The 71,114-nt window shown below is 40.1% G+C and overlaps 1 protein-coding gene across 2 annotated transcripts; it reads left to right on the forward strand.

Moving 5' to 3' along the window:
• The first annotated feature begins 19,827 nt into the window (after nt 1–19,827).
• On the forward strand, nt 19,828–48,317 carry LOC142158108 (tachykinin-like peptide). Of its 2 annotated transcripts, XM_075211761.1 has the most exons (6): nt 19,828–19,934; nt 20,163–20,408; nt 34,414–34,507; nt 36,022–36,045; nt 43,337–43,390; nt 47,489–48,317. In XM_075211761.1, exons 2-6 carry the CDS (start codon nt 20,298–20,300, stop codon nt 47,536–47,538), a joined length of 333 nt encoding a protein of 110 aa, XP_075067862.1. In that variant the 5' UTR covers nt 19,828–19,934; nt 20,163–20,297; the 3' UTR covers nt 47,539–48,317. The 2 variants fall into 2 exon arrangements, with proteins under 2 accessions (XP_075067862.1, XP_075067864.1); XM_075211763.1 differs by lacking the exon at nt 43,337–43,390.
• Nucleotides 48,318–71,114: the final 22,797 nt, after the last annotated feature.

The raw sequence follows: 71,114 nt of genomic DNA on the forward strand, positions 1-71,114 counted from the left end.
ATAGTATATAAATATCCACAGCAATAACATATAAACAAACTGCTATATTCTTCTCAACATTTGCATACATAGAGTACTATATAACAAAACAATAATAATTATTATTATTATTATAAAATTGTGATATTGTATTGCTGGTATTACAAAGTAATCATGATTTGTATGTTGTACTGCTACTAGTCAAAAGTATTGTTTAAATGTAGAATTTAGCAAAATGTTCAAACTGTTCTGTGCAATATTCTTGACTAATCGACTCCTCCCTCTATTTTGCCCCCCACATTCAATCTCTTGGCCAATCCTGTTGCTTCCAATCATGGAAAATTGCCCACATCGGCCCTTCCTCTCTCAGGAGGCTGCTAAAACCATCATCCATGCTCTCATTATTTCCCGTCTCGATTACTGTAACCTTCTCCTCACCAGCCTCCCCTACTCACTTCTCGCCCCTCTTCGCTCTGTTCTTAGCGCGGCTGCAAGACTTATCTTTCTCTCAGGCCGCTCTTCCTCTGCCTCCCCTCTCTGCCTTGCACTACACTGGCTTCCTTTCTGCTTCAGAATCCTCTTTAAACTCCTCACTGTCACCTACAAGGACCTCTCCCATTCCACTGACCCTTATATCTATAACCCCCTCTCCATCCACACTCCCGCCCGTTCCCTGCGTTCAGCCAATGACCGTCGCCTTTCCTCTGCACTGATAACCTCATCCCACGCCAGAATTCAAGACTTCTCCCGTGCTGCCCCCCTTCACTGGAACAACCTCCCTCCCTCCATCCGCCTGTCCCTTAATCTTGGATCCTTCAAACGGGCTCTCAAAACCCATCCGTTCCTTAAGGTCTACCAACCATCCACATAACCTTGACGTTATACTGGCTTCGTATTGAAAATGAAATACATTTCTAACAATCAATACAACAATAAAGTAATTATACATATTTATTTTAGATAATTAAGCTGATCTGTAATGAAAAAAAAAAGTATTTGTACGCTGTTTTTATATGTGACATATGAGATCTGACAGCTAGAGTCCGTAAACCTAGAACAGACTTTTTGAATGTATAAAAACCCTGGTTGCACTTTGATATATTTGCACACACTATTTCCTGAATGCACCTGGCTAGTCGGGAAGATTTGTGTGCATGTGTCTGTCCTTTAGTAAATACTGAAACAGCTGAAAAAGAATTTAAAAAATCAACTTCCAAGCAAGCTAATTACTAAACTCCCCCCCCCCCCCATGGTATATGGCCTAACATTCTTTTCTGTATAGAACATGATTCAGTACCACATAGAGACCTGTAGGTGGCAGTAGTATTTAATGTGTGAACATAATTATCAGCTATTTATTAAATATGATATATTCTTTCTATATAACAATGTAAAACAAGTTGAAATGGGAATAAAAATTACTGCAGGTTACAGTTGTTTTGGTAATTCTGTAGAATACATTGCTCTAATTTTAAAAAAATGCCAGTTGGTATCTAATAATGTTCTATTCTGTAATAACTGAGTATTATAGAATACTTATCAACTAAAAGCAAGTAAACATAAAAAAGTTACATTTATGACCCTGTCGTTGGTTCACTGGTTGTCCTTCCTTGGACCACTTTTGGTAGGCACTAACCACAGCATAGGAGCACCTAGCCTTCACAATTTGGCCCTTGTCATAGTCAATCAGTTCCTTACGCTTTGTCCATTTTTGAATGCTTCCTACACATCAACTTCAACAACTGACTGCATCCTAATATATCCCACCCCTCGGCAGGTGCCAATGTAACAAGATAATCAATGTTATTCCCATCACTTGTCAGGGCTTCTAATGCTGCGGCTGATCGGTGGATAATGGTCACTACTGTTGGAGCACAATACTCTCTGCAGGATCCATACAACATTTATTTGAATTTAGAACGACTGATTTATCTATAAACTATTGATTTATGAAAACAGGAATGAATTTAAATTGACTGTTAGATGCATCACAATTTCAGGAAACCCCATATTATAGTAATAATCCCCTCAGAATAGGCAGGAGTTATGGTGACAGGAGAGGAGGTGAGGCACACAGAGGTAGGAGGTATGGTGACAGGAGAGGAGGTGAGGCACAGAGAGGTAGGAGGTATGGTGACAGGAGAGGAGATGAGGCACACAGAGGTAGGAGGTATGGTGACAGGAGAGGAGGTGAGGCACACAGAGGCAGGAGGTATGGTGACAGGAGAGGAGGTGATGCACACAGAGGTAGGAGGTATGGTGATAGGAGAGAGGGTGAGGCACACAGAGGTAGGAAGTATGGTGACAGGAGAGGAGGTGAGGCAAACAGAGGCAGGAGGTATGGTGACAGGAGAGGAGGTGAGGCACACAGAGGTAGGAGGTATAGTGACAGGAGAGGAGGTGAGGCACACAGAGGTAGGAGGTATGGCAACAGGAGAGGAGGTGAGGCACACAGAGGCAGGAGGTATGGTGACAGGTGAGGCACACAGAGGCAGGAGGTATGGTGGCGGGAGGTGAGGCACACAGAGACAGGAGGTATGGTGACAGGAGAGCAGGTGAGGCACACAGAGGCAGGAGGTATAATGACAGGAGAGGAGATGAGGCACACAGAGGCAGGAGGTATGGTGACAGGTGAGGCACACAGAGGCAGGAGGTATGGTGGCGGGAGGTAAGGCACACAGAGGCAGGAGGTATGGTGAGGGGAGAGGAGGTGAGGCACACAGAGGCAGGAGGTATGGTGACAGAAGAGGAGGTGAGGCACACAGAGGCAGGAGGTATGGTGATGGGAGTGGAGATGAGGCAAACAGGAGCAGGAGGTATAGTGTAAGCAGATGAGCTGAGGCACACAGAGGTAGGAGGTATGGTGGCGGGAGGTGAGGCACACAGCAGGTATGGTGATGCGAGAGGAGATGAGGCACACAGAGGCAGGAGGTATGGTGAGGGAAGATGAGGTGATCCACACAGAGGCAGGAGGTATGGTGACAGGATATGAGGTGAGGTACAAAGATGGTGACAGAATAATGTTCTAGTTGGTGATTTGTTCGATCATTACTAATTGCCATTGTCCTGATAACACATTGGGCCTGATTCATTAAGGAAAGTAAGGCAAAAAAATGAGTTTGCTTCTGGACAAACCATGTTACAATGCAAGGAGTGCAAATTAGTTTATTATTTTGCACAAAAGATAAATAACGGCTGCTTTTTCATCTAGCACACAAATACTTCATAGCTTTATTTGTACACTGAAATTTAAAGTTGATCTAGAACATGCTTTACCCCCAGCTATAAATCTGCCATCACATTTTAAATTTGCCTCCCCCTCCAAAGCAACATGGTTTTGCCTAGGTACTTTTCCTTAATGAATCAGGCCCATTATATTCAGTGCAAGTTACAGGAGGACACGTGCAAGCTAATAAATTAACGTCCCCTTTTATACGTCTGGTAAAAGTAACTTGCCCTTTATGTTCAAATATGTAAGAAAGTCCAAAAAGTGGGACATATATTCTGTAATGGACTTTTTATACATCCTGTGAAATTTATAGTTCTATAACTATTGATTTACTTTGCAAAGGTTGATATTCATGCAACATTCAAAATAAATATTCACATTGTGTAACATCGTGTGGCTGATTAATCTGATTATATGACACAGAAACAAATAACTATGTTGGAAACGTGGCCCTTTGGAAGACAATCTGTAAACATTTAGTAACTTGTGTACTATAGAATATAATGATAAGATACACATTTTCTCCTCCTCCTCTGTTTCATCTAGAACACAGAAATGGGCATATGCCACACGTTGGGCTCCGCTATGTCACAAAATGACTCCTAAATATACAATATTATTCTTCTTCCACTCTTCGGAGACGTCATTAAGAATAAGTAGCCTGGTAAAAAGAACTAGGACAATTAAGAGTACAGATATTCAATACGTTTGAGATTAGCTGAGTAGCTCTTCTCTAGCCTGTTGTCAATACTGAATTTTGAAGTGTAATGTAAGCATAATGTTACAGTATGTATCAGACATGACATGCACACATACACAATGTGTGGTGTGGTGCATAATATATATATATATATATATATATATATATATATATATATATATATATATATATTGTGACGGGTAGGGGAGTCCATCTGTGTGTAACAGCAGAAACCCAGACAGGGTTAAAGGTTCCCTGGGATCCTCTTTTAGCACACACACACAGGTGTTCCACATGGGTGTCACTGGTTTGCTGTGATTTGTTGTAGTGCTTGGGGTGGAGGATAAAGACACTGTATGTGTGGGTGGGACCACCGATGCCAGTAAGTGGCCGGCTTGCAGACAGGAAAGTAATGTCTAGCCAGATGTAGGTGGTGGAGATTTTTGTGTTACTGTTTCTGGATGACTGCTGTACCATTGCTGGAGCTATTTACCATCCTGACAACTGCTAATAAAAAGTTAAATGGTTCAGCATACCTGTGTCCAATTCCTGTGAATGCTGTACTTTCTCACAAGTGGTGTCATTGTGGGATCTGTCGGACAGCTAAGACACAGCCGTCCTCCCAGCCTCCAGATGCAAGGGTGGTGAGTGGAGTCGGTTAAAAACCACTGTAATCCACCAAACTGTTGTAATGCTTTGTTTCAAATGTGTTGCTGTGAAGAGACAAACCTTTATACTGCAAACTGATTAGCAGCTGTTTTGATTGCAACAGAAAGCAAATGTTAAACACTGCTGGTCATTGTAGTGCCACACTTATTAAAGGTTCAAACTGTGAATTGGGTGTGGCCAAAAAAAAAAAAAAATTGTCTGGTTTGTTTGCCATTTACCAGTGAAGGTTTTAAAGCACATGCTAGCTGGGAATAAAGGGGGTTTAAAAACAGACAAAAACAAATTTATTTTTCTGGTAATTTTAGTACAACACCTTGTGGGTCACTTAGTTGTGAATTGGGTGTGGTCCAGAAACATGTTACCTGAATGCTGAGAGAAGCCAGGTTTCATTACCCAGCACAAACTCCTGTGGGAATGGAAGACATTTTAAGAACCTTAGTGCAGGTAGCAGTACAGGAGGAAAAATTCCAACTTCTCCATGAGGAGATCACTCAGGGGAGACGGGATAGAGAGGCTCCATCTACCGCCAAGCTACAGAAATTAACTTCTGATTATGAAGTGGAGACATATCTAATAACCTTTGAGCGTGCCGCCACCCAAGTGGCCACCTGGGTCTTGGTCCGAATACCTGGCTCCCTATCTTTCAGGAGAAGCACAGCGAACCTATATAGACCTAGATGAGGACCAGGCTGGCGATTATCAGTGGCTGAAAATCGCCATCTTAGCAAGGGTTGGAGTCCCCGGACTGGAGACTCTCCAAAGATTTACTGGTTCGGGCTCAGCTTGCTGATCTTGGAAGAACACTAAAGAAGTGGTTGAAGCCAGAAAAGAACACTGCAGGCAGAATGATCGAAATTCTGGCCATTGACCATTGTATCCGGGGTATGGACTAAGGGCTCCAAAAGTGGGCACTTCAGGCGGATCCTCAGTCATATCAGGAGTTGGCTGCTGTAGTGGAAAGACACACCGCCTTACAGCATATGCCCAAACATCCGTTGCATTCACCAAAGTTTGTGCCTCGGTCAAAAACTAGCTTATGGAACAGTGGGCCGGATCCTGGTGAGGAGAGATTGCTGGATAAAAAGACAGCCAAACCTGCATTAAGTCCAATCTGCTTCGAGTGCAAAGAGCCTGGACACTTGAGGGCTCAGTGCCCAACGTATGTAGAGCATATGGATTGTTCACTAGCGCATACACAACCAACCTATCCGAGCTGCTGTACCATGAGTCCGGTTACCGGGAAGTCCTGCTTGTCCTGCATGACTGTGCTTGTGAATCACCATCTGGTGCTGGCTCTGGTAGATTCGAGTAGTGAACTGTCCTTGGTTTCCAGCTCAATATTACCATAGAAACTGATGCATAATCTGCCCAAAGTGAAGGTACTCTGTGTCCATGGGACTGCCGAGAAATATGACAGGACTCTTTTGCCTGTTACTGTGAATGGACAGACAGTGACAGTGGTAGCGGTCATTGCCCCAAAATTGCCATACCCTTTAATCCTGGGCAGAGACTTTCCACTGTTCAAGCAGATCTTGCAGGAGCGAATCCAGCCGGACACGTCGGTAATTGAAGCACCGGCCGACAGTCCAGACTTGATAGAGGAGCTTGAGGGAACAGAAAATGGAAAGTGCCAGGGTCTACTATAAAACCTGAACCAGACAATTCAGGAAAATACACCTCCTAAGAGGTGGGAGCATAGACAAAGGAGAGCTGCACAAGTGCCAACGCAGAACCGGATCCTGGCATCGTTCATTGGCGAGACCTCGGTTGAAGGGGCTACGCCTTCCAATGAGGACTCAGACTGGGCAGGATTGTCTTACTTGTTTCCACTAAGAGACTTTGGCTGAGACCAACTTGGAGATGTTGCCTTAACTAATGTCTATAAGAATGTGGTTGAGATTAATGGGTAGAGAAGGCTAGCAAGCCTGCAGAAGGTATTGCCTATTATATGGTAAATAGTGATCTGTTGTATAGAGTTGCTAATGTACAGGGTAGAACTTTAGAGCAATTGTTAGTGCCGCAAATCCATACATCACTTGTTCTCAAAGCTGCACATACACTTCTGTGTGGGGTTCACTTGGAAGAAGATAAAACACTGGAGCAGATATTGCTCAGGTTCTATTGGCCAGGAGTGTACGAGGCAATAAAAAGGTTTTGCTGGACATGTCCAGTATGTCAGAGAACCTGTTCGAAGCCAGACTATCGGGCCCCGCTAGTTCTCATCCCTGTGGTGCAGACCCCGCTTGAGCGTATTGGTATGGATTTGGTAGGCCCATTAGAGAAGTCGGCCATCAGTATGTATTGGTCATAGTGGACTAGGCCACCAGGTATCCCAATGCTATACCTTTGTGCAATATAAAGTCCAGTACAATAACAAAAGAACTCCTTCTGTATTGTTCCAGGTTGGCATCTCCAAAGAAATCTTAACTGATCAGGGTAGTCCCTTTATGTCTAATGAAAGAGCTGTGCCGGTTGTTAAGAGTAGAAACGTTACACAAATCAGTATATCACCTGCAGCCTGACAGGTTAGTGGAACGTTTTAATAGGACACTCAAACATATGGTGAAGATGGCAGTGGCGTAGGAAAAATGGACTGGGATTTGCTATTACCATATTTAATGTTCGCAGTGAGGGAGGTGCCTCAAGCATCTACAGGGTTCAGCCCCTTCGAATTGTTGTATGACAGGCAGCCAAGGGGCATTCTGGATTTTCTCAAGGAGGGCTGGGAGCAACAAAGTCCAAAAGAATCCAATGTGATCCAGTTTGTGTCCTAGTTATATGACAGATTGAGGAAGATCACCCCTTTGGTGCAACAACATATACATGAGGCACAGGTGAGACAATAAAGAAACTACGATAAGTCAGCTGTAGTTAGGGCTTTCCAACCAGGTGACAAAGTTCTGGTCCTGTTACCCACACAAGAGAGTAAGCTCTTCACCCATTGGCAGGGGCCATATGAGGTGATTGAGGCTGTGGGGCCTGTTAATTATAAAGTCAGGAAGGAAGGCAGGAGAAAACCTATTCAGACATATCATGTCAACTTGCTGAAACCTTGGCATGATAGGGAGGAGCCACAAGCCACGTTGGTAAACGCAGTTGTGCAGGAAAACAAAGTTCCCATGAGGGACGATCTGTCCCCAGGACGGAGACGACAGACTGAGGAAATGGTTCTGAGGAACCTTGATGTGTTTTCTGAGGTGCCAGGCCATACCACGCTCATAGAACACGACATAGTTACACCTCCAGGGGTGGTGGTGAGGGTAAGACCATACCGCATTCCTGAAGCTAGACGTGTAGCTGTGAAACAGGAGATTAGAAAATGTTGGACCTTGATGTCATTGAGGAATCCATTCCCCTATTGTGTTAGTGGCCAAGCCAAACAGGAGTATTCGTCTTTGAAATGACTTTAGGAAGTTAAACGAAGTCTCCCATTTTGACACATATCTGATGTCTCGCATTGATGAATTAGTGAAAACCTCAGCCAATAGTCGGTACCTCACAACATTAGATCTAACCAAAGGCTACTGGCAAATTCCCCTAACACCATCTGCAAAGGCTAAGACAGCCTTTTCAACCCCAGATCGGTTGTTCCAGTATAAAGCTCTGCCTATCGGGCTACATGGGGCTCCCGCCACCTTGCAAAGAGCCATGAATCGTCTCCTAAAACCACACCAGGAGTATGCAGCTGTATACCTAGATGATATAGTCACCCACTCCCAGGACTGGGAGACACATATACCCAAAGTGGAGGCAGTAGTATCCTCTCTTAGGGAGGCGGGTCTAACCGCCAATCCGGAAAAATGCACATTGGCTATGCGTGAGGCCAAATACTTGGGGTATGTTGTGGGACAAGGGCAGGTCAAACCCCAAATTGATACAGTAAAGGCTGTCAAAGAATGGCCCAAGGCTGTATGGAAGACCCAGCTAAGAACCTTTCTGGGCCTAGTGGGCTACTATCACGGGTCTATGGCTAATTTTTCCACTAGGGCTGCTCCTCTTACAGAGCTCCTAAAAAAAAAACTTGGTCTGGTCGGAAGCAGCGAAGGCGGCCTGGTGGGATCTTCGGGTGGCTCTGTGTTTGGCACCAATACTCCAAGCGCCGGATTTCAGCAGGAGATTGTATCTCCAAATGGATGCCTCTGGAGTAGGTTTGGGTGCCGTGCTGTTGCAGAGCTTTGATGGGACAAAGAAACCCATCCATTATCTGAGCCGCAAACTTCTACACAGGGAGAAGAAATACTCCACTTTGGAACAGGAGTGCCTAGCCATCCAATGGGTCACCGAGGCTCTCAGGTACTACCTCCTGGGCAGGGAATTCACCTTGGCCACTGACCATGCACCACTGAAGTGGATGCACAGGAACAAGGAGATAAATGTCCGGGTAACTAGGTGGTTCCTGGCACTGGAGCCCTACCACTTCACAGTGGAGCATAGGCCAGGGAGTCTACACACAAATGCAGACGCCCTTTCCCGCCGTGATTTGCTCTCCGCAGTGTCAGCGTCACCAAGGCTGGCGACGCAAAGAGGAGGGGTATGTGGCAAATATGCCTCTTTCCCACAGTTCCCGTATAAGGGGACTGATTAAAAGACAGCTAGTCTGCAGCTGCAGACAGGTTTAAAGTTCCCTGGGATCCTCTTTTAGCACACACACACACACACACACACACACACACACACACACACACAGGTGTTCCACATGGGTGTGATTGGTTTGCTGTGATTTGTTGTAGTGCTTGGGGTGGAGGATAAAGACACTGTCTGTATGTGTGGGTGGGACCACCGATACCAGTAAGTGGCCGGCTTGCAGACAGGGAAGTTATGTCTAGCCAGATGTAGGTGGTGGGGATCTTTGTGTTACTGTTTTTGGATGACTGCTGTACCATTGCTGGAGCTGTTTACCATCCTGACAACTGCTAATAAACAGTTAAATGGTTCAACATACCTGTGTCCGATTCCTGTGAATGCTGTACTTTCTCACAACATATATATCTTACCATGGCTTGGGGTTTCTGCTGTTACACTCTGCTCACAGCTTAGGAAGATTTATCAGTGTCTGGCTTGTCCAATAATGCAATCAATGTACCTGTCGCTCCTCTCAGCTCTCCTCTGAACCCTGCTTAGAGGTCTCTCTGCTGTATTTGGATCATTGGCTCTCTTTCAGCACACACCTCTGATTAGCTATCCGACAGTATGAACCTGGACATCACTGAAGCACTGCCCACCCTCCTATTAACCTCCCTTCTCAGATGAAGATGGACAGTTCATTAATCGAACGTGGACCTGAGTCTATCTTCTAAGACCTCTGTCGTGGCTTCATATTTGTTCCTCAAAGGAATATCTGGAATTCCTCCCGCTACACTCCACGAGCTTCTATCTATCACACAACTACAAGTATTTATATTCCCATCTGCTCCCCGGGGCCGGTACGTCTCATTAAATGCTGATGGGCATATCACACGAAAATGCCCAGTCTAAAGGGGTATTACAGATATGGTAACAATCTTAAACCTCAGCATGTCAGTTATTCTTGTTGCTCCGTCTCTGGACAAACCGTGTGACAATTCACCACCCTGCAGTCCATACAATGCATTTTATTTACGTAGTAGATCTTACACCCTATATCAGTCATTCTACGATCACTATCACCCTATATCACTCATTTTACTATCACCCTATATCAGTCATTCTACAATCACCCTATATCAGTCATTCTACTATCACCCTATATTACTCATTCTACTATCACCCTATATCAGTCATTCTACTATCACTATCACCCTATATCCTATATCAGTCATTCTACTATCACTATCACCCTATATCAGTCATTCTACTATCACCCTATATCAGTCATTCTACTATCACCCTATATCAGTCATTCTACTATCACCCTATATCAGTCATTCTACTATCACTATCACCCTATATCAGTCATTCTACTATCACCCTATATCAGTCATTCTACTATCACTATCACCCTATTTCAGTCATTCTACTATCACTATCACCCAATGGGTGGTGTACGAAAGGATGTAGGGCAGGTATCAGCATTTACATTCCTTAATGAAACAGACTCTATAAGGATATCAGAAACCACATAAGAGGTCTGTGATCATATAAAACCTTATACACCGGTCACAGAAATCCAAGGTGACTTCATCATCATCACCATTTATTTATATAGCGCCACTGATTCCGCAGCGCTGTACAGAGAACTCATTCACATCAGTCCCTGCCCCATTGGGGCTTACAGTCTAAATTCCCTAACACACACACACAGACAGACAGAGAGAGACTAGGATCAATTTTGATAGCAGCCAATTAACCTACTAGTATGTTTTTGGAGTGTGGGAGTAACTGGAGCACCCGGAGGAAACCCATGCAAACACAGGGGGCACATACAAACTCCTCACAGATAAGGCCATGGCCGGGAATTGAACTCATGACCCCAGTGCTGTGAGGCAGAAGTGCTAACCACTGAGCCACCGTGCTGCCCACTGCTGACTTCTAATATTCATATAATGTGCAGTGGAGCGTGCATTATCCCACACATTGTTTTATTTATGGGCGCATTATTCGTTACAATATAAAAGTTTTCCAAATGATCACCGATGTGATTACATCAGAACTCACTTATTATAACTGATGACATCAGAGCTCGCTGCTCATAGAGATTTACAACAGTTTATACAAATATCAACGTCAGTTGTGCATTATATCTGTATACACAATGATTAGTAAAAACCTAAAATGTTCGAGTTCTGATGTGATCACTTCAGTTTTCATTAGGAATATTGGTATATTATAGGGAATCACCCTGTACTTTATGGGTTGGGTACGTTTATCCGACTCTGAAATGACCGACAACAAGGATACCTACATAAAATTCCGATCACTATAAAAACTGACATGAATATAATACAGACGTACCTAAAAAGCATTTCCGATGAGAGTGCCCTGCTGACAGATACTAATTCCGAACACCCTGGTTACCGGCACTTCAGTTTCACGTCAGTTAACAGAGCGACATAGAGGAATTTGAATTTAAAGCGGCAATGTTGAAAGCCCTAACTGTATAATTAAGCTTAACTGTTAGATTAAAGTCTGCAGTTGCGGGTTCCTGACATTGGCGCTTTAAATTCACATTACCACCGGTAAATTATAATAGTTGTTAGATTACTCTTTGGATTTCTGCAACCTGTATAAAATCTACTGGTCTGCGAGTGCTTATTATTGTACTGTGACACAGGGTCCACCTTAACGTCCTACCCTCGTTATCCGCACTAGGTAATACATTATAACCTATATAATGTTTAACAGTGATACAATCAGTTCAAATGTTACAGTGGTGCCAATAAAAGTTTAATTTTGCTGTTGCAATTTCTGTATATTAAAAGGAATAATATACCAATTCCACAGGGTCTACCCATATAAAGGAATCAATTTCCAATAATTTCTAATTTCAATGGAGAGCAATAGAAGAGTTGGTACTTTATAGAGAGTGGGTTCTATATTTCAAATCTAATATGAATTATAAACACACACACACAAACATATATATATATATATATATATATATATATACACAGTATTTTATTCACACTAAGCTATAAAAATGTAAATAGGTTGTCTAATTTACAGTAAATGTAATTAATTACACTATATGAGGACTCCTGTGACCTTTATTGAATAGGTCGCTTTATCTTTTTGTCTTTCTTCAGTATTTTGTTTTTCCCACAGGCTTCTATATCTACTTAGTGTTATTTTCACTTCCCTTGGCTACGACGCAGCCCAACTCTGTTCAGTGAATTGAAAACACCTGTAGTCACAGAGCAATTATACGTTGTATCCAAGGTAAATGAAAATAAACATCCGTGCTTAGATGCAGGAATATCTCTAACCATTCTACTGCCTGAGATGACTATAAAACACCCAAATGATCATCATTATGTGATCTACGAACATTTTAGATATTTCCAGGAAAAGAAATAAAAAATGTTTCAAATGTATTTCATATCTATAGCTGCCCTCTAACTCCCATGGTTTCACTCATCTTTAAATCAGAGATGAGCGGGCTCGGATTTGCTGAATCCGAACAGCCCCGAACAGTGCGGATCCGGCCCTGATCCGAGCACTGTTCGGGTATTCCCGGTGGACTCCAAACTCAAAATGAGGCATTTAGTCATAATCCCGCCGTCGGATCTCGCGAGATTCGGATTCTTTATATTCCCTGCTTGCCGCCGCCATCTTCACTCGGGCATTGATCAGGGAAGAGGGAGGTTTTGTTAGTTAGTGGTGTCCTCTGTCCTGGTCATTCCTGTGGTTCTGTCCTGGTCAGTCCAGTGGTGGTGTCCTGTGCTCTGTCCTGCTCAGTCCAGTGGTGCTGTCCTGTACTCTGTCCTTCTCAGTCCAGTGGTGGTGTTGCAGTATAAGACTATAAGTCCTGCAATATAATAACTACGTTCACTGATCCTGCAGTATAAGTCCATTGGTACTGCAATATAATAACTACGTTCACTAATCCTGCAGTATAAGTCCATTGGTACTGCAATATAATAACTACGTTCACTGATCCTGCAGTATAAGACTATAAGTCCTGCAATATAATAACTACGTTCACTGATTCTGCAGTATAAGTCCAGCACTACCTTTTGGCCTAAAAACAGTATTGTGAGGTGTGAGGTGTTCAGAATAGACTGGAAATGAGTGAACCTGAATGTTATTGAAGTTAATAATAGCGTAGGAGTGAAAACAAACAAAAAAACAGTATTTTAGTAGTTTTTATGCTTTTTTTTAAAAAAAATCAGAACCCAAAACCCAAAACCTTGAGGGGGGTGTTTTGGCCACCCATTAGAACCCCAAACCTTAAGGTAATCAGAACCCAAAACCCAAAACACCAAAAGTGGCCGGTGCACATTCCTACTTTAAATATCAAGATATCAAAAACTTTGGTTGAAGAACAATAATAGACAGAGTTAGAAAAATAAGTGAATGTTGCAGAAGGGCGCATAGAAATACAAATACATTAAAGTTGTGTGAAGGTAGACATCCTCTGTAATGGAAAATGAAGATGATCAATAGTCACCGGCTAGCTGAGCATCATGAGATATGTGTAAGAGGAGTTACAGATATTCACATGATGGCTCAGCCGGGTACTTTATGCATGCAGCCACAGTAAGAGCAAGGATAGAACTTGGAATATCAAAGAAGACATTTCTCTAATGGACTCATGTCCCCTGGCTGCTGTGCGTTGCCTTATAAGAGACTCTGCTGATAATAATGTGTTTGTGTGGAACGAGGGAGGGGGGAAGAAAAAGACAGAATTGTGAAATTTGCGGTAAAAGCTTTCAAAGAGAACATTTTAGTAGTAATTTCCTATATTTAATCACCCCAAAGGAATTTATTAGAAACTGAGAACAAGCCTAAAGAAAATGTAGCTTACATTACAGGAGCTCTGTCAATTCAGACCGGCTGCGGAATGGGAATTAGTATTTTCAGGAAGGAGGCACTGCAAGACTTTTGGGTGGCATTAGAACCAGCGCTGTATTATGTGAGCTACTCATATTTAACGGTGCTTCTGCCTTTCCGACAGTTTTGCATCGGATCAATTTTATGCGACCTGCGGTTTATCAGTTGTAGTGGAACTATAAGTCCCAGCACTCCATGCCAGCCAGCTGGGTCTTGTAGTTCTGGAACAGCTGACGATCCACACTTCGCAACTTCTCCATCCCGTTATCATTTCAAAATGAGTCATGCAACTCAAGCAGTCAATTGTGTGTGATAAGGAATTAGACTGTAAGCTCCTATGGGGCAGGGACTGATGTGAGTGATTCCATATTCTCTGTACAGAGCTGCGTAATATGATTGGTGCTATATAAATAGCCAATGATAATAAGAAGAACTCACTCACATTAGTCCCTGCCCCATTGGAGCGTACAGTCTAAATTCCTTAATGCACAAAGACAGAGAGAGTCAAAGGTCAATTTTGATAGCAGCCAATTAATCTACCAGTGTGTTTTTGGAGTGTGGGAGGAAACTGGAGCACCCGGAGGAAACCCACGCAGACACATGGAGAACATACAAACTCCACACAGATAAGGCCATGATCGGGAATTGAACTCATGACCTGAGTGCTGAGAGGCAGAAGTGCTAACCACTGAGCCACCGTGCTGCCCATCCCCTTATACCTAACAGAACCAGGCAAACTAAACTACATCTTAGATGTCTTACATTCTTTATGTAATGTAACAATTTTCAAAGCATGGGTTTAGATTAATGAGGGGATGTTAATCTAGTATTGTTCAAATTAATTTAAACTAAACCCTAACTGCCATATTGAACTGTGTAGAATAATTTGGTGATTTTAATATTTTATGTATTATGTTAAATTTGGGGAATTTTAAATGGATTTGGGAGGTGAATAATAATACTGGATAGTATCATCAGAGTTGATGATTTATGTTCTCATTGGACACGTTACAAAGTTGCCCTTTGGATACCACTGAATCCAATGCAGAGGGCAGAGCAGAGCTGCGTTGTGTCCAATGGAAACAACTTTAACTGATTATATAAATGCAAGGCTAAAAAAACACAGAAGGAAGCCATAATAATTCCACCAGAGTCTCTGTAGATTTTGACATTGGAGCCAATAGGGGGATGGCTGATTATGGTGGGGGCAGGTGGGGCCCTATCTGCGACCCCGGGCTGAGCCAAATAAAAGTCTGGGCAAAGTGACTTTGAAGACCAAGAGCTTTCTATTGGTCCGTGTGGTCACATGCTTCCTAGGCTGATTGTGTAGTTCCAGCTTTTGCAAGGGTATAGGGTATACTTGCCAACTTTTTGAGACTCCCCTCCGGAGAGGAGTGGAAAGTGTTGTGGACTACCGCAAAGTGAGTTATTGTGGCCCATCCACTGCGGCGAATTACAACAACTGCGTCACCACGTGGGGCGGGACCAAAATAACACAATACACGGTGAAGAAGTACCCGCAATGGGGAAGGTGGGCAAGTATGGCCTGGGGGGTTGGTATCCTTCAATTAACTCTATAATGTAGTATTAGCCTGAAATATGGTTTTCCTTTACTGAAATATAGTTTTCCATTTATGAACAGTAACATAAATGATAATAATTTTCCTGTACAAGTAATGACCTAGATTATGGTCTGTTATTCAGCAAACTGTTCTCAACAACCTTCGTTCGTGACTACTGCAACAATGTGACGTGAAACAAGTAGTTCAAACTAATTTGACTCCTGAGCAGAGTCCCCCCATCCTAAAATTTGCCACCCAGCCCCTGCCAACTAGAAATAAAACCAGACACTGATTATAGTGACATCTAGTGTTCACCGCAGTGTATTACATGGAGATCTTGATAATCTTTGCAATCTGGTTGTACAATCTGTATGCAATTGGACAACACATGGCAAGGACAAAATTGCACAGGTGCAACCAGGTTGCATAAAGATACATAACCACTATTTAGGAGAAAAAAAAGCCAATGAGTTTGCTAAAAACATGTGCCGAGTGTTGCCAACCCTAGGTATATTTTACTGAGAGTCAGTAAAGTAAAATAACATTTTCAATTTTGGTTCAGCCAACGAATGGTTACCTAGCATGTGTGCAGATGGCAAGGCAGGTACATTTTGAAAACATTTATGTTGGTGTTACTGAAATAAAAGACTATTATTCACTCCTGCCAGTGACATAACATAAATGTGTGTGCTGTACGTTGTGTACAATTATAGATATCATTGCCCATAGATAGATTTTACATAGGCAACATTGTGCTAACAAAATGGAGAACAGCACCACATACAGGCTGTTATAGGTACTGCATCCTAATAAAACTGCAGCAGTCCACACTTTTTTAAAGAAAGCTATTTTAACTCTTGTGTTGTTTATTTCCAACTCATAAGCAATTACAGCTTATAAAATACCTGACACCTATGTATTTACCTAAACGATTGAAAAGGTTTTTCATTAAAACTATGACTTACTCAGATTTTTATTATTAATATTTGATAGAAGTATTGACATGTTGGATAGATTGACATCTCCTGTGGGTGTGGCTTGCAGTGATTGGGACTACTGCACAATTATCACACAGCTTCAGACTCGGGTCCATTGCTTTTGTGCTGCTTATAAATACTTACAACAATTTTATGAGCATTTTGATCCTGTGCCAGCAGAAAGCATTTCCAATTCAATCCAATGTCGTTTATATTGACAGCGTATTTCACCCACAATGTGAAAGTGTTGGACACTATGGAGAATGGCAGCAAGCCAAGAAACAGCAGATCCTATGTACTACAGCAATATTATATTAAATGTTGGGCTGTGCCTCTTCTAAAACAACCTCTCTAAATGGATCCCATGAGAGCAATGTGCAAGCTCTACACAGATCCAGGGGGTAAATGTATCAAGCTGCGAATTTCCGGTGGATTTGAAAAGTGGAGATGTTGCCTATAGCAACCAATCAGATTCTAGTTATCATTTATCTAGTACATTCTACAACATGATATTTGACCAATGATACAAACTAATGAATTCTACCAGTTTGCAATTTAGTATACGCATCACTGATACACAGTGGAAGCTGACATATATTCAGCCTATTAACCAGGAGAGGATTGTCTTATCGGGACATAGTACATTTCATGGTGGGTCCGTGAGTGACGGATCAGTGCTGAGCCCTGGGAACTGCACAGTGGAGCAAGAATTCATAGTATCATGAAGCTACAGCCCCCAGCATGTTTGTCAGGTTAATAGTGTTAACCAGATGAATATACCTCCAATAGAAGATGGGCGGGGGAGGCGGGGTTATCCCAGTGGACCAATACGAAGCTGTTGAAACCTTCTATTGGTGCTCAAATTCACACCCACCCAGACCCACATGTCTCTATCACAGTAATCAATTCACTAGGAGCTGATATCATTACTGAAGGGTAATGATCATTGTTTCTCTGTCTCAGTGATCACTGGTGCCTAGTAAGCTCTCTAGAAAACAGGTTCATCCTTCAAAATATCTGCCGGATAGTCATTGGGTATATTTTAAGCCCCTCCATGTTACCTCCATAGAACACAGAACAATAGAGAATATTACATTTATGCCCTGAAAGGCAAACTAGGTTCATGCCCACAGCAGAAATGGTCAAGGGGCGTGTGTGTATATATATATATATATATATTTATTTGACCAGCTATTTTCCTAGTGAAAATGTGGAGAACGTGGTGTCGGACAGAGTGGTATAAATTAGAGATGTTCACTGACCCCCGTGTTCTGGTTTTGGTTTTGGATCTGGATTAACTTCGTGTTTTGGTTTTGGTTTTGGCAAAACCGCCCTGGCGTGGTTCGGTTTTGGATCCCGATTTTTTCCTAAAATCCATTTTTTTTTGCTAAAATCACATATTTTTGCTTTTTTTCCATCTACATTATTATTAACCTCAATAACACTAATTTCAAGTCATTTGCAGTCAATTTTGACAACCTCACAGGTCACAATATTATTTTCATACACTTTCAAACAAAGACTGCAGATTTAGAAGACTACGCCTGCCAGACCTATTATTTGTATTTCAGCAATGACAATTAGCAATGGAGCAATGGAGCAATGGAGCTCTCCTGAATGTCACTGGAGACTTTGAACAACACTGCTACCGATCCTCTTTCTTTTCTACTTATGACGCTGCCCAACTGCACTAGAGACTGCCAAGAACTGTGCTACCCCTTCTGTGTCCCACTGTGAAATGGTGCTGGATTGCTGTGGAGACGATACTTATAGGATCTAAAGCTTGCGAGATCTGAGATCCGACGATGTAACAATGACGTTTTGCCTCGCTTTCAATTCCGAGGGTGCGTGAAAGTACCGAGCCGGCTCGGCTCAGTACTTGGATCTGCTAAGTTTGGGTGTGTTTGGTTTTCGGGGATCCCAAGCCTGAGCATCTATAGTATAAATATATAGGGAGTATATTTTGTAATTTAGGGTGTATTCATTAACAGTGCTTGGGTAGCACAATGTCTATATATAGCCCACCATATAAGACACGTTTTCTAAATAAATAAATAAATAAATAAATATATATATAGAGCAGAATGATGTTGTTTCAGAACTTTATCAGAGTACTCCATTACTAATCCACCCATTTGTTACCGATAAACCGGCCTTGAAATCATTAGTATCCTCTATGCAACATTATAAATGAAAGTCACTGATCTGTGGTGTATATACTCTTCCATCATGCTTAAATCTTCTTTCTTAACTACTTTTCCTTCCTCACTTCCGGGTGTCGCAGTGGCCAGGTAGGAAAAAGGAACTGGGCGTGGTTTGATGGCGCAACTTGCGTCATCAAGCGGGTGGAGCAATTGCCTCATCAGGCCCCACCCACGCAGTCATCACGCCACTGCCATTTGGTGTTGACTAAAGTAGGCGGGGCTTGATGACGCAATTTGCGTCACATTCCCACTCACCTTGCTCCTGGTCTCCGGGAGAATAACTGCTCAGTCTGGGGGTCTTCCCCTAATTCTGGAGTCTCCTGGACGTTCCGTGAGAGCAGGCAACCTCAGAATTTAGTGGATTTCATATAATCAGTATGTAGGTTGGGAGAAAAGTCTTGACAAGTGGTATATGTAATAGTTTTTTCTTTTTTTAACAATTTCCTTTTGTGTCTAGATCTGTGATGATTAATCAGACTCCTTCAGGGTAGCACTTACATTACAATTGAGTCTCCTACTTAATAGTTCGACACACAGAGCAATCTGCATATCGCTAATAGACCTTGATGAATCACCCTCAAAGTGCCGTATATCCATCATTCTATTATATTTAAATAGCCTGCCATCAGCATAAACAGGTCGTGACTTGTGCTTGTACAGCATCCTTCTCTTTGTCTGTAATAATTTAGCCATTGGTGACAAAGTGTTAACACATTTCATGTCACCGGAGACCGGCTGTTGGACGCAAACCATAAATTGGCGTATTTGGCCCCTAGTTTCTGCGCATGACGTCACTCTGGGCAAATTGCGACTAGTGACAAAGTATCAGTGGCTCAGTGGTCGGGGGCAGATTCATTTCAACAGAAGAGGTCAGCTTGAAAAAAACAACAAATTGACATGGGAAAGCCTCCAAGTATCATTTAATATTGATAAGGAATACAGCTGTAGAGACGTCACACAGTCCCCCATATGGTAAATAGAGTTGGTTAGAGTTGGGTAATTAGATTTAGCAACACGAACATTCTCTGGTCCTGCCCATCTCCTCTTATATATAGTGGAGAGCTCATGGGAGAGCACAGTACAAGAAGACACACACAAGCTTGTGTGAGAGCCAGAGAAGAGAACAGTCTTCTGCACTGAAGTACAGTAAGTAATCAGGTCCTGCTTATCCAGCCTTCAGCAATTGTTTAGTTTGATAGTAAAACAAGTGTAGCATTCTATCATATGAAACATATGCAGAGCTGTTACATTAGATACTTTGTTGCTTATTGTTGCTAACACTGAGTGTTCCATTTGTTTGTTTGTTTATACTTGTGGATGTTTTTGTGTTCTACTTCTTCCTGCTGACTGACAGTTTCGTGTTTTCTATTTCAGATACATCTCTGATACGTTTGGGCTGTTATAACTCATCACTGCTCTGATCCAGCCTTAAGTAGTCGTCCTTCCACCTGTCTCAGTGCGAGTCCGTCTATTGCAGAGTGTGAGGTTCTTTGCAGAACACAGAGAAGCATGAAGACCATTGTAGCTTTCGCTGTAATAATGCTGGTGTCGGCGCAAGTGTTTGCCGCAGAAATGGGACTAAACGATGACATGGACTGGCCGTACAGTGACCAAATTCAGGTAAGAACTTTCTGTTTTTGTTCTTTTGCTTCCAAAAGTTTGCAATTGTGCTATTCTAACACTTTTTCCGGCTTTCAGAGGTGTGTTTTTCTTTAAAAAAAAAAGAGAATTTATACATAAAAATGACATTTATTCTCTGGGCTCCCTGCTGAACCTGTCACAGTCCAAGACATAATGGGTGACACTGTTGTTTCCTTTACTTACTGTCAGTGGTAACATCATTATTTTCAAGGTTGTTATATAGGGCATGTGAGAACTGTAGACTGTGCGAAGTACAATTATATTTATATCACTTCTATATGTGGCAGTTTGAGCAAAAAGTGTACTTATTATAGCAGTATACAGCAAATAATCAACATATGATGTTATAAATATATCAGGCAGTTCGGGGATCTTAGAATAACCAACAATATATAGATGATATTAAATGTCCCAGTTATATCTTTAGCAGGTACTGATGTTTAGAATAAGAGTACAGTAACGGGGTTAGAATTTCAACCTCTTGCCTTTTCACTTCAGGAATGTATGTATAAGTTTATTTTATTCCATTTATGATACTACTGAGTATGTGAAACTCCTTACAAAATAGCAATGAAGCAATAATAATGTAATATGCAATAGGGAAAACAAAATTCAGATTGAGACAATGGTTGCAAAATAGCTTACACTCTAAATGATTGATGAACTCAATAAAGTCCTAATTGCATAATTCCAATATTTCTGATGGGAGAATAGGATAGTTAAGATTTATTACAAATACCATAACCTTATATTTGAATTTCCGAGACCAGTGCATCTTAATCAGCAAATTTGCAGATGCAAATGATCGTAAAACACACATCTTAATTTATATGACTGTCCTATTTCCCCCCCAAAATATTATATGTCTTATGTGACATGACATCTGCAAAGGGATCTTGATATCTTGACTATTGTCAGTAATATGCAGGTATAATTGTTTAGTGCTAAATAAAATTATTCCAGAGAGTTTCTGGGGAAACTTTATACTTGACAAACTGTTGCAACTGCGTTACTTTATCTGACGCTATAATACACAGAGACTATCTGGATCATGATGAAAAGGAAGTGTGAGTATAATAAAGTAAAAATGACTATGAATAGTAATAATATATACATGTATTGTTTAACCATTATTGGATAATGATGGCTTCAAGCCTCACAATGTAAGACAATACCTGATAATTGAGATGATTAACTTCAAATAGACACTAAAGCAATAAAGTAGATATTAAAATAAAGAATGCTTTTTAAAATGAAAAGCAAGTATGTTTTAGTACGGTTCTCCAGATTAAACATTTAACATATGACAATATATATATATATATATACATACATACATGGTTGCATTGAAGTTAGATCAGATGCACACTGCATGTTTGGTGCTTATAACTGCAGCGCAAACCATGTACCATGTGTATCCTACACGATGTGATTCCAGCTTTAAATGATTGATATGAGCACTCTATCTGATTGGCAGTTAACAGTTTCCTTTGTCAGTGAATAGAGCACACTTCTAAGTGATTGCTCCGCGTTCATGCCTTCGGAGAGAGTAAATGTTCTTTCATTAAATGGAGAGCACCTCGCTCTTAACAATACCTCCCACATCAGTCCCTTTCACCCCGCACACAATAGTCTGCATCTGCTTTTCCCACTTGTTTTTCACTTTCATTAAACTGAGAGTGATACTTCAGCTATCGAGACTGCAAACAGAAACTAATGACTAGATTTACTAAGCTGCGGGTTTGAAAAAGTGGGGATGCTGCCTATGGCAACCAATCAGATTCTAGCTGTCATTTTGTAGAAAGTAAGAAATAAATTATAACTAGAATCTGATTGGTTGCTATATCCAACATCCCCACTTTTTCAAACCTGCAGCTTAGTAAATCTAGCCCTAAGTAGTAGAAGACAGGAACAAACAGTGGTGTACATGTTAAAATGGGACATGTAGGTATTTATGACTTGCATATTAAGTTAAGCATATAAGGTTTGCTTAAAATGACATACAAATGGTTACATACAGAGAATTCCTTAAATATATCAATGTGGACTTGAGCTGAAAGTGTTAGATCTGTAAATGGGATCTGATCTCATGTGGGGATAATATCACCTGATAGGCTTATCCAGCAGGACCGGGTTCCGAGTGGATTATATTAATTAAAGGACAATTTATTCAAGATACTCCTCTAAGATCTTTTATCACAGCTTGAGAAATCAGCATAAGAGATACCTCACCAGCAGGGACATTGCAAGGAAGATAGTATTATTTTTATACATACATATTGCAGTACCATGCAAATTGGGAATGTGCCATTGATTAAAAAGTATTCAACAACAAAAGATTACAACATAACAAATAAATGTTTCATTGGTCCACTCATTTAACAATTCACAATAAACTCATTGATATAACTGCAGCATGAGCAGAGTTTAATTGGCTATTTTAATAAGGAAAAAACATTGTTGTATCCCATCATTTACTCTCATTACTAAATCTCTCTTAATCTCCTTTGTATATTGGCTACTATATTGTTGATCAGAATTTCCCACTTGGAATAAAGCACTTTACCCTATGCGATTTATTACTGAAACCAATCACTTTCCTGAATAGCAATGAATAATTGTGTGTTTAAGTGCTGGTCATGAGATGATTTGATGGATGTTGCTCAAACTGTTGCAAAAATTCAGATAAGTGCCTCCATGCACCTGTGTCCTGTAAAATATTCATGACCCGGTCATTTTGTGAAATCCCCAAATGGATTGCTATTCTGAATTTAATGACTACTAATTAGTTAATTTACTTTGCAGTAATGGGTTGATCCAAAGGAGGTGTTCACTTGGTATAAAATAATCAGCTACCCCATCACACTTAAATAATCGTCGTAACAGAGTATCAGAAATTAGTGAATAAGAGACATAATGTCACTGTGTAGTCATCTTATTTATAGCAGAACCACAGATTTTTCAATATGTTTGGTAATCATTAAATTTACAGTTTTAAATTATTCAACACCATGAACAGCATTAAAATCTGGTTTATATTACACCCAGGGGGCACATTTTCCATGATATTGGAATAAGTTAGGAATGTAGACTTTAAGATTCCCATAAATTCAGACATCCCGAGTACAGATAAAATCTAAAATGTTCACTAGTTCCATCGTTTTGATCCGGTTTCCTCCCACACTCCAAAAACATACTGGTAGGTTAATTGGCTGCTATCAAAATTGACCCTAATCTCTCTATCTCTATCTGCGTGTGTGTGTTAGGGAATTTATACTGTAAGCTCCAATGGGGCAGGGACTGATGTGAGTGAGTTCTCTGTACAGCGCTGCGGAATCAGTGGTGCTATATAAATAAATGGTGATGATGATGATGATTGTTTTATTTTTGAGTTAATGACATTATTTCAATTAAAACACAGAAGTTTCTCTTTATAAAATTCCCATTTGGACATTGGCCCTTCTATCATTTGAAAACTCCTTTAAAAATGAATTTGAACATCTAGATTAAATGACAATGATTCATTCCCTGTTTTAATAGCGATATTAAACAAATCAGGGTTAAATGTAACACATGGGTCCTATGCTGTAAATAGATAACATTACTCTGCATTCCGAATCATTTCATTTGTTAGTGTGCTGAACTTTAACATTGCTGTAGTTAATAATACAGTTGGCATTTAAATGCACAATACAGGTGACTGTACAAATTCTTTATTTGAAGTCCACCAGCTACAGATTAGTCTCTTCATTGAAGTTTACTGTAGTTATAGAAACAATGACATAATGAGCGTTTCTTTATCCTGTTTTTTCTTTCGAAAATTCCCCAGTAAAGTGCAAAGTGTGGTCCATTTGTACATAGCACTAAGATATCCTTTATATGCCATTAAAAGCTCCATTCAGTTCACAGATTATCCATAGCCGGAATCCCCAGAGAAAGACTTATTGCTCTGAGCTGTTCTTGTATCCCTTATTTCCAACACGTAGCTGAGTGTATAATTTGTCCTTATGGAACGTCAGATGTTATTGTGGAATTTTTGTAAGATCCACATTGAGAGAATCCTCATTTTCTACTATGTCTCGAATGTAGAGGATTATTTAATACTAAAATCTGGAGAAATCTTGTTAATATATTGTATTATTTTCTTACGACTAAGACTTACATTTTTGTATGTTTTATATTTTTAAGTATAGAACACTTGCTAATATCAGTCTTACATAAAATGTCACATTGACCCAATATAGGTTATATAGAATGTACTAGATAAATGATAACTAGAATCTGATTGGTTGCTATGGGCAACACCTCCAAGCCTTATTAAATCTGCCACTATAAGTTAATTAGTGATATTACTAATTACCCTTTGTTGCAGTATAGTGAAACATGACAAATCATTGGAATTGTGGAAAAATAGCACAAGAATAAAAAACATTCCAACAATAAAACAACAAGTGTTGAGATTTTTACACACAATTTTATTCATACAAAATAACTATCTACTTTATGCTTATACATGTTATTAAACGTCCATTTCAATAATAACATTTGTAATGGTAGCATCTGATTAATTCAGTAGAAACAGACAATATTGGCATGAGCAATGGCCTTTAATACAATATGTTTCAATGAAAGACTGGGGGGTTTATAGCATGCAATGAGTATATCTATTATTAAATGCTAAAGTCATTATATAACATGTAACAACTGCTTATGCAAACGCTATTCAGCTCATTATAATAAGCTATTTGCCCGTATAATGCTCTGTCCGTTATCTACAGTATGGTTGCTTGGGGACATTGTACTTCAACCATACTTGCTCTGATTCGTCTAGTCATTTGGATGAAGACGGTTTTGCTGATGTGTACGAGTGGAATTCTTTATGGTTATTGCGGGTGAAGAATCAGGATGAATTGTTCTGAAGAGGAGCCACAGCCAACCGTCTGTCCGAATTTCCTCTCCCTAATCAAATAAGATCTACATTTGTTTACTGAAGGAGTACTGGAACCTACTTTATTTTCCAGAATTTCTATTGCAGGCCTGCTCCAGGTTGATGGCAGCTTTTTTATCTGACAGATCTAAAGTATGATCAGCTATATCAGCCATTTAAACTCAGACACACATGAGATACCCGTAGCGCCTAGCTCCATAGCCAATATCTTATATGCAGTCTGCATAACTGTAGTTTGTACCCATTCAGCCTGTTGGATAGATTTATCAAACTTTCTGAAAAGGAAAAGGGGAGATGTTGCCCGTAGCAACCAATCACAATCTAGATGTCATCTTCTAGAATGTACTAGATAAATGATAGCTAGAATCTGATTGGTTGCTATGGGCAACACCTCCACTTTTCCTTTTCAGAAGGGTTGATAAATTTACCCCACCTGTGTGTTTCATGTGCAGGTTTTAAACAGCTGAGTTGCCTTCTTTGCTACAATATGTTCAATTAAAAAATAAGCCCCACACATTTGTTTTAAATGTAAAATAAAATGTGATAAAAAATATATTGTAACCCATCTACTTGTGAGCTGGAGATTTTAGCTTACATGTTTCAAGTGATTTTTTTTAGCTCTCTGCAAAGCAGTTAATCTCAGTTATGCAGAGAAGATGATCAGTTTAAAGGGCTTATCCAAATTATCAATCCTGCCACCCATGTATAGTGAATAGGGAAATCTCCTGAATCGGAGGGCAAATAGGGCTCTCGCTGTTCATAGTGCTTCTATAGAAGTTTGCAGTGGGCCTGCAGTGTACAGTGATTCAGGTACTGGCTCCCTAGTTGTGATATCTTGGGACAAGTTAATTAAAAATGGGTTAACCACTTTAAATATTGTTTTTCAACCGTAGCACTTTAATATACTTACCTGCCTGTAGTTCTATTAGCCGAGCCCACAGCTGATTCTGGGCTTCTTATGGTCTGCACCAAGTCTTGCGCAGACACGGGCACAAGAGGGTATACGTACTCTGGCACCTTAATGTGACAGCACATATTTAGGTCCTGGCCTAACATCACTCAGACGCCCAATATAGGTTTTGCATCATGACCTGGGTATTATATTACAAGACCCTGGGTGTTATTTTAAATTGGGTTAATGATGCCGACCTTCGCCTTGTCCCTGACCATCGTTCCTTGCTGCCGGCCCTGCATTTAAAGTCTCTTTAGACTTCAATATTTTGCTTGCTGTTTTTATACTGTTGCAGTCTGTTTGTATATGACTTGTTAGGTTTACCACTCTTACGTTTGTTGGTAACTGGTTAACCATACAAGTCAGCGACTATAGCTACATACACAAGACCTTGGGGCAAGAGAGTACAAGTGCGCGTAAATGCCGGAAAAAAGCTCTTTTACTGCTTTTTGCTATTTAACAAAGGGTTAACCCCATTAACGGAGCTTGCCGCTGTCCCATAGACCACTATGGGGATAACAGCATTTGTCAGTTTATTAAGTGACTAAAAGCTTTGCTTTTCACAGCAAAGTAACACCACCTCAGCTTGGCGCTACTTGTATTACAATGGGATCTCTCTGGTTTCGATGGATCCCTTTCCTGCAAAAGTGCTGTTCCCATGGCACTTCCTCCATTTACTGACAGCATTAGGCTGCTGGTCAATAGCAGAAAATGTTAGTGGCAGAGGGGGGTCTTTGTTGAGTTTCCTAGAGCAGCCCCAGCATGTTATATTACAGTGGTGTTTTATTATGCATCACTGGGGTTTGTTTCAATGCATATTGTCACCACACGGTATTAATAAATAGACCCCCATGATATTGTAGCAGGCCCACTACATTTATATCATGGAAACCAGACCGAGCTTGTAAGATCTATCTCACAAACCAAATTCAGCCCCCAGATCATCCAGTCTAGAGTTGCAGCCCAACAAAGTATTGTTGGTAATGGTGAAGACGACTATCTTCTACTCCTTAACCTAAACTAAACCTTACAGGCAGATTCTCGAGGGACCGTCGAACCTTGAAAAATTTCAGACATAGTTGCAAATTTTATTTATATTTGAGACCACGATTTTGTTAAGTCAGTGGAGAAACAAGTGGGAATAATATTTCACTTCTTCAAGGAGATTCTTGGACCTGGGATTTAAATCCTCGGAGTGCGGAACCATGTTCTGTTGACTTATTCTTTGAGGCTTCTGAACTACTGCAGGATGAGCAGGACAGATCCACCACCACAGAGGCTATTTGGCTCAATTTGAGACAAGGTAGGAGGTCTGTTGAAGAGTATGGTGCATAGTTTCATCACTTGGCTCCTGAATCTCTTTCTAAAGTTATGGTACACATTGGTACACTTTCTTCTTCCCGATACTTTAGAAAGTATCATCCATCTAACCCCTAAAGCTGAGTTCTACAGACTTATAGGGAGGATGCAGGAACGAAGATTCTCTACTTCTACTCATTCTATCAATGATTATCTTCCAGCACAGACCCCAGTATCCTCTGAAGAAACAATGACAATGGACTTTACCAAGTTATACATGCAGTAGAAATCATGTAATCAAAACCAGGCCTCTGTCTTTACCGAGTTGGGAAAAGTAATCTGGTTACAGTCTGTACTAAGAAATCTGGAAATATATATATACCAATTGTACTCCATTGTGGAATTAAGTTAAAGTCTTAACATTGTTACTTCCTAGATCTTTAGGCATTTTGTGCATTGAAAATCGATTTTGAATTTTAGCCTTGTATAATATACCCTTGAAGAACAGTTTGATTTCTTTTGTACCTCCTGATATTTGTGCAGTTGTAGGTAGTCAAACGTTGCAGGGGCAAACGCAGGATTTGTAGAGGGGGGTTTCCACACCACACCGCTAGTGGGCGTGGCCAGCATGCATGGGGGCGTGGCTATAATTTTTGACAGTGCTTCTCTGCTCTCCAACTCTTCCTATCCCTATAATATACATTGGCAATGCTGCGTGCACTACTGTTAGGTGCACGCAGCACCGTGTGAAGCGGGAGCAGGATCCAGCCACCTCAATTATACAGTGCCCCAGTCTTGCAGTGGGGTTTCCAGGCACTAGTAAAGTGTTCATTATTTGCATCAACATAAGCCTCTGATTGATTGGCAGGTGGGAGAAAAACCCAAATGGAGTTGATATTGGGTTCCAAACTGTTTAAATTGACCCTATGTTGTGTTTCAACATAGTATGGCATTATGTTATTTTGATATATTTTGTAATAAATTTGGTGTAAAATTACAACTCCATAGATCGAATGACTGTCCTATTGATCTGCTACATGTTACCATTCCTCCTAAAGGAAAGGTGTATTCCTTGTCTGACCACGAGAACAGGACTATGTAGGAACACATAGAGGACAATAGTAAACATGGTTTTATAATTTATCTATTGAATCAAATACAGAGAGCTGAAACCTTCCATACACTAGATGTAAGAGCAGTGTATAATTTGATGTGGTTCAGACAAAGTGATTACTGGAAAACACCCTTTAAAACCAGAGATGGGAATTATAAATATGTATTCATGTAATTTGGCCTCTAATACTCCATATGTGTTTCAGGATTTTGTCAGTTACATTTTTAAGCAATATTTAGGGTGGTTTGTAGTATTTTTTTCTTGACTATATATTGATATTATCATCTTCTTCTTGACCAAGCTTAGGGAAAACCCTTTGTATGCTAAGCTGGAGAAATACATTTTTGAAACTTTTGAAGTTCCATTTTTGGATATATAACCCCCAGCTCATGGTTACACATGGATCAGGAAGGTTTCAAGCTGTATTAGACTGAGCCCAACCCTAGAACTTGAAATCCATCAAAGAGTAATCTACATGATTCAATAAGAAGTTTGATTTGTTAATCAAAGCAAATAAAAACTTAATAGGGTTCTAATCCAAAAAATTGTCTTTAGAAGCATCTATAGCCTTCAATGATCTTAAATAATCATTTATCTCAGCCCCAGCATTGTGTCACTTGTCTGGTTACTTTCTAGAAGAGTGCAGTGACCGACATATAGAAGCGATATTAAGGCATATATGGAGGCTTCTGAGATGTGAGATAACAATTATAATAAATATTCTCCCTCTCCTCGATTTGGCCAACTTCAACCCTTGCCCATCCCTAAAGAACCATGGACTCAGATCTCAATCTACCTTCATAGGAAGAATTCACCATGATTTGGGTGAACGTAGATTGTTATAGTTGTCTCACTTTATTCCACTTAACTACAGCCAAACAATTGGACATAATATTTGTAGATCAAGCATTCAATTACCTTGTGTCTGACAGGGGTTCCCAATTGAATTCTAAATTTTGGAGGTCATTCAGCAAATTTTTAGGGATTTGAGTTTTCTTTTCTGTCCTCCTGCACCCAGAAAGCAACAGTCAGACTGAAAGGACTAACTATCCTTGGAAGAAATATTAAAATTTTACATATCTCATCATCCATCTGAATGGTACAAATATATTTAGATAGGCAAAGTTTTCTCACCATAATTCACCTCATCCCTCTAATCTTGTCCATTTTTCTCTCTCTCTTCTGAAATACCAGTGGTCAGTTCTGTAGTTGAACAAGTAACGACAGTGAGATATTAACAGTGAGTCTGTCTAATTTGAAATGAATGGGGAATGGTAGGTTTGGCTATGTATTGTGTAATTCTAAATATAAATATAATACATTCTTAGTGATATCTAGTTAAACTTGTATGACATTGAACACAATTCATAATGCAAATAAGCACGTAAAAACACAATGATGAACAAACTAGGGTTTATTAACCAGAACGCTGCTGATTTTTGGCCACCCCTGGTGAATAACCCTTTTTGGCAATGCATTGCTTGAACCTTTAAAAACTGCCTTTCATGTTAGAAAGAGCTAATGGTACCAATCTATACAATTAATCAGATACAGCAAATTTTACTAACCATCCTTATAAACCACTCCCTTTTAACGTCATAGGTCTTTTCTAATTCATGATTATACAAATATTTCAGCTGTTATTAAATAATGCCATTTATATTTTGTAACAGTATAATTTTTTCTGCATGCTTAGATACACTGTATCTGATATTGAAATGAATCACTGACTTCCCAGCTACATTAGGGTTATAATTATATACAATTATACAGGAAATTTAATTTTATTATTTTTCTTCAAAGCTTCTGATAAGAAAAGTACTATGTACGGTATGAATGTAAAAAATGCCTTTGTCATTATTTCTGTTTTAGCTTGTAAGTCTTTAGTGATTAATGAAATATATCAAGCGTACCACTAACTTTGGCATTCTTCCCTTGGGATTTAAATGACAATTCAAGGCACTCTGCAATGAGCCTGCCATGATATCTCTGAGTACTTTAATATGCTAACAACAAGACACACCGCTCCCAAAGTTTTTTTTTTCCTAATTACTTAAAATAATCAATGTGATTCAATTATGTCCCTCCTTTCGTAAAAGGCCGGTGCTTTTTCCCAGTGATATATAGCATTATCTGGAGAATGAAATACTTCGTTTTACTAATGTCAGAAAGTCACCCTGGATAGATCTTTGCAATTATCTTAAAAGAGTTGCTTATTTCAACAGAGTACTCAAATAAACCAAACTGACCAGATCAATTCCGTTGACACAATATTGATACTGACTTTACAACAGTAAATCAATATATAAGACATTGGTTTTCAAGAAAAGATTTTTCATATGCATCAAGATTTTAGTGTTTTTGTAGTTTGTTACCTTTGCAGTCTTGTTGTTCTCAATGTTCTAATACATTTTTGCTCAATATGTAGTTATATTGTTTGTTTATTTGGACTGAGAAAATGTTTTGAACAAATTAACAGAAGGAAATGCTCATGTTCTATAAATATTTATTTTTATTTTGCATCTAAACAAGTTTGTATGTTGGTTATAAGGCAGTGACAAATCTAAAAAATAATCAATTACTTGTTTTGTCTTTATGCAATTTGCATCTAATAGCATTACTGAGTCCTTGCTGCATGTTTGACCTGTTTTAAATTGAGTACATGGGGTTCCTTTTAAATAAAAAATTACCTTCAGGACTCATTTCAGTTCTGAATTTAATTTGACTTAATGAATCCTGTGCTGATTAGGCAGTGAAGGGTGATTTGTATGAAAGAAATGCTCTTATGCTTGCAGTAAAGGACTTAAATCATTAGCAGGATACATCTGAATGAGCAAAGTTCTGGAATGTAAAGGGATTAAAGGAGGAAAAAAATATGAATGTTTCATTTCTGAATGAATTAACAAAGAAAAAAGACAACTGTTCTAAAGTTATGGTTTATATATATATATATATATCTTCCAAAATCTATTGAACTGTGAGACAATGGCCTGTTTCAAAGTTTCTCTCGTATTTGCAATAACTTGGGTGTATATAATAGTTTCACCTCCCTCACAATAAGCGAAATAATGGGTCTCTCTGTCCCCCCCCCCTGATTATACTGGATGATCTGAGGCAGTGTACTATATTAGACTAGATTATTGGAGGCAGGACAAGCCCCATTGCATGAATCCCCAACTTTCCCCGTGGGTGCTAAATGACTTTGCTGTTAATGGCTGCCCTTGATTGGCCAGTGGTACTGTTGACCTTGCCAGGTGAGAATTTCCTATCCATGCCAATATATTAATGGTGCTATCATCCTGCCCTTCCACAAGGAGGCCTCATTCCTTCTGAGGGTTCTATCGGTGGCAATGTTTAGGGGAATACAAACTTTGCTAGTTTAAGTCAGGGTTACCATGGTGACATCTCTACTGTTCTATGCTTTGTTCTTCTTTAAAATTAGGTCTACTGATAGTTCTGAATTAAAATGATAGAATCTTTATACTTCATTTTTATGCAAGTCTTCCCTGGGTTTTATTGTTTTATTGTCCTGGATTTTTACCTAAAACTTATTATCTTTTTTTAAATAACTTCTTTCCCCCACCTGGAAGTAGGGTCTCATGGTTGGGGAGATACCTCCACTGGTAATGTAATTGGCACTTCTCCCGAACTGACAACATTTGTCAGTGCTGCCTATTGGATGCCGTCACAGATCGTCCTATCATCTGTGTTGATGACTTTTCAATATCCTAATTTTAATTATCTCTCCAGTCCAGTGATGGGGAATATCTCCCTATCCATGCTCCCTATCCTTCAGATCTTCTGGCTAAAAAGAGGTATTGTGAAAATATATCTATATGCCGTTACCCTTTAATTAACCACAGCCAAAGCTCACAATATAATGACCATCATTTATGTGTGGGATAGATGATATAATGAGACCAGTACCCGTAGGTGGTTATCAAAACACTGAAATCAGCTGCGGCAGCTATACAGGACCAGCCAATCCAGATCGGACTGGGTCAACATGCTCCACTGACATACAGAGTGCACCAGTTCTCAGTTGTCTGCTAAACTAAAGTCCTTTAATGTTCTGCTCAGCCTGATAATGTTACAAACCATTCATACTTGTGTCTATCTGTAACAATGCTCTTAGAAGAAATAGAAATGTAGAAGTTCTGGTATGTAACTTTCACTTTGAAATTACGGGCGGGGGCCTTGGGGCTGCCTTCATTTTGCTAGAGTGAAATTAATTTTAGATGCATTTTAACACTATATAATATAATATAAAACATATTAAATGATGCAAGGCTATCTACCCTGTGTTCCCCAACTCTCCTGTGTCTAATTACCTTTCCTCTGTGTCCCTCCACCTCTCCCCCCTGTCTCCTTACTTACATTATCCCTCACATCTTCTCCTATCTTCATTGCAGATGTCCCCCTCTCTCCCTTCCTACCTGTTCACCCCTGTACCTCACATCCTGCTTCTCTCGCTCCTCCCCTACTCCTTCATCCTGTCTATCTTTCCTTGTTCTTGCTCCTATTATTCCCTCTCGCTAGTACATTCACACTTTTGCTCCTCCAACATCACATTGCAGCCTCCTTCACCACAATGTGCCTCTCCCACACCCCATGTGCCCCCTCCCTCACCCCCTTTACCCCCTCCTTCATCACACCGTGCCCCTCCTACATCACACTGTGCCCTCTCCTTCATAATAAAACTGTGTCCCCTTATAATCACACTGCGCCCACCTCCTTTATCGCATTGTATCCTCCCCATCATTACATTGCTGCACTCTCCATTCTTCAACTAGTAAATTGCTGCAAAATTTTGCATGAATCAAGCTTCACGTCAGAAGTAATACAACATTCAAAATCCAGTATTTCTTTATTATTCCACATTTCATTTGTATATTGCTGGCTTTATCATCTAAGAAGAGAGCTGCGTTGACAACAGTCAATTAATTCTGCTGTGTGGTGTGGATGGGGTAGGACTGGGAACACAAGACCGAAGTCCGCTGGTGAAATTTGCAATATTTTGCAGTTGAATGCGTAAAGTAGAGAATTAGTCATGGAATAATTTGTAACTTTTTAGGCACAGTAGCCCTTCCTCCAAATACTAGATTATCACACCAATGTATCCCAATCCCACTGATACAATAATGGTGAGGACAAACCCTTGCATCTATGCTGCACCTCAACTGGTCTGGTTACTGCTTGTAATCGATCCCCTGTTACTAAATGCTTTGCACACATCACACATTTGCACTAGTAAAGTGCAGGTCTACTGTTATTGCAAATGTTCAGCTCTCCATGTAATGCATTTAATGTAAGTAATGTTGGACGTAGTTACTGTAAATGAAATTTCAAGGCAATTATCTATAATTTGTTAAAGTATTACACTCTAACATATATATTGACTATACAAATCATCACTGGGGATAGGAAGCATTATGGAGGCCATTTATAAGGTCACATTGAGAGCACTTCTGCTCACTAAGTCTATTAACCATTTAGGTGGCAGCTGAAACTAGTGATGCTATCAGTGACTGGTGTTTATTATGGTAACTTTGTACTTCAATGATGTCTCTAATTTTTTTTTTGCCAGTTTTGGCAACATTCAGTACAAGATATTTTAGTAAAATAAAATATGCAACTGTATAATGGTCGTATGTGTCTGGTCACATTTTAGGAGGAGTTACCAGTATTTGAAAACTTTCTACAGAGGATTGCAAGGAAACCAAGGCCTGATCAGTTTTACGGTTTAATGGGAAAACGTAATATTGGTAAGTTGTGGCAGTGGTGAGATGTTGTATGATTTAGTTTTAAGTATATACGTACGTCATGTTTGTATTCTGCATAACGTAAGTGGCTCGTGCCTGCCTCCGCTGTGTGCCTTATGGCTTAGTTGCATTACTTTTTAGGGCGGGGTATAGGGCAGTCTTGTGCTTGTAAAGGGCTAACCACACTCAATGCCTCCTCAGTTTGGCCACGCCCACTCCAGCAGGGCTTACAATTGCTCATACCAAGCCTGGGGGTGGCACTCAAATGTCAGGGTTCCTGTGGATAAAATACTCTAATGCAGAAAATCCCCATGTGTCAATGCCCTATGAATTAAGATGTTACACCTGGTGAAACCTATAAATCACAACTATGGTAAACTTGGTGGAAACATACCCAGATTTATAGGAACAAAGATATATTTGTTTCCATGTCTTACAATCTTTGGTTTCAGTACTACAGTTATTAGTTTTGGTCTAGCTTTGACAAAAAACTGAATGTCTAATTAAAATCGTTCCTGTCTATTTTAACCCATAATTAATTAATCAAACCCTTATGTGATGTTTTAAATATATAAATATAGTTTTATATATGTATAGATGTCAGATTGACTTTAATGTGCTGTCTTTACTTACAGTGGGAGGCAGTAATTTTGTTAGCTCAGCCATTAATCTTGTGTATGTACCGTAATCTATGAAATCACTTCATGCCTCAACTATGTCAGTAGTTCTTGTTGAATGTAAAGGCTTCATTCTCAGTAATTTCACCAGTTCCTAGTGAATGGATAGGCTGCACTCAGTGATGTCACTGGTTCCTAGTGAGTGGACAGGCTGCATTCTCAGTGATGTCGCTGGTTCCTAGTGAATGGATAGGCTGCATTCTCAGTGATGTCGCTGGTTCCTAGTGAATGGATAGGCTGCATTCTCAGTGATGTCACTAGTTCCTAGTGAATGGATAGGCTGCATTTTCAGTGAGGTCACTGGTTCCTAGTGAATGGATAGGCTGCAATCTCAGTGAGGTCACTGGTTCCTAGTGAATGGATAGGCTGCAATCTCAGTGAGGTCACTGGTTCCTAGTGAATGGATAGGCTGCACTCTCAGTGATGTCACTGGTTCCTAGTGAATGGATAGGCTGCAATCTCAGTGAGGTCACTGGTTCCTAGTGAATGGATAGGCTGCATTCTCAGTGATGTCACTGGTTCCTAGTGAATGGATAGGCTGCATTCTCAGTGAGGTCACTGGTCCATAGTGACTGGATAGGCTGCACTCTCAGTGATGTCACTGGTTCCTAGTGAATGGATAGGCTGCATTCTCAGTGATGTCACTGGCTCTAGTGAATGGATAGGCTACTTGGTCAGTGATGTCACTGGCTAATAGTGATCTAAAGGCTGCATTCACAATTTCTCAGAAATAATGGTTCAGCCTGAAAATTACTCCCGCCTCTGAAAATAGACAATATGTACTATAGCTGAAAATACTATTATCTATTAACTAATTTTATTTTGCTTTTTTCATTCTAGGATTTGGTCAGATTTCTCGCAAAAGTAAGTTTCTGTGACTGTGGTAATAAATGTTCTTATAGCAATGGCCGTACATTCTCTCATTTTTCGATTGCTGTTTGTATTCTTTTTTTTATTTTTTGCAGTCTTACTCCACCCCCTGTTGTTTTTTTGTGCTTTAATGTATTTTTAATATGTCTGCTGGATTTCCACTCCATCCCATTTGATATGAAAACCTTATACGAGGTGGAAGCTGACTGTATTTAATCAAATTCATTTTATCTGAACAAGTCTTGTGAAAAAAAATGAGAGACACAGCAGATGTGCAATTAAAGATACTTTCAATTAATCTAGCAACCTTAGCATTGTATCATTGTATTTTATTTAACTTTAATTACTGCCTAACAAGATTTGCATTGTACACAATGAATGATATTTATAAAAAGTGGTGCACAAGGAAACGGTGCTGGTATCCATAGCAACCAATCTATGTTTTTTTCATTATTTAAATTGTTCCAGAAAAGTGACAGACTCTGGTTGGTTGCTATGAGTTACATCACTTTTTCCCCCTGCACCACTTTTAATACATTTTCCCTGCTGCATTAATAGAGACTGTAAATGGACACTTTGAATTTGTTTTTTCTACCACATGTAGGATTTGGGCAGATATCTCGCAAACGTAAGTTGGAAAATGTTTGCTTTAGAATACAAATCAAAATCAGTGATCATTTGTGATCCCTGTTACGAATGAACATATAGTATGATTATTCATGTTTAAAGTTCAACACAAAATCAAGGAAGATGAACAGTGATTATTTGCTTTCACATTCAGATAATTATTTTTATGTACTATTGTAATTATTTTATGTACTAATGTCTTTGTCTTGCATGCTTAAGGTGGACATATTATCAATACCTGCAGACTATATATATATATATATATATATATATATATATATATATGTGTGTGTATATATATATATATATATATATATATACACACACACATACTTACAGAAAATGCTAGGAAACCACAAGACACTCTAGAAAACTCTAGGAAATCACAAGACATCTATAAAATATCAGTTGAAATACACATAATAGAGCCAAACACCCCCCCCCCTGTTGTCTGGTCACCATGTAAACACTGTTGCATATCACATTTACGCACCTGTGTCTCATACAATGGTCCTGTTGTCTGGTCACCATGTAAATACTGTTACGTATCATTTACACACTTGTGCCTTGTACACTCCTCCGTTTGTCTGCTCACCATGTACATACAGTTACGTGTTACAATTGCACACCTGTGCTTCATACCCTCACCCATTGTCTGGTCACCATGTAAACACTGTTACGTATCCTTTATACACTTGTGCCTCATACACTCCCCCTGTTGTCGGGTCACCATGTAAACACCGTTACGTATCATTTACATACTTCTGCCTCATAGACTCCCCCTGTTGTCGGGTCACCATGTAAACACTGTTACGAATTATTTATACACTTGTGCTTCATACACTCCCCCTGTTGTCTAACCACCATATAAACACAGTTACGTATCATTTACACACTTCTGCCTCATAGACTCCCCCTGTTGTCGGGTCACCATGTAAACACTGTTACGTAGCATTTACATACTTCTGCCTCATACACTCCTCCTGTTGTTGGGTCACCATGTAAACACTGTTATGTATAACAATTACACACCTGTGCTTCTTACATTCCCCCTGTTGTCTGGTCACCATATAAACACTGTTACGAATTATTTACACACTTGTGCTTCATACACTCCCCCTGTTGTCTGGCCACCATATAAACACTGTTACGTATCATTTACACACTTTTTTTCATACACTCCCCCATTGTCTGGTCACCATGTAAACACTGTTACGTATCATTTACACACTTGTGCCTTGTACACTCCTCCGTTTGTCTGTTCACCATTTACATACAGTTACGTGTTACAATTACACACCTGTGTTTCATACCCTCACCCATTGTCTGATCACCATGTAAACACTGTTACGTATCATTTTAACACTTCTGCCTCATACACTCCCCCTGTTGTCGGGTCACCATGTAAACACTGTTATGTATCATTTACACACTTTTTTTTCATACACTCCCCCATTGTCTGGTCACCATATAAACACTGTTACGAATCATTTACACCTTTGTGCCTCATTCACTCCTCCGTTGTCTGGTCACCATGTAAACAGTGTTATGTGTCATGTACACACTTCTGCCTCAAACACTTTCCCGTTGTCTGGTCACCATGTGAACACTGTTGCTTAGCACATTTACACAACTGCGCCTCAAACACCTGCAGCTACTGGAGTAAGGTAGGAATAAGGAGAGACAGTGGAAAGTTTAGTGACTTCAGCAACCTGTTCCCAAAAATCAAGACTTTCACAGTGCAGTATCCTGCATCATAGTGATGAGAGGTTTCAAACTCTGCCATTGGCCAGGACAAATGTCCAGCTTAATAACTATATCATGACCCGCTCAGCAATACTTTTCTTAAATGTATTACTGACCACACGTGAGTAGATCCAGTAATTTAATTTGATTCCTGAATGACTGATTGGCTTTGATGCCTGGCCACACACACACATCAGCCAATTGGAGGTCACTGGTTCCTAGTGAACGAATAGGCTGCATTCTCAGTGAGGTCTCTGGTTCCTAGTGAGTGGATAGGCTGCCCTCTCAGTGATGTTACTGATTCCTAGTGAATGGATAGGCTGCATTCTCAGTGAGGTCACTGGTTCCTAGTGAATGGATAGGCTGCATTCTCAGTGTCACTAGTTGAATCAATCAGGGAAGGGGAAAAAGGTGGTTCCAATGAGCCCCCAGCAGGTGTACATTGCTAATTAATTAGCCCACAGGCTATGACTGCTACTGTACGCTCACCATACCTCCCAGAGTTTCCGGGATGCAGTGCTGAACAGAACAGCATTGTGGCCGTTATGAAGATCCCGGAAGTGACGTCCCGGCTATTGCCATGACAGCCAGGATGCAGATAAGAGCTCCCCGCCGCTCGTAACATGCAGCTGCCTATTTATTTTTGCATGAGAAGTAATAAGTGATTGAGAGAGCAACTTCTCCATTTAAGGAAGAAATACAAGTATAGATGTTTCTGCAAAGTGTTTTATTGTTACATAGCATTGACTACTACTCTCCTTTATGATATGTTTAAATGGATTGTCCACCTAAACAAAGCTGGGGGCTGGATCAACGATCCATTACAATCCACTTTTTTTTTTTTTGTGTTTTACAATGTAGCTCTTCGGAGCTCAAGCAATTAGACTGGATGAAATGAGCCATACAGTGATCTGACTTTAAATACGGGGGAGTTCAGTAATGGGCACATCCTATTTGCTACACATGGGGGGGGGGGGGGTTATATTAACATCGGGTTGTCCGGAAATGACAGCAATGTTGATGGTAGTGTCCACTTGACTTTTTATGCTACTGAAATCAGCATGTCATGTATCTGATTATATGTGAGTGCTCTGTCATACAATATGTGGTAACACTGATCGCTCTTTACAAGGCTATCTCTTTGTATATGTTCTTTCGTGCTTTGTGCTTTGCGTCTTCATTTGTCAAGGTCTGTATAATACTGAATGATTTGTTAAGGACAGTGTATATATCAATAGCAAAAATTCTGAAATCAAAAAACATCAATTAAGCAGTAAATATATGTTATCTAATATATATATAAATATATATCTATATATCTATATATAAAACTAAAAAAATCATGGCTCTTTAAAAGAGAAGTATTATGCTATAACAGATATTTTAATTTATAGTAATCACTACACTGTATTAAAATGTGTTTTTCCCCTAAACCAGTCACATTCCTGTGTCGCTGACTTTTGCAACCATGTGACAAAGGCTGTCTGGTGCTGGTCTGGTGTTGCCACCTAAATCATCATCATCATCTATTTATTTATATAGCGCCACTAATTCCGCAGCGCTGTACAGAGAACTCATTCACATCAGTCCCTGACCCATTAGAGCTTACAGTCTAAATTCCCTAACACACACACTCAGACCAAGAGAGGCTATGGACAATTTGATAGCAGCCAATTAACCTACCAGTATGTTTTTGGAGTGTGGGAGGAAACCGGAGCACCCGGAGAAAATCCACGCAAACACAGAGAGAACATACAAACTCCACACAGCTAAGGCCATGGTTGGGAATCAAACTTATGACTGTGAGGCAGAAGTGCTAACCACTGAGCCACCTAAATGACTAATTCACACATAAGAACATCTTTGTTGCAGTGGAACTAAACACAAAACGTGAGGACACGTATGAGCCTTGTATACTTACATTAGGCTTCATAAATGTATTTATTTGAGTGATAAATGAGTAAAATATCTATTCTACAATCATCATCACCTATTTATATTATTTATAATTGCACATCATATATTTTATATAATGTGCTGAGCAGCGTTGAGTATTGCACTCAGACAGGCAGAGTGTTGTGCACTGTGAGTGGGAGTGTGCTGAGCAGCAGTGGGTATTGCACTCAGACAGGCAGAGTGTTGTGCACTGTGAGTGGGAGTGTGCTGAGCAGTGGTGAGTATTGCACTCAGACAGGCAGAGTGTTGTGCACGGTGAGTGGGAGTGTGCTGAGCAGTGGTGAGTATTGCACTCAGGCAGGCAGAGTGTTGTGCACTGTGAGTGGGAGTGTGCTGAGCAGTGGTGGGTATTGCACTTAGGCAGGCAGAGTGATGTGCACTGTGAGTGGGAGTGTGCTGAGCAGTGGTGAGTATTACACTCAGACAAGAAGAGTGTTGTACACTGTGAGTGTGAGTGTGCTGAGCAGTGGTGGGTATTGCACTTAGGCAGGCAGAGTGTTGTACACTGTGAGTGGGAGTGTGCTGAGCAGTGCTGGGTATTACACTCAGACAAGAAGAGTGTTGTACACTGTGAGTGTGAGTGTGCTGAGCAGTGGTGGGTATTGCACTTAGGCAGGCAGAGTGATGTGCACTGTGAGTGGGAGTGTGCTGAGCAGTGCTGGGTATTACACTCAGACAGGCAGAGTGTTGTACACTGTGAGTGTGAGTGTGCTGAGCAGTGCTGGGTATTACACTCAGGCAGGCAGAGTGATGTGCACTGTGAGTGGGAGTGTGCTGAGCAGTGGTGGGTATTGCACTCAGACAGGCAGAGTGTTGTCCACTGTGAGTGGGAGTGTGCTGAGCAGTGGTGGGTATTGCACTCAGACAGGCAGAGTGTTGTACACTGTGAGTGTGAGTGTGCTGAGCAGTGGTGGGTATTGCACTCAGGCGGGCAGAGTGTTGTGTACTGTGAGTGGGAGTGTGCTGAGCAGTGCTGGGTATTACACTCAGGCAGGCAGAGTGATGTGCACTGTGAGTGTGAGTGTGCTGAGCAGTGGTGAGTATTGCACTCAGACAGGCAGAGTGTTGTCCACTGTGAGTGGGAGTGTGCTGAGCAGTGGTGGGTATTGCACTCAGACAGGCAGAGTGTTGTCCACTGTGAGTGGGAGTGTGCTGAACAGTGGTGGGTATTACACTCAGACAGGCAGAGTGATGTGCACTGTGAGTGGGAGTGTGCTGAGCAGTGGTGGGTATTGCACTCAGACAGGCAGAGTGTTGTCCACTGTGAGTGGGAGTGTGCTGAGCAGTGGTGGGTATTACACTCAGACAGGCAGAGTGTTGTGCACTGTGAGTGGGAGTGTGCTGAGCAGTGGTGGGTATTACACTCAGACAGGCAGAGTGTTGTCCACTGTGAGTGGGAGTGTGCTGAGCAGTGGTGGGTATTACACTCAGACAGGCAGAGTGTTGTCCACTGTGAGTGGGAGTGTGCTGAGCAGTGGTGGGTATTGCACTTAGGCAGGCAGAGTGATGTGCACTGTGAGTGGGAGTGTGCTGAGCAGTGGTGGGTATTACACTCAGACAGGCAGAGTGATGTGCACTGTGAGTGGGAGTGTGCTGAGCAGTGGTGGGTATTACACTCAGGCAGGCAGAGTGATGTGCACTGTGAGTGGGAGTGTGCTGAGCAGTGGTGGGTATTGCACTTAGGCAGGCAGAGTGTTGTCCACTGTGAGTGGGAGTGTGTTGAGCAGTGCTGGGTATTGCACTCAGACAGGCAGAGTGTTGTACACTGTGAGTGGGAGTGTGCTGAGCAGTGGTGGGAATTGCACTCAGACAGGCAGAGTGTTGTGCTCTGTGAGTGGGAGTGTGCTGAGCAGTGCTGGGTATTACACTCAGGCAGGCAGAGTGTTGTGCTCTGTGAGTGGGAGTGTGCTGAGCAGTGGTGGGAATTGCACTCAGACAGGCAGAGTGTTGTGCTCTGTGAGTGGGAGTGTGCTGAGCAGTGGTGGGTATTGCACTCAGGCAGGCAGAGTGTTGTACACTGTGAGTGGGAGTGTGCTGAGCAGTGGTGGGAATTGCACTCAGACAGGCAGAGTGTTGGGCACTGTGAGTGGGAGTGTGCTGAGCAGTGGTGGGAATTGCACTCAGGCAGGCAGAGTGTTGTACACTGTGAGTGGGAGTGTGCTGAGCAGTCATGGGAATTGCACTCAGACAGGCAGAGTGTTGTACACTGTGAGTGGGAGTGTGCTGAGCAGTGGTGGGTATTGCACTTAGGCAGGCAGAGTGTTGTACACTGTGAGTGGGAGTGTGCTGAGCAGTGGTGGGAATTGCACTCAGACAGGCAGAGTGTTGGGCACTGTGAGTGTGAGTGTGCTGAGCAGTGCTGGGTATTGTATAACACATTGGAGTTACCTCCAGATCAGACCACAGCAAGTAATGTTTTTAGACTGGATTGTAGATAAGATAGTCCACTCAAAACTGAATCTATATCTTAGGTGGTATTATAGAAATATTTGAGGTCTGTGTATATTTAACTTTTTTTCTAGTCTATTGACTATGATATAACACTTTAATATTGTGACAAATTCAGCCTGACGTGTCCTGATGCACTGGTTATATACTGTATATTTGTGAACAAAACTCTTTTAGATAAAACAAATTTTATTTTCATTACTAATATACAAACTTACTATAAACTATCTGGGGGCTGTAATTGAAACATTAATTATTTTTGTGAAAAGATTATTATATATTAGACCGTAAATGATAGGTAAAGTATATATTATACCAAACTTTTATACATATAATTTGAATACAAATTTTGATACTATTCCTACCACAATATTTGTCAAAAGATTCTACTAAGCCGGCTTATTTCAATCTAAATTAATCAGTTCTTTAGTTATATCAGTATTTTTAAAAGAAAATCTTTGTTGAAATGTATAAAAAAACACCGTCCTTCAAATGTATATTTTTTCAGGATATAAATCAGATTCCTTTTATGGACTTATGGGCAAAAGATCTTTATTTTCTGGTATGTATTCCTCATATGTATCATTAGTTAGACGTACATTTTATGAATAAAAGATTAAGCATAAAAAGGTTATTAAATAATATTGTGTCAAGAATCATTACCTGAGTTATTTTTATAAACATATTTGTTTTTACATCGCGCGGAGGCAGCCATTTTGTAAGTCTGACCAACATGAGCAAACAGCCTATCAGTTCACTGGAAACAGAACCTTAAGCCTTAGTGATGTCACTAGTTCCTAATGATTTGATAGGCTGAGTGTTGGTTCAGGCTACAAAATGGCTGCTTCCTCCTTATATAGATGACATGTGCGTTTTAAATAATTGCTGACAGGGGTCATCGTTGGAGCAGATTGAACAGCTTCTGGTTAATAATGCCGCCTGGTTTATTTGAACCGTGTTTTTTGCTGCTTTAAGTGCATTCTGCTTGCACATTACATATCAAATACCGCTTAATTAATTACCCCATGAGAACTCATTTTTTAAAGCTTCAATTCAAATGATGACAAATTGCTAAGCGGCTGCAGGGGAAATTATTGCTGACATGCCAGTAAATAAGGCAAAGTTTGGGTGTTTGATGTTCGGTTTTACAACTTATCGCTAAGGGGCAATTTAAACAAGTCATTTAGAAAAGAAACCCAAAAAACTAGTCCACGACAAGAAGTATAATTGCAATCAGTTACTAGCATAATTCAGCATGAAGCACATATATTAATCCTCTAGGTTAATGTGTTTGACATTTTTGCTGATTGGAAGTAAGTTGCATTATTTTTATTTTAGTTTTTTTAAATTTATTTACATATTGCTAAGGAAAAAAAAAACTAAATTGTTTCCTATTTGCGCAAACCTTAATTGTTCCTCATGTACATCCATTTTTTCTGAGACAAAAAACAAATACAAATCAACAATGATAAAATAAATAGGACACCTTACAAAACATTTATTATATAAGGATACTGTATTTAGACTATAGAAAAATGACTGTCATTATGGGGTATAGTTATCAAACCTTCGAAAAATTAAAAGTGGAGGTGTTGCCCTTAGCAACCAATCAGATCCTAGCTATCATCTTCTAAAATGTACTAAATACATGATAGCTAGAATCTGATTGGTTGCAGCATCTGCACTGTTTTTCTGTCATTCGGATGAAACTGTGTGGATTGGTTAATTCATAATTTTAGGGAGGGGCAGAGATGTTGCAACAACAGCTCAAATTCCTGCAGTCTCAGCTTTGTTACCCATACCAGATCCCATCAGAGCACTGTCCTAAAAATTGTGGGAGAAGCTTCAGCTCTCTCTAGTGCGGTAGTCAAGTAATAATTACATTTTAAACAGAATTGCAATGGAATGTATGGGTGACACTGAACAATATATGTTACCTTTATGGTTCATATCTGAAATTTTCAATTTTGGAGTCTACGGGTCCTTAAACAACCAACATCGTTCTACAGAACCAGTGAAGAAGGCTCGTTTATTTCTAGTGCTGTCAATGTGCTTGTCAGCTGCTAATTAATGCTTGAAAAAACCCCAAATTAAAATCAGGATAAATGGATTATTATGTGGTTGTTCAAATCATTAAGTTCTAAAATGCTGTTAAGGTGCGTTAGCCGTACCCAACCTTCAGCGATATAGACAGGCACCTGTATAGATCATATAAGGTGTCACACAGAACAATACTTTCTGAGATATAGGGCTCATATTGCACCTGAAAATCTATTATGTCATAATAAGCTACAAGGATCTATTCCTGGCTATATTTGTGCAATTAAAATGCCAGTTTTAAACCTTCTGCTGGGGAATTGAAGATCCATGACGCTGCTTAGTGTGTAGTAGGATTGTAAACCAAGATAAGAATTATATATTTATTAATATTATATATTAGTGTATTTAAAACACTATACAGCAGATACATGACAATAACATTAACAAAAATGACCTTTTGCCTCTTACGTTAAATTCATAACTTCCACAAAAGTCGGACATAAAAATATCTTTTAAAGAAGTCGTTATTGTTGGATTTAGGAATAAATGTACCAGTTTTTAGGTATTATTTTTCTGTATCTATATACATCACTGTATTGTACTGTTTCTTTATTGATCGGTGTGTACAGTAAATCTGATATGACCTTGAGAATTAACCTATAACTATCCTATTTCCAAAAGTTTTGCTTTTTATTTGAGGTAATTTTCTGGTTTCTCCTGGATATAACAAGCTGCTCAAAGAGGCAGTGGATATATTGCCTAAAATTGTACTGAGGCACATGACCTATTGGTAGACAGAGCCGCCAAAAATAACTTTAGACCCCCAGTACAGCCACTTCTTGGACCCCTTCCTTAGCTGCTGAAGTGGGTGTGGCCACACCAGGACCCTAATGCAGGCCCACCCCCTCCGCCGTCACCGCTGTTGGTTAACACAAGGCGCAGTATTATAAGGGGTGTGGCTTATGATAAATTTGCCCTAAAACAAATGCCCAGAAATTCTTATTATTTCTGTCCTCAGATTCATGTGACCTTAATCCTCATTGTCTGGGATAATGTTAGTTGTTGTAAACTAGATATACTATTTTACTATTTACTATTTTATTTATAGTGGAAGATTATTTTATAGTTTTATTAAAGAGCTGCTAGATGCCAACTTAATTAATTTCATTTTCTTTTACATTTTTAATCCAAATGTAGCTTTTTAGTGGTCTCTATTTGTTAGACTATCCTTGCCATTGATACAAGGAAGGAACATATGTGTTGAGATATGGTTATGCAACATCCTTTAATACTAAACACCATTGTTTACACACATGTTGTTCAACACGGCACGGAAGGGGCACACAAATATTCACCTATAGTGGATGCACCACTTTCAGTGTTGAACCGACAGGACCTACTGACATCCAAGAAGCATCATGCCTTGATGATGTCATAGATTCCTAGTGAATTTATAGGCTAAATATTTCTCCAACAAAATGGCTGCCTCCACAGTGACACTTTAAATCACAGAGTAAATTGTGAAAATAATATGTAAATTATGGCTAAAAGACAATTTGATTTTATCTTTTGAGACATTGGTGAAACTAAAATGTAATGTTGGATCCTGGAAGTTATTTCAGACTTAATTATAGTATCTTTTCTTTTCTTTTACTTTCTATTTTAAATGGACACCGATGCAAAGGCAAAAAGTATAAATCAGTAACAGATAAAGGTATGAGGTCCCGGTTTTTAGGAAAAAACTGTGGACCTGTATACAGGTCCACAGTTTTTCACAAGACAGAGGGGGTTTCACAAGACAAGAGATATTTCCATGATGGGTGTTAGTTAAAATAAGTCAGGACAATTGTCCTAATTAAGGGGGAGGAGTAGAACTATTTAGATTTGGCATTAGATTAAGTATGGTGGGGGACGATTTTGTTCTTTTCTGAAGAGCCATCGTCCCTAGACCTGAGTAAAGTGATCCGACTGGTCATGGAGATAAGTGATTGGGTCTGATTGTTTATAATGGGTTACAATGGCTGACTTTGCAGCCAGCATATGCAAAGTCAAAGTTATAGAGTGTTTAGATATATTTTGGTGCAATAAGATAGGAGGAAAATCCAGGAGTCTTGAGGAATTGGAGTTTCCATCGCAGAGTTTGGGCAGGACTGTCCACACATGGGCCTGGCCTTATGGGTGAGGCTTCAACAACAAAAGATACATGGTTTGTGAGGATTTATTTTATCCCTGTTTTGCCTTCCAAATGTTGAGAATTATAAAAATAAAATATATTACGTAGTACAACAAAGAGAAGATGGGGGAGAAGGCTGAGAGCCCTACGCCGATATATGATGAATTTTGACATTGTTTTGAACTTAATTCATTTTGCCTACAGTAAATAATCCAATTTCCATAATCTGCTTTATCTCTTTTAAATCCATCTGTTTATTTTCTTTTTATATCCATTTTTCACATGTTTTTTTTTCTCTCCTTCCAAATGTCTCTCTACATTGTTTCTGCACATTGGGAAGGAATGTAAGATTGTCCAAAATGTTCATATATCAAAGTCGATACAAATGTGTAGTTCAACTATTTTTTATTTTTGTTTAACTAAAAATACATGTTATTGTTTCCATAGGATCTTCAGAAAGGAACACGATACATAATTACGAGAGAAGACGCAAATGAAACAACCCCTCCTGATCCATTGGTTAAACTTCATTCATTAAAACGGAAGATGAAGTGTAATATATTATATCCAGTGTAAAATGAATACTTATTTATTTTAAAATTGATTGTTTTAGCTTGTATTTTCAATAAAGTTATTATTTTTAATGGTGTGGCAATGATACTTGTTATATAAGTGTGCTGTGGCTCCCCAATTATGACCCTCTTCGAAATGAAACAAGGGGCAAAATACCGGAGAGGGAATCAGTTGATTAACGTGAAGATGATCTGTCTGCCCATGTGTAGGGGGAGGGACCCTGTGGTTCTGAAGAACATGCTAAGGGGTAGATTTATCAAACTGTCTAAAAAGGAAAAGTGTAGATGTTGCCCATAGCAACCAATCAGATTCTAGCTACCATTCCCTAGAATGTACTAGATAAATGATAGCTCGATTCTGATTGGTTGCTATGGGCAACTCCTCCACTTTTTCCCTTTTAGACGTTTCTATCAATCTACCTCTAAGAGTTGTGGACACAGGACCTCTACCCCTTAATCAGGAGACGCGCCATTTTCATGAGCATCAGTGAGTGTCAGAAATACAGTTCAATGAGTTGATGTTTTTCAATGTTTAAAACTAAAAAAAGAATATCTTGTACCTTTGTTATGAAGAATAAATTGGTATCATTGCAGCATGTTTATTTTATTTTATAAATGTGAATCCAAAGTCTTCATTTCATTGTTTAGATTTTTTCTGATAGTGGCACTTTGAATAAAAAAAAAAACCTTGAGATTTTGCAACATTTCCTTGTGTTATCGGTTTTGTTCATTTTAAAATGAGTTCTAAGCATTCGTTCACGAGCTGAGGGACCATGGGGGTCAAAGTTGGGGTGAACCTTTCAACGGCACAATGAGATGTAGCTAATGTTGACCTGCACAGTTTATTTTGTGAAATTAAGGATCCATTCATTTAAAAGGGTTTTCACTTTTGGATAACCCCCTCGTTACTTAAAAGCTCCCCCCAATAGCGGAACTCTCATCGTTGCAAGGGATGCAGTGACTATGGGCATGGAAATGAAATGATCCCTCTCTTATCTCTCTCTTTCTCTCTATCATATCTGTCTCTCCATCATATCTGTCTCATATCTATCTCTTTCTTTCTCTCTCTCTCATATCTATCTCTTTCTATCTCTCTCCCTCATATCTGTCTCTCTCATATATGTCTCTCTTTATTATCTGTCTCTCCTCCATATCTCTCTCTGTCTCTCTCACTTATCTGTCTCTCCCTCATATCTGTGTCTCTCTCTCGCTCTCATATTTGTCTCTCCCTCATATCTCTCTCTCTCTATTATCTGTCTCTCCCCCATCTCTCTCTCTCTCTGTCTCTCTCTCTTATTTGTCTCCCCCTCATATCTCTCTCTCTCTCTCTCTCTCTCTCTCTTCCAGAAAACAAAATCTGCTTCCCTCCCCCTAGTTCATTCAAGACAGGGATGTAAAATATTAAATGGGTTTTGGGGCACTGTAATTGAGTCTTGGGGTCAAGTCCTAATGTCTAATTTCTTGCTCTTTCTGGTTGTAGTAAGATTAATTACTGGCTGACACAGAACATTTCTACCATAGGATCTGGGTAGAGAATAACCTCATTAGTTTCATTAAGAAAATGAATGAGACTCAAAGGAATTGGACAAACATACTATACAGATGCACACTATGTTACTCTGTTACTATGTTGCTCTGTTACTAAGCATGATCAAGATGGAATGGAAATTGTGCACAACATTTTTTTAATCAACCTGAAAACATTATGGCTGTAGGAATTTTGTAGTGACACCATCATTTTCCAGCGTTAGTTGGACAGATGTCTCATATCAGTGCTTTGTGCTTTTGGATGACCCTGCTCCTTCCACTATATAACTCTCAGTCTGTGGTTTCCTGCTTGTGCTTGCCCACTGCCTGGCTCTCTGACAAGCCAGGCAACCAGTGCACTGCTTACATGACCAGCAGATGTAAGGGCAGGACGGAGGCTCGGACACTGAGTATGGGCAGATCGATCAACCACTTCTTACTATGAAGTTTTACTGGCAGGAAGCCCCACAAATTATTAGTTCTTGGGCACCCAAAAATGCTATTCCGGTCCCACCTCCATTCCCCTCCTTATAACAAGACACTGCCCTTGTAAAATGCAGCCCAGTCCTCACTAACACAACCACACGAGTGGACAGATGGCTGTGTCACACAACATCGCCAAACCCACCTCACTTAAAAACTGGGGGGGGAATTGTTGACGAGAATATGAAGATTGTTTACAAAAAGTCCTCATACCGTAGTCACATCCATCTTAAAACCACGTTACACCCCTTAAGCATTTAGTGGTCTGTGCCCCATAGTTAAGAGGATTGCTAGTATGACCCCGGAGGGGGGGATTGGGAGTAAGTGACTGGATCTGGATCCTCCGATGCTGGAGCTGCTTCTAAAGTGTTCTAAAAACACATTTAATACCTTTGTGGAGACACAGGGGTTTGTGGATCTACCAGAAAATATACGTGGAGGAAACAGTAGAGATGTCACTTCAAAGTCCGACCTACAAACTATCCCGTTATTAATTTCCACTTTTTTTAGAATACTACAGGGTTCATTCCCATTGATCTCTTATATTAATAATTATTAGTATAAGACATACATGGGAATGATCCCAGTTACCCAATAATAATTAGAGTTAGGGGACTGTCTTATTACATGGCACTTTGTGTGTTTAAATGTTTTTATTACATTGGTCGAACTGCACCTAGAAAGGAAAAAGAGCAATTGAAAGGTGCAAAATGCGCCCCACTAAAAGTACAGTATGAGCCCCAATCTGCACCACCTAGATTCCCTCTGCCCACACATCATAATGAAATCTTGTTTTCCACTTAAGTGCAAAATGATCCGCTCCTACTATCACAGTGCGATGAGAAGGGGAATGCTGAGGACGATGTGGAGTAGGACAAAAGACTTCTTAAAATGTATTCTAGTATATTTTAGGCACAGTGCTCCAAATTATTGAAAATAAAAACCCATAGGCGTTTCAGATAATAGATCTTACACCTCTATTTGCTTTCATTAGTATAACTTGCTCTAGGCTGACCACTATCATTTGTGCTGTTTGTGTTGGGTACCTGAACCTTATTTGTCACCTGGTGACACTACAAAGCTGTTCCATTTTCTTCCTAAGAACAGTGACAACAAGTCATATGTAGTACAGTACACTCTTAGGGTTATATATACTAAACTGCGGGTTTGAAAAAGTGGAGATGTTGCCTATAGCAACCAATCAGATTCTAGTTATCATTTATTGAGTACATTCTACAAAATGACAGTTAGCATCTTGTTGGTTGCTATAGGCAACATCTCCACTTCTTGAAACCTGCAGTTTAGTATATATACTCTTTAGAGTCAAATTCAAATCAGGTCTGTTATATTCTTTCTGATTTGAAACTAGCAACTCCTTGTATATTTGAACAGTACAATACTATTGAACTCGACACCATACTTGCCAACTTTTCCTCGTTGGCTTCACGGAAATCCCGAGAGAGGTGGGCATGCGAGGGTGGGGCTTGACGAATTGCATCACTTTGGCCCCCCCTAACCGATTGTCACAATTTTGGCCAATTACAGCAGGGGACGGGCCCTATTTCAGGGAGTCTCCCTGACATTCAGGGAGAGTTGGCAAGTTTGTCCTACACAGGATGCTAATTCAGTCACCTTAAGTGCAACATACAGGGCCCCGTGTAGAGTTAGATGCATTTTATGAACATAAATGTGAGGGTAAAAAACAAACGCAATTCTGTGTGTCCAGTACCGCGTCAGTTGTATACGGGCTAGTTTTATGCCAGGAGTACAGAGTAACACTAAGGTCACATCACCCAATTTGTACACAGTACTGCAATGGTGTTTCCTAAACTAGAGAAACGTGTCTAGAGAATATTTATTAATAAGTGTAAAGTTCACATTTACCATATAAAATACAATTATATACAGACACAAATACAAAGTAAGAGCACAAATTAAATTCAATTAAATGCAAACATCTGTTTTTTTCCCCTTTAAAAGAATCAAACATTACACTTATTTCCTGCCGTGGTCAGAATGCAAATATCAATTAAATAATGTGAATAAATGGAGCGACTTTATCTAATCTACTAATACTTTATTTACTTGGGAAGGGAGCACCTGCAATCAGCCAGATTGTCAGATCGTCGTTGTCATCAGTGCGGATTCTGCCCCAGAGATCGATCACCCACAAGAGATACGGCTACTGGCACCGTACATACATCCTTACTGCCCCCGGCCTAGACTTGTCTACCCCTTCCCACCCCTGGTCCACCTCTCTAAGCACAGGGGGGTGTAAGTCTCAGATGCTGCAGAATCTGCAGACAGATGGAAGCGGGCAGCACGCTGGCTCAGTGGTTAGCATTTCTGCCTCACAGTACTAGGGTTATGAGTTCAATTCCCGACCATGGCCTTATCTGTGTGGAGTTTGTATGTTCTCCCTATGTTTGCGTGGGTTTCCTCCTGGTGCTCTGGTTTCCTTCCCACTCCAAAAACATACTGGTAGGTTAATTGGCTGCTATTGAAACTGACCCTAGTCTGTGTCTGTCTGTCTGTGTATGGCAGGGGTAGGCAACCTGCGGCTTTCCAGGTATTGTGAAACTACAAATCTCAGCATACCTTGCCACCTATCTGCTGATTATCTACTGGCAAAGCATGCTGGGACTTGTAGTTTCACGACACCTGGAGAGCCACAGGTCGCCTACCCCTGGTGTATGGGAATTTAGACTGTAAGCTCCAATGGGGCAGGGACTGATGTGAGTGAGTTCTCTGTACAGTGCTGCGGAATTAGTGGCGCTATATAAATAAATGGTGATGATGATGATGAAGCTTACAGGTCAGTATTTTGCAAAACAAATGCAGTGACCAACTTTACATGACCCCTCAATGTACGTGACACATAGGGGGAATTAAATTTCCCCCAAATTTCCGCGGCGTTAAAACTATTACCGTTATTACAGTAGTTTTAACCCGGCTTTCAGGGAGCTGTGAGCAAAAAGCCGGCATTGAAACTACTGTAATACGGTAAGAAAGCGCATTATTACCGTAATAACGGTAGTAATGCGCAGGCCGTGTTACTTTCACCAGTAACGCGCCCAATTGAATTCCCCCCATAACTTCCTAGCAAAAAAAGGAAACATTCAGCATCTATATAACATCACCATGTTTCTTAGCATAATTTAAATAACTTTCTAATAGATAATACTCTACACGTGTGTATACAAATCTGATAAAGAAGACTTGTATCTGTACATCACAATTGGCCGGCTGGTCACTTACACATGTGCTAAGTTATTCACTTGTAAATAAATCTGTCCATTCAACCAAAATTATTTGTGGTCAAGCTTTTGCAGTCAGAATACTGGCTACACTGACTATGTCACTATCATGTCACATGTTACAACTTATATAAAGAAATACATTTGGTATTAAAATGAACACATATTACATTTCCTAATATATTGCTGTTTTAATCATTGATTGTTATCTATCTATTATGTTTTACCTCTGTACCACGCTGTGGATCTCATGTAGTGCCCTATAAATGAAAGTTAATAATAATAATAATAATAATAATAATAATAATAATAATAATAATATCAGTTTGTACTGTGTTATTAAATAAGGTTACTGGTTTCCAGTGTTGTAATCAGTGATCGAAGTGGAGATTTAGAAGTGGCAGTATGAAAAATTTAATGTGAGTGTGAATGAATGGAATTTAATAGTGTTACAAGGGAGACAGTAGGAGAAATGGCAGTATAGTGTACCACTGTATACACCCCCACTAGTCTGTAACTCTACCTATCATCATCTATTTATTTATATAGTGCCACTAAGTCCAGAGAACTCATTCACATCAGTCCCTGCCCCATTGGAACTTACAATCAAAATCCCCTAACATATATATATACACACACACACACACACACACACACACCAAGAGAGACTAAGGACAATTTGTTAGCAGCCAATTAACCTACCAGTATGTTTTTGGAGTGTGGGAGGAAACTGGAGCACCTGGAGGAAACCCACGGAAACATGGGGAGAACATACAAACTCCACACAGATAAGGCCATGGCCGGGAATCGAACTCATGACCCCAGTGCTGTGTGGCAGAAGTGCTAACCACTGAGCCACTGTGCTGCCCAGCTATATATAATGATCTTTAGTTATAACCTGCTATAAATACTGCTAGGTGCAACACTGAGCACAAACTGTAGAACAATGTTGTAGAACCGTATAGGTGCAGTTACCATTTACTAGGTCAATATACTTCCTAACACAATCAAGTTTCTGATGGTTTGTGACAACATTTACTTAACTTCATAGAAAAGTCTCAGTTATCTGCTAAATAGTTATTGACTTAAAATTACTTACTGTTCCTTTGCCTACGGAGAACCTACAGGAGGTGTCGGCTAAGCAAGAATTGATGGGAAAAATCTTTTTGTGGCACTAATTGCAATTGTTGTAGACAAAGCTTCTCAAACTTAACTAAAAATGGAGGTGTTACTCATAGCAACCAATCAGATTCTCGCTATCATGTATTTAGTAACTCTAGAAAATGATAGCTAGAATTTGATTGGTTGCTAGGGCACCACCTCCACTTTTCCTTTTTTTATTACTCCTGAAATACAGCTCCGTATAGCTTATCTATGTATTACATTTATCAGGAGATAGAGGGGACTTGCAGTCTTCATTACACACAGGATGTTATTAATGTCTAGTGTACATAAAATGCATTCTTACAGTTGCTCCTGATTGCAAACACATGTTCTAGCATGTATACACAGCCGTCATCACTGTCAATCGGACCTGACCTGTAGTTGGTGCAAGTGAGATGACTGAAAAACATTTGGGATGTCCAAAGCTTGAATCAGGCATGAGGTCAAGCATGGCACGTCCCTTGTTGCACATATGTGCATACGCCCCTTCCCTTCTCTCGTTCCGCCCATAATATCGCAGACTGTCGTCGGTGTCTATTACGCTCAAAGTTGAATTGCATATGCTTGTGTTTCCTGGCGTATAGTTAGTTTCTGAGCATGCGCAGAGCAATTTATCACAAAATATGGTACGCATCGGCATTTACGTTCCTTAATGAATCAGCCCTTTATGTGTTAATGAAAAATTTGACCCGTTTTGACGGTTTATTAAGGAAGATGAATTTTTAGCTGTGAGTGAAACCACAGAAATTTTGTAGGTGTTTTGTATTATATGTTCTACAGACACTGTTTACAGCTCAAGGGTCACTAACTGTTTTTATTCATCGTTTTAACTTTTCCATAAACATTTTATATATTTTCTATAAATCTGTACAAAATCAGGGACTGTTTTTTTTTTTGTAATTATTGGCTTTGGCTGGTCACATCCTGCTGCTTCATTAAGTATGGACATGCTTTTGCTTTCTAGCCTTTGTTTCTCATGATTAAACTCCCTTTGAATGATTTATAAGGGTAGTTTCGAGAGTAAAACTCCCAATGCTGAAGTCACTGAGAAATGCTTTCAGTTTACCTCACTTCAGCTACAATTGCAAAAGTATTTTCTTCTCTTTGTTGTACCGTATTTGTTCTTCAGTACCGTCCTCTCTGTTTGTCGGTCTTCATCTCATTGAAGCATGAAGAGGATAGGAAGAATTGTGTATTGGAAGGCACTCAGCGATCTTCTTGTTAAAAATAAAAAACTGTTACTTTATTAATATACTTAAAATGTACCTCCTAATTGAATAGCGAAATATTTGGTCTTCATCTCATACCTGCCTACTTTTCATACCTTCCTTCCAGGAGATGTGGATGATGGTATGAAAATAAAGGGTGAGTATGACATCATTAAGCCATTGCATCATGTAGTGGTTGTGTGATAGTTTGGATGGCAACTGCCAAAAAGATTGGGTTGTTCCTCAGATGGCACTCAGACTTGGGCAATTCCTGTACAAGCTAGTACATAGTAACTCAACAACTATATTTGCAGCATAGATAGAGACTGGGAACAATGAATGCCTAAGAATAGACAAGACAGGTACCAAAAAAGATATCTAATTGTGTACTGTAACATTGGTACACTCTGTGTTTTTTGTTCTTCAAAACAACATGAGTGGGATGTATGAACTTTATTGAATATAGAGGTGATTTTGACCCCACAATTTTCCCAGATCAGTTTGACAGGAGCCTCAGATCACTACTTGATGATGTTGGAGGACCCTGCTCCTTCCACTTTCTAACTCTAAGTCTGTGGCTTTCTGCTTTCCTTCATTGCTCTCCTCACATAATAACACTGATCCTGTCACACTCTGCCTTGAACTCAGTAACATTATCACACGATTGGACAGGTCATTGCCTCCCCCCAAGATCAGTGCCCTCATCTCCTGAAATACTCTCTACTAGAGATGCTCAGGCTTGGTTCCTTGAGAACCGATCACACCCGAACTTAGGGGATCCAAGTACCGAGCTGCTGTCGGGCGCCCTCAGAATTGAAAATGAGACAAACCGTCATCGTGAAGTCGCCCCCATTTTTCTTTTCTGCCACTGCAGTGTGCCAATGTGTCCTAGATGTGCTAGGAACTGCCGTGTGTTTGTGTCATTGCTTTGTCGCTTACCATCCAGCCAGGTCGCTGCAGTATTTGTCCGAAAGTGTCAATTAAAATAATATTGTGATATGTGAGGTGGTCAAAATTGACTTCAAATGACTTGAAATTAGTGTTATTGAGGTTAATAATAATGTAGGAACAAAAAATCTAAAACCAAAACACAAAGCTAATCCAGATCCAAAACCAAAACCAATTCACGGGGGTCAATGAGCATCTCTACTCTCTACTGTACTCCTCTGAGCTTGCCAATGGTCTGATTGGCTACTGGGTGGTTTATCCCCACCCACTTCAAAAGAGGGAACTTCCAGGAGATACAACTTCAATAAAAATGTGCTCTGACCCTAGTCAAAGGCACCCTAAAAGATTTTTGTTTCAGACTCCCAAACAATTATAATTTTTTCCTGCACCATATACCTGGTATACTAAATAATAACTGAACCTGCACATGTGGTGCCAATATAAGTTATATTGCCACATAACATTTCCATTTCCAGGTGAGACAGACCTAGTGAATCAATAAGTTAACCTTTACTACTCCAGGCCAGTATCGCCCGGGGAACTTAGTATCCATCAGCTGACTGGCGATATACTTGATATATTTTTTTAATAAATTGTTGCAATCATCCTACTTATCTGGAATTCAATGGTAAATATCCCCCCCATGTAACTCATGGGGGGATATTTAAGCTTTATTGTTAAGAATTATGTTGACAATGACAAAGAGAATGAACATATGTGACAATAATCCTACTGAGTTTTGTATTGTTTGATGGTGACAAAACAACTACTTACATGATATTTTGCAACTGATGTAAAGTACAGCTGTACAGGCCAATATATATTTTCTGATTGCTACCATTAACTACACTATATTGACCCGTCACTGAAGCAACATACGCAGCCGTTAGATCTCCACTACATTGCCATATAATATGTTGCCTTGTAATATTGTTTAATAATATATAGAACTGCATGTTTTCAATTAAACGTCACCCCATCACACGCCATCTGAAAACCATATTGGAGCAAACATAAACCCTTTTTAGATATACAGATAACTATTAAGATAGACCGGGCCGCCAGCCTAAAATGCATGAGTTGGATCTAACACATTACTGGGTGTAAATAATAGAGTAATGTATAATGGTGATTAACAGTGACTGCTCTATCCCTGTGTAGAATAGGACACGCGGCATGAGTCATCGGAGAGCTAGAACTCCAAAACACCTCTCATATCCTCAACTAAAACACTGCTCAGCATTCGGCCAGTGAGCATCCACTAGTAATCCCATCACCCTGCCTAAAAATTCCTATATGTTCTTTAAGGACATATGCAGAAATCACGCAGCACTTTACCACGGAGGAAGGACAGAGCCCACATGCTGCAGACTGCACATACCTCCTGTTTGCTAGAGCTGGTGACACAGGTGAAGCTTGGCGGAGATTAAAGCTGAGGATAGCACCTAAGTCCGATGGGGCATAAAGCAAAGAAAATGACCAGCGGGGCATAAATCAGGAAAGAGCTGCTGGGTCGTCTGTTGCCAACCAATGCACTAGCGGGTAGTTTATTAAATAGTAGTGTTAATAATATTGCTGTATGTCAATGAGCATTAAGTATAAACCATGTACAGTGAGCAGTGAGCTGCAATGGGCTGTTGTGAGTGCCACTGTTAAGGACACAACCCTGAGATAACACCTTTCGCAATAAGCTGATAAGCTGTTCCTGCTGTGATCATTTTATGAAATAGTTATAATAAATGATCAGGGTCACAGCTGCTCTTAATGGTGCCCACTGACATTTGCTGAAGCTGTCGGTTTCCCTATGGAGTCTACAAAGGCCACATGAACATCGGGGATTACAAATATTGCGGAGATATTATGCCAAGTGTGGTGCTTGTACCACTGCAGTAAAAGATCTGTTATCTCCAACTCAGGATTCCAGAGCTTTGTCATTACTTGCACTAACTGCTTCTTAACTGGACCTTGTTAGCATCATCTTCCCAACAATGTTTCCATGGACTATGTCCCATGGTTTCCAGTACTGACCCTGATGGTAAATGGTGAAAACCATGGGGTACATTAGACACCACATTTTCATGTGCTGAGTTGATATAGATAAAGAGGATTTGGCTATAAACCTCAGTTGTCTTATTAATTTTATGTCCATTTCTATCATCACCAATAAAGATTGTCCGATGCGATTAATGTGGTTCCAACGCACAAGAGACTTAATAGCAAAATATTGCAAAGCATAACAAACTACAATAAAGTATAAGAAAGTATAACCGATACATTACAAAGCGCACTGGAATCTAGTAATAGCCCATCCAATCCTGAAGTCTGCCTTGTGAGAGAGACTGTTGCTGGGTCAGTGTTTGTTTTTGTGAAGTTTAGATTTAAAACAACAGTAATGATGTCACAATATATACAAAGATAACACAGAGATCTTTCTTCATTGGTCCAGGGGTCAAGTCAGTCCAGTACAATGCAGGCCATAGGTCAGTTCAAACTATGCCTTTCCAAAGGTGGGGGCAACTCACTCCAACAGCTGCATAGGGGTCTTCCCATCGAAAAACTGGTTTAAACCAACCCATTAACAGAGTATTTTTGAAAATGAATCTTATGCTAATCATAACTAGCAATCGCTATGTGTGATCGCTTCTCTGATGATTCCGGATTCCTGCTGTTAAACTGTGGATTAATATAAGACCAAACACCATACATTTCTTAAGACCTGAACCATAAATACCTTTAATGTAAATGTATCTTTGTATAAATAACCTTTAAGTCTTACTAATAACATGATGTGAATTGGAACACTAGTAAAAGTGAACTATTTACAAATGTACAAGTGAGTATAAGTGTATTTGCTGTGTTTTGCTGTGTTTTTCTATGTGATTGTGTATTTAACATTCGTATACTGATGCGCACAAGTTGCATTTGCACAGAAATCTATAATAACCGATATTTGTTAATTTAAAATGACTTCATTCAATTATTCGACTTTGACATTATGTAGAATGATAGTATAATTCTTTATTACATTTTCTTATGAGGCAGTAGGAGAAGTTAACAGCTCTGCAGTCACTTATATGGGAAGGTGTTTGATAGTTAAGTCTGAAATAGGCATGTGAAGATACGTGGTTTCCAAATCACTCGGACACGGTATTAGGGAAAAAATAGAAGGATGATTTATTCTGCAGAACAGGATTAAATACAGCACGGTCCCGTAACGATAGCATGTCCAACAAATGAGGAAATCAGTTCAAATAAATCCCGTGAGATATGTCCCACAGCGCATCTCTGGCAGAGCATCACCTCTTGGCCAAAAGATAGTCACACCTGTCCAGCTCCTAGGGTAGCCTCTTTTATCACCTCCTAATCCCACCTTGGGATCTGCCTGTCCAGGGGAGTTGCATAAGGTCTCGATTGGTGGGCTGCTTACACTATCCAGCCCCATCCCCTACCTCCCCAGGTGTCTTCCCGCAGGTGACCCCTGCCGGGTCCGGCTCCTGGCTGTCTGTAGAGCTCACTAATGGACAATAGGGAGCAAACAGAAATAACAATGATAACTAAATTTACTTAACTCCTGAGTGTTCCCTGTGGAGGGGGAATTTAACCCCTGAAGTACTTTTCCAAGAAGATGATATAGTTACACCACTGATACTTCCTGTAACAACATGGCTAAAAAGTGGAGTTCAGGTATGGATTAGATTAAGGGGTTGTAACACCATACACCATGCCTGTTGCTTTACAAGGCAACATATATTATTCCAGTGCAATACGACTAGGAGCGAGTGTTCATTCATTAAAATTTTCACGCAAGCGAGCTCCGCTCCTTCATTTTATTATATGACTGCGTTGGGCTTTACAATAATAATAGAATACAAATAGCCACATTCAACACTCTGAGTAAATACCATTAAAATAGTAGTTTTGCCTGAAATACAGTGTAGAATAAAGCACTTTACATATATATTAGGATCCGAGCAAGAGATCCCCCCATGTTATATGCATATAGTGTACTGTGTACCAGAAAAGGAAGCAACAATGAAGAATGATTCAGTTGTTCTCTCTTCCTTTGACTGCTCATCCACGTTTGTCTGATTGCCTCTCTTAAATGCAATGATGAATTATTCTATATGCTGATCACAATGGGCTATTAATTATGGCCACAGAGTAACTGACAGCTCAGTATTTTGTAATTAGCTTCTTAGACAAACAATTATGTTCTTTATGGAAGGAGCAAGATAATGACATCTCTACAAGGCTAAAAGCGGGAAGAAGTCTCTCTGACATCAAAGGGTCCATTAAATATCTGTGTTTACAATATAAAGTATATATTTATTGAATGAAGGATTACATTTTGCATGTGGGGTTGTGTTTGGTAAATATCAACCTTCTGTATTCTCAGCCAGTTGGTAAGAGACATTTTATGTACATATTGACTGCAAAATTTGCAAACCAGAGCATGATAAGTAAACTAGGAATATCACATTGAGAGACAAAGATAAGGAAGCATAATGTTGTTCTTTAACTTTTTTATTCAATCATTTGCTCTTTTTTTTTTGCTTTTTAGCCACTTACGGTAATAACCAAAGTCACTTAAGGCCTTTTTTTTTTTTTTATAAATCTCCGAAGAGGTAAGAGGTTTAAGCCCCTGAAACTACAGAAGTCAGAGGATTAACGCCTTTTAAAGTAAGGAAACTTTTTTTATTATTAGAGATATCTGTGATATCTGCTGTGGTCCCAACCTTTTTTATTGCAAATGCAGTCCCCATAGATGTCTATGGGGACTGGGAAAATACCCTATTTATCAAGCTCTGACTTCGATTGGGATCACTTTACTATAGATCATTCGCCGATATCCTGGCGAATCAAATTAATACATTTTCATGCTAATTAATTTATTATCATTCATAAGCAATGAATGTGAGAAATATGCGATCATAAATAGACTCCTTTGTCCCTTTTTTAGACCAGAACAATGCCTCTTTGTTCACAAGGAAGCGTAACTGCAGATGCGTGCCAGTCGGCGTATTTGCCCAATACCATTTTGTGTATGACCACAAAAATGAATGTGATGTTTGAAAAAAACACAAACAAAATTAGTTAGGTTATTATCAGGTATGGTCGAAGTCTGGTTGGAAAATGTCTATTATCGATATGTGCATCCATGTGTTGATTTCTTGGCCTTAGCGAAGGTCTGCCCATTTTAGACATGAAAGTATACGGCAAATTTGGTAATGGATCTTTTTGTTTGTACAGTGATAGGATCGACCCATATATAGGTCAGCATAATGCTGGTCATACACAAGCAGATCGGATCATTTGATCCAACTACTTGATCTGTTGCCATGTTTGGACATAAGTGCACAATTGTGATCAATCAAACCAAATGACGGGATCACAGTGGGCCAAATTTAGTTTGGCTGACCATGGCCTTATCTGTGTGGAGTTTGTATGTTCTCCCCATGTTTGTGTGGGTTTCCTCCGGGTGCTCAGGTTTCCCCCCACACTCCAAAAACATATTAGTAGGTTAATTGGCTGCTGTCAAAATTGACCCTAGTCTCTCTCTCTCTTTCTCTGTCTGTGTGTATGTTAGGGAATTTAGACTGGAAGCTCCAATGGGGCAGGGACTGATGTGAATGAGTTTTCTGTACAGCACTGCGGAATAATGATGATGGTAGATGATGGCAAGGCCGTTACTAGACATTTTAGGGGACTCATCTACAGTAGATGCCTTGATGCTGGCAGGTGAGCTTATATCCCAATATAGCTATATTGTGCACAAAATTCTCCATTATATATATGCTGACACATAGTGATTTATATGTTGTTTGTTTCTGAGCACCGGACAACATTTTTTTTTTGTTAGGACAGAACTATTGTTTGAATGTGGATCCTGATTTGTTGGTGGCTGTCTAATTAGGGGCTTCCTTTAGTACACCCATCCATTCCATGAAAGTGTTAATCACACGTCCAGTGCAGCTTCTCAGTGGGGTAATGTTCTGGTTGTAAATAAATAAACATGGTGAGTTTGCCCTACAATGTATAGTCCCTGCAAGTTGAAATGTTTTTATTACAGAGACATCAATTGCTAAAAGCAGACAGTGTTAGACGCAAGTAAATTTCTGCATTGTAAATATGCATCACACGCAAAAATTGTTTCATTGTGCACAACTTGAGACGCTATTTTCAGCCACACGTATCTGACACTTGCAGCTCTTTGCACATTGAATGGCGGATCAGAGGACTTCACGTGCTCGTGGAGTACAGTAAGGACAGGTGCTAAGAGGGACATCTGCTTGGAGAAGTGAAACTGGAAGGCGGTGGCCAAACACAGTCCAAGTAGAATAAGGACATGTTTGTGTCATTGTGACAGAGACAGACGCACACGGAGACGTAGATACCCCTGTCAGCAGCCATATCACTTGCAGGAGCCTGAGGGCTAGCGCTAATATGCACCTATGATGATGATTGACGGCACTGGCTAGTCACGTCTTATTGGTTGATTGAGGTTTGACCTCTGAAGCTAATAGGAACGTTCTTATTTCTAGTAACTTTTATGATTTTATTGGGTGTATTTTCGAATTCAGTAGGTTCATTCATACAGGAGAGGGAAGATGTACCTGCTGCATTCATTCATTCAGACTGAATAGGAAACGCTTTTTTCACTGTCAAAACAGATGTTAAAAAAACAATTCTGGTGCTTATGACATAGCTGGGTGTATGTGTATCAGATGTGCGCAGGGCTGGTATTAGCCCAGTGTGGACACCCCCCCCCCTCCTCTGTGCTTTACATGTCACCCTCCCTCAGCACAGTACATTCAGTCTCCCTCCCCATATCACAGTAAATGCTCCTCACCCTAAACTGCCGGTAACATCTAGCAGACAGCTCACAGTTGCTCCTTCCCCTTAGTAAAGAACAAGCAGCCTATGGTTTAGATCTATGATAGCCACCAGTCTGGGGTTTTTCTTAATAATGACCACCAGATTGGGAGGTTTACTTTACACTGACCACCGATTGGAAGCTCAACAGTAGCCACTGGCGGTGTACTCAACACTATCCAACATAAAGTAGAGTCTGGTCAACACAAGCCACCAGAATGGGGAGTCTACTCTACTCTATGCACTATGTTTGAAAGTATTCACTACTCCACCACCAGATTGAGGGGGATGTAGTTCTGCTCTACAGGTGCCACTAAATTTGTATCTGCTCTACTCCAGCCACCAGATTTTTATATCTGCTCTATGCTGGTGACCAGAGTTGAAGGTCTGCTCTAATTTGGCCTCTAGATTGGGAGGTGTTTTCAACACTAGCTTCCAGAATTGGGGATCTACTCAACACCAGCCACTAGACGGCAGGATCTGCTGTAGTAGAGTTTCCAGATTGAGAGGTCTGCTCTAAAGTTTGCCCAAGGTTGATAAATCTGCTGTAGCCTAGTCACAAGATTGGGATGTCTATTCTATCTACCAGATTGGAGAAGTCTGTCCAAGGCAAAATATTTAATGGACACTCTGCATGGAATAAACTAACTGCATCGAAATCAGTGAGACCAGAAGGAGAGATACAGGTCAGAAGAAAGTGGCAGCACACCAATGTAAGTGCCAGCTGAAGAAATCAAGGGGCATCCTAGTGGGCACATCCAAGGCATATATCTGGGCATAATGTTACAGCAACCAGTGCTGCATAAACTCATAGAACTATTAGAAGAGGTCTTGATTTTTCTTAGCCGCCTTTCCCGTAGAGACTGGTTATGCTCACAGATACTCAGATGCCCCCAGGACTTATGCTCAGAGTAGTATAAATTTATACTTACACGGCAGCGCACAGGTACAGGAGGTAGTACACAGAGCAGAGGCAGGCCAGAGATCTGCGGACTGGACAGAGCACCGGAGGAGATATCATGTACCAGCAAGGTCAGGGTCACCGGCAATGGTTCCCAGTCCGGGTACAGGCAAAAGGTCAGGGTCACAGGCAATGGTTCAGAATCTAGGGACAGGCAAAAGGTCAAGGTCACAGGCAATGGTTCAGAATCCGGGGACAGGCAAAAGGTCAAGGTCACAGGCAATGGTTCAGAATCCAGGGACAGGCAGAGGTCATACACTGATAAATCAATTCAAGGTTCAACACCAAACACGAACAGGAGCAGGCAGCAGTACTGGAACAGAATGCTATAACTGGCAGTGAGGCTCAGTCCTCACTGCCTTAAATAATGCTAAGAGCCAATCAGAGCAGAGCCCTGAAAAGCACTCCCAGGTTTTATTTAATTGATGAATGTACCTGCCAGCCAATGCAGTGCCCAGCTGCATAGTAATCAGCCAGATGGCTGCAACGAGAATAGTCACTACAATCAGCCCTGGGAGGCTGTCCTAACTAATCCTGTGCGTGCCCGCCCGGCTGTTTGACAGCTGGCCGGGCGCGGCAGCAGGGAGATGCAGGTGTCCTGGTTGTTGCCTAGGTAACCAGGACACGGAGACCGGAAGTGACATCCCGATCGTCATGGTGACGGCAGGGACGCCAGAGAACAGGGGCTCCTTACACATAATGCTATATATCCTATTTGGCACTTTATGTTGTATGTATATTGCATGGCATACTACATATTTGGCATATTATACATGGTATATTATCATATTGTGCATTTTATTTGGTATATTTAATTTGCGGAGATTATTACTATATAACTATTGTAATACTATTGCAATATTGTGCTGTGGTGGCATGAGGGCTCTGTGTTCTGATCATAGAACTGTATACTGTTGAATTATGAATACTAAATATTTATTATTTCATTACACTGTGTAACAAATGTATTTTTACAGTTGCAGCATGCATACACCGCCGCCATCACTAGTAATCGGCACTTGCACTAGACCTGTAGCTGGTGCACTCATGCTAAAAGCTAGAATCGGACGCTTCTGCGTGCGCTCAAGCTTTGCCCACCCTTACTGTACATTGATTACGTGCATACACTCATTCTCCTCCCCGTTCCGCACCTGAAATCATAGGTTGCAGTAAGGGTACATTGCACGCGCATATGAATTGGACATTCCTGCGTGCTCTGGCATTAGGTTTGTCTCTGCTCATACATAGAACGATTTTATGCAAAACACAGCACGTGTTTATGTGTCTTAATGAATCAGGCCCTAAATGCATATTTTTTTTAATGTTAAACTATGAGGTACATGTTTGCATCCTTTGAAATAAAAAGACAGAGAAACACACTGTATTAATCCACGCTCAATTTTCTGCATAGCAGCAACCTCATTATTGTGTTAAAAACCCTCCCACATTTATTTGCTCTCACCCCATTTTCAGAGCTTCATAACTGTGAAATGATCCTGTAAGAAAATCAAAGTAGAATATAGTCCGCTGTCATTTATGTAAATTTTGACATCTCAATCCACAGGAGAGGCGCAGGGCACAATTTAAATTTTCGTTTGCATTATTTATGGTATCTTGTGGGCAAATTAAGAAAATAATATAGAATTTAAAGTTCGGCTGTCTCGTGAGATAAACCAACATAGACAATACCATGCACAGTCTTTGTTCTAACTAAAATGAAAAAAAAAAAAAATATGAAATGTGTTTAAGAGATCATCTATATGAATCTAGTAAATAGCATAATAATAAAGGACACAATATCAAGCTTTCTATTGATCCAAAAACATAGGAAAAAATATTAAAGCTGTTTTCAATTTTCCCTCAAAAGCCGTATTCCACTCTACCGGTGTTCACGTTAATACCTGTAATCTTGTATAACAAATACCTTCTTGAAAATGTCTGCTGTTTCTGCAAATGCAGCCCCTGTAAATTTCATATATTTCATGATCTAAATGAAGGACTTTCTGTGACCTAAGGGTAAAAATATTTTTTTAAAATCTCAAGATGACCGAGTGCCCTTCAGAAAGTTGATGGAGAGACTTTTAGAAGATTTGTCTTTTGAGTATCTTTTCGGAAGTAATCATATCCGTTAGGAGCTGCTTGTTTTCTGTTTAAACTAAACATATGAACAGTCTCCAAAGTACAGTCATGGCCAAAAGTTTTGAGAATGACACAAGTATTGGTTTTCACAAAGTTTGCTGCTTCAGTGTTCTTAGACCTTTTTGTCAGATGATGCTATGGTATACTGAAGTAAAATTATAAGCCTTTCATAAGTGTCAAAGGCTTTTATTGGCAATTACATTAAGTTTATGCAAAGAGTCAATATTTGCAGTGTTGACCCTTCTTTTTGAAAACCTCTGCAACTCGCCCTGGCAGCTGTCAATCAACTTCAGGGCCACATACTGACTGATTGCCGCCCATTCTTGCCTAATCAATGCTCGGAGTTGGTCAGAATTTGTGGGTTTTTGTTTGTCCACCTGGCTCTTGAGGATTGACCACAAGTTCTCAATGGGACTAAGGTCTGGGGAATTTCCTGGCCTTGGATCCAAAATTTTGATGTATTGATCCCCGAGCCACCTAGTTATCACTTTTGCTTTATGGCAAGGTGCTCCATCATGCTGGAAGAGGCATTGTTCATCCCCAAACTGTTCTTGGATGGTTGGGATTAGTTGCTCTTGGAGGATGTCTTCGTACCATTCTTTATCCATGGTTGTGTTCTTAGGCAAAAGTGTGAGTGAGCCCACTCCCTTGGCTGTACGTGGCGTAGGTCTAGGAATCTGAAGGACTGCATTGTGCACAGTACTTTACCCTCCAAATTTGGAATTTCCAAAAAACCCATTGGTTTCTATAAATGCGGTACCTATTGGGCTTGTCAATTTATGGTCCAAACTAAGGATTATGTGGAGGATTGAAGGTTTTTTTAATTGCAATTTTCCTAATGTAATCTACTGCCTGACCTGCCCCTGTAATTTACACTATGTGGGCATGACAAGCAGACCTCTCAAAAAAAGAGTTTTGGAGCATGTGGTTAATATTAAATGAGCCAAAAGGGATGCTGATAACTTCAAACAACCGACTACGGTGGCGAGGCATTTTATGAAGTGCCATGATGGTAACCCACAAAGACTGCAGACCTTCGCCATGAAGCAGATTAAGTTGGGTCTGAGAGGGGGAGACCTCAATCAGGAACTTCTAAGGAGAGATTCAAATTTGTTTTTCCTGATGGACAGTTTGGCCTCACGTGGTCTCAATGACCATAATAATTTTATGGTCTATTTATGATTTTTGACTATACACTTCCTGATACTATCATACAGCTATCTTCTATGTAGGGACTTTTAAACCTGCAATAGGACCTGAATTTACCTAACCCTGTTGACTGTGAAACTAATCCATGGCATTGTAGTATTGGGGGTATATTTACTAAACTGCGGGTTTGAAAAAGTGGAGATGTTGTCTATAGCAGCCAATCAGATTCTAGCTGTCATTTTGCAGAATGTACTAAATAAACGACAGCTAGAATCTGATTGGTTGCTATAGGCAACATCTCCGCTTTTTCAAACCCGCAGTTTAGTAAATTTAGCCCATGCACTCTTACTTGGCAAGGTGATTTCGAACTGACAGATATCACTAAGGGTGGTAACAAGTATTTTCTTATATATTTATTATTCTCTTCCATTTTTAAATTTCTGTTGAACTACCAATGTCCTTTTAGTCTGAATGGAACACTATTATTAAACCTAATGCTCTTTTTATACTATCTTGAGTAATGGTCCCCTATTCTGATACCCCACATACTTTTTGTAGTTCAGTGAAAGGGAATGTGTGTCTAATCGGTGCACTTTTCATTTATTCCGCAATTTTTACCTTTTATTCCTATATGGCATACTGACAGGGTGGCTATGGTATTCTTGCCATATTGCTGGCAAAATGCTCCATATCAACTATAAGTTTTCCTTATGTCCACATATGTGTTGACAACTTTTTGGACATTTTGTATAAAAAAAAATAAAAAAATGGAAGTGCTCTCCCTCTTGATCCTATCTGTCTTATAATTGGCATAACTATGTTTATATTTCCCTGCCCTCGAATCAGAGTCATGGGGAGGTGGACGACCTCGCCTGCTCTATTGGTTGACAAGAGTATCAGTCAACGAACACCCGTTCCTGTAGTAACAACGTTGCCAAACATGAGGTCACGGATGGGAGTTCCCTCCACTATAAATACCCAATAGGAAGGCTCGGCCGGGTTGCCTTGATAAATCTCTCATTAGCGAAACGCGTGTTGGCGTTACACGCGCCACCGGCTCTCTATGTAGTATGCCATATCATATATTATAACTAAAGATATTTTTAGCCATTTTTGTGGAGGGACATTACTTAGGAGCTAGAAACCGTATCCAGACAGGGATAGACTATTAACCCCGAATACAGAATGTCACCGTGTGAGAACAATTTACGGTAGAGGGGTGGATAAGAGCTATAAACTAGAGACACCCCATTTACTTATCAGAGTTTGGGGTGGTTTTATTCATATTAGAACCCCTCCAACTGGTTAAACTTTTCTGCAAAAGCACAGATATATTTGCTAGGGCAATTTATAATAGTGTGCCCATACAGCATGAGGACAGGGAAAGGGTATTATACTAGGATACCCCACTCTCACTTTGACATAGAAGGGGACATTATAAAGATCTTGCTGTTATTATATTATTCAGCAGTGGATCCCAGTCTACTATCCACAGTGTTTAACCACCAGACCTACAGCAGTATATTCAATTATATCATAGGAGCCTGTGGCGCATTAGCAGTGTAAATCTGCTAGTTTTAACAGTAATTTTCTTGGTTCTACATTACTATATCCATGTTTTAATATTTCGTTTGTCTTGAGTATCACACAGAAGACTCTCATGAAAATATTTGAATGCATACCAATAAAGTTTTAAAAGTTTTAAATATTTGGTTCTCTGAGTGCCGCATATCACACATTTCTTTCCTTGGTCAGTCTTTACGATTTTCACATGGTGTGTCTGTCACTGTACAGCTGGGTACACAGTCACACCTATGCAATCTTACTTCAGATGATATTTCTGTAACGATTTTACCAATGACTGAAAGTCCCGATCAGCAGCCGATTCATGTGTACACACTATACGCGTTGTACAAGGTTTACATTTAGTCCTGTGCTCTTCATCTGTCATAACCATCGGCTGAAAAGATCCTGACTCTGCACAGTCCACAGATATCTGCCTACACTGCTGGTCGTGAGTGTGTACACACGTCTACATTTGACCGACATCGTTCCATCATTGATTGTGATATTTAGGTAGTTTAGAAAAACAAATCAACAGATGCAATGTGTTTCGGTGCAATAAGATATGATTGTGGGAGTGTACACACTCCTGCAATATCTGACAGAATGGTTGCGAATCGTGTGATCTGCACGTTAATTGCATAGATGTGCTCTCAGCTTAACTCTCCCTCCTGTACCTCTGCATGGTTGCAGTCACCCTCAACCTGGATAATTCACATTAAAGACCAGTCCCCATCCTCGACTACACTTAGGTCACTGATGAGTGTAAACTCAGACCTCATGCTCAACTCACTGACCGGATCGGACGGGGTAGCAGCCTGCTGCCTTGGTGGAGCTCTCAAGCTCATATTCCCATCTCTTCACAACATTACTGTCCACTGCCTGTGCTTCTGCTCTTCCTACCCAGAAGCAGTGGCTGCATCACAGGTGCCGGTCTCAGCTCACACAATACTCAGGTATGTTATACTGACCAATATAATATACTCAGGTATATTATATTGGTCAGTAAAATGCTCTTTATATTGTATATGTCAGTATAATGCTCTCTATATTGCATACCAGTCATTAGAATGCTCTCTACATTGTATACCAGGCAGTAAAATGCCCTCTGTATTGCATACCAGTAAGTAGTATGTTCTCTGTATGGTATATCAGTCAGTAGAATGCTTTTTGTAGTGTATATCGGTCAATAGAATTCCTTCTACATTGTAGAGATCACTAGAACACTCTGTACTACATAGGGGTCAGTAGAATGTTCTCTGTATTTTATGTTGTCAATATAATGCTTTATGTATTGTACATCAGTCAGTAGAATGCTCTATGCATTGTACGTCAGTCAGTAGAATGCTCTGTGCATTGTACATCAGTCAGTAGAATGCTCTGTGCATTGTACATCAGTCAATAGAATGCTTTATGTATTGTATATCAATCAGTAGAATGCTCTATGTGTTGTACATCATTCAGTAGAATGCTTTTTGTATTGTATATCAGGCAGTAGAATGCTCTGTGCATTGTACATAAGTCAATAGAATGCCCCATGTATTGTGCATAAGTCAGTAGAATGCGGTGTGCATTGTACATCAGTCAGTAGAATGCTTTATGTATTGTACATCAGTCACTAGAATGCTCTGTGCATTGTATATCAGTCAGTACAATGCTCTGTGCATTGTACATCAGTCAGTAGAATGCTTTATGTATTGTACATCAGTCAGTAGAATGCTCTGTGCATTGTACATCAGTCAGTAGAATGCTCTGTGCATTGTACATCAGTCAGTAGAATGATATATGTATTGTATATCAGTCAGTAAAATGCTCTGTGCATTGTACATCAGTCAGTAGAATGCTCTGTGCATTGTACATCAGTCAGTAGAATGCTTTATGTATTGTACATCAGTCAGTAGAATGCTCTGTGCATTCTATATCAGTCAATGCAGGGCAGCATGAAGGGCAAGCCACATACAGTAACCAGCCATGCGTGTAGCATTACAAGGGACAAAGGAAGGGGCTAGTTGGGGAGGAGCGCATGGTTGACTGGCAATGCCCCCTCCACTGGTGCCCACTATTTGTCTTGGTGTAGTATTCATAGGAGTTCTGCTTCTTCTTTATGTACAAATTAAGCACTGCTAAGGACACACTCCTGAATCTGTCAGCTAAATCCCATTTTTACCCATTTAAACACCTGACACACAACATTTTGTTTTTACAGGTTTTTCTTCTTGCAAAACATGT

Source organism: Mixophyes fleayi, chromosome 5, assembly GCF_038048845.1.
Source record: "Mixophyes fleayi isolate aMixFle1 chromosome 5, aMixFle1.hap1, whole genome shotgun sequence".
NCBI classification, from domain to species: domain Eukaryota; kingdom Metazoa; phylum Chordata; class Amphibia; order Anura; family Limnodynastidae; genus Mixophyes; species Mixophyes fleayi.

Bases quoted from the DNA above. Each gene is read 5' to 3' on its own strand.
- LOC142158108 (XM_075211761.1), top strand. From the start codon at position 20,298: ATGAAGACCATTGTAGCTTTCGCTGTAATAATGCTGGTGTCGGCGCAA. The intron at 20,409-34,413 runs GTAAGAACTTTC...GTCACATTTTAG, and splicing joins CGTACAGTGACCAAATTCAG to GAGGAGTTACCAGTATTTGA. The intron at 43,391-47,488 runs GTATGTATTCCT...TTGTTTCCATAG, and splicing joins CAAAAGATCTTTATTTTCTG to GATCTTCAGAAAGGAACACG.